At 49.4% G+C, this 72,089-nt stretch overlaps 2 non-coding genes across 2 annotated transcripts; one reads left to right on the top strand and one right to left on the bottom strand.

Annotated features, from left to right (window-relative positions):
* Nucleotides 1–60,290: 60,290 nt before the first annotated feature.
* trnam-cau (transfer RNA methionine (anticodon CAU)) lies at nucleotides 60,291–60,362 on the bottom strand. Its single transcript has one exon. It is a non-coding gene; the product is annotated as a tRNA-Met (tRNA).
* A 5,333-nt stretch (nucleotides 60,363–65,695) lies between these two features.
* Nucleotides 65,696–65,767, top strand: trnaw-cca (transfer RNA tryptophan (anticodon CCA)). Its single transcript has one exon. It is a non-coding gene; the product is annotated as a tRNA-Trp (tRNA).
* The last annotated feature ends 6,322 nt before the right edge of the window (nucleotides 65,768–72,089 follow it).

Here is a 72,089-nt window from a genome sequence, read left to right as displayed (position 1 = left end):
ATTAATCCGGGCGATGAATGGTGTGCCATCCTAACGGCAAACCCAAATCCGTCGCCCACCTAATAGACTGGACTTATGAGCCTGTTTGCACATTGGACTCACTGAATTGTTTTGCAATACTGTTAACGTGTTTCTTTCTTGTTGTTCCAGAAGTTCTGTTTCGATATTTGCTGATTGCACTTGTTTTGTTTGTGCTACAACCTCGTTGCTCTGTTGCACCTGACACCTTCCGATGTATATAGTTTAGCCTCATGTACATGTTGTAAATATTGCACACATATTCATATGCACTCAGTACACACCAATATTTATTACCATGTCGGCACATTTCCTTGTGAAAAGGCGGGATGTCATGATATCCACATTAACATATCATAACATATTCTCTGAAGGTAAATTTGCAGGTTGAGTTCGTAATTAAGAAAGCAAATGCAATGTTGTCATTTATCTCAAGAGGCTTGGAATATAAAAGCAGGGATGTACTTCTGAAGATTTATAAAGCACTAGTTATTCCCCATTTATTCTTCTGTGAGTAATTCTGGGCCCCACACCTCAGGAAGGACATTCTGGCAGCGGAGCGGGTCCAGTGGAGATTCACACGGTTGATCCCAGGAATGGGAGGCCTAACATACGATGAAAATCTGAGGATCCTGGGATTATTTTCATTGGAGTTTAGGAGGTTGAGGGGAGATCTAATAGAAACTTACAAGATAATGAATGGCTTAGATAGGGTGGACGTAGGGAAGTTGTTTCCATTAGCAGGGAAGACTAGGACCCGGGGGCACAGACTTAGAATAAAAGGGAGTCACTTTAGAACAGAGATGAGGAGAAATGTCTTCAGCCAGAGAGTGGTGGGTCTGTGGCATTCATTGCCACAGAGGGCGGTGAAGGCCGGGACGTTGAGTGTCTTTAAGACAGAAGTTGATAAATTCTTGATTTCTCGAGGAATTAAGGGCTATGGAGCGAGAGTGGGTAAATTGAGTTGAAATCAGACATGATTGAATGGTGGAGGACTCGATGGGCCGAATGGCCTTACTTCCACTCCTATGTCTTATGGTGTTATGGTGCAATCACACACACACACTGATGGACAGGTAGTTGGACTAATCAACACACACACAACATCGCAGCCAATCACCAGTGAGGGCACACGCACTATAAAACAGGGCACACCACAGTTCCCGCTCATTCTACCAGGAGATAGGTCAGAGCACAGAGCTGACAGCGAGCCACTCAGACATACACCATGTGCTGAGTGCCTCACTAAGATAGTGCTAGGGCTGGGTCCACAGGTTTGCTGTTGAAGTCCGAACCACAGCCAGAAGTTAATAGTTATTATTCTACAGAATAATAAAACAGACTTGTACCATCTACCCCCGTGTTGGTTCATTTCTGTATCGCAACACCCAACACGACAGTTTCTGGTTGGGAAACGTACGTACTGCTTTCTTTGGCACGCAGTCGTCCACACATTTGCTGATGAAGTCTGTGACAGTGGTGACATACTCATTTCAGTTAGTCGCTGAGTTCTTAAATATGGACCAGTCCACTGTCTCCAAGCAGTCACGTCAGAGCTCTTCTGCTTCCTCGGACCAGCACTGCACGACCTTCTTAGCTGGATTCTCCCACTTAAGTTTCTGCTTGTATGCCGGGAGAAGGAGCACCGTCCTATGGTCTGATTTTCCAAAGTGCGGCCACGGGATGGAACGGTAGGTGCCCTTGATTTTTGAGGAGCAGTGGTCAATCGTGTTGTCTCCCCTGGTGGGACAGGAGATGAGCTGGTGGAATTTTGGCAGTACACTCTTGAGGTTGGCCTTGTGGAAGTTTCCGGCCACGATGAATGTGCATTCAGTATGGACAGTGTTTGACTATTCACCACCCAAGCCCTCAAACAAAAGCTAAAAATCACAGCATTTTCACTTCACCCACATCAAGTTACCCAGAGACACAACAGACACGTTCCAGACAAGGATGGGATTTGAAGCCACGTGTACAGAGCACAATGGATTATTGTGCATCACCTTAATAACGTGGTACAGCTGCTTTACTTCAGGGCCCTTTAGTATCCCTCAATCAGACTTCTTTGAGTTTCTTTCGCACAGGTGCTGATTTACAGTGTACCGTCAAAGTGTAAATAAAAAATAAATCTCTGAGGAGAAAGGTTCAGTTATTAGAACTTGGGCTTCTGGCGCTAAGGTAGCGCGTCTGACTCCACATCAGAAGGTTGCGTCCAAATCACGTCAGGCTCCCGGAGATTTTCTGCAGCTGGTTCCAGGAATTTCTCTCTGTGTTGGAATGTTTTTGAAATGACTCCGTTCAAAAGCGCAATTCAAATAATCTTTTCCGGATATTTCTGATTTACCTGCTCAGTTTATATTTTTGCAAGGTTTAATATCGGATCAAATATCACGAGACTCAAACTCGTCCTGTTAATGCAGAATGACAGTGAGTTCAGTAAGAAATGTTTACAAACAACTGCAATTTATTTCTGCTCAATGTACACAGTTACAGTGATCTGTATTAAACGGCAGGAGCGGGAACCGCAGTCCGCAGTCTTCACCTTAACGGTGAGACTGAATTTCAGTTTGGGGGTTTCAGAGAGAGCGGATGTTATTGCGGAAACTGAAGTCACTTTTCCTGTGAATGGAGCCGGATAAAGAGCCCTGGCCGGCCTGAGAGTCCCCGAGCCTCCATGAATCTTCACAGCTCACAGAGTGAAGGGCTTTTCCACTTTGAAAATGACCATGTCCGGCAGCTGGAGCTTTCCCTTGTATTTTCTGGGATCTGGGAAACAGCGGATCACCAAACAATAGAAATGAAACACATAGAATCGCAGTGTTTATTCACAAGAGATAAACATCAGCTCACGTGTCATAACCAGTGGCCGCGTCGCCTAATGGATAAGGCGCCTGACGTCGGTGAATTTCAGTGATGATATTAGAAGATTGCAGGTTCGAGTCCTGCCGCGGTCGTTTTTTACAGAAATCCGGTGCAACTTGCTGACAGCCGAGTTTTCCCTCCTCAGCTCAAACTTCCACCTGTCCATCCAAACACTGTTGGGATTTTTTGGAATGTAATTTCTTGTAACTTTGTTCATTCAATTGTCTCTCATATTTTGTTTAGCCCCTCATGAATCCACAATATCTGTCTAATTTAGATAAAGTGTTGAATAAATTATTATGCATCAATCGGCTCAATACAATTCTGTGGAGGAAATTCGAATGTCCTCAGGAAGATGGATAGAGTCATAGATGTTTACAGCATGACAACAGGCCGTTCGGCCCAGCTTGATCATGCCGCCCAGTCTCTATCACTAAGCTAGTCCCACTTGCCCGTGTTTGGCCCTCTCTTATCCACCCTGCCCATGTAACTGTCCAACTGATTTTTTAAAGATTAAATTGTACACGCCCCTGCCTCTGGCAGCCCGTCCCAGATACTCACCACCCTCAGCGTGAAGAAATGTCCTGCCTGGTCTATTTAGTATCTCTCCCCTCTCACCTTATATAAATGCCCTCTAGTTCGAGACACATCTACCTTTGGGGAAATGTGTCGACTACCTACCTTATCTATGCTCCTCATTATTTTATAGATCGCTGTAAGATCACCCGTAAGCCTCTCAAGCTACAGGGGGAAAAGTCCCATCCTATCCAGCCTCTCCTTATAACGCAGACTATCAAGTCCTGGTAGCATCCTCGTAAATTGCTTCTGCACTCTTTCTAGCTTAACAATATCCTTCCTATAATAGGGTGACCATAACTGAACACAGCATACCGTGTGTGGTCTTACCAATGTCTTGTACAACTTCAACAAGACGTCTCAACTCCTGTATTCAATATTCTGACCAATAAAACCTAGCATTCTGAATGCCTTCTTCACCATTTTGTCCGACTACGACTCTATCTTCAAGGAGCTATGGACCTGTACACTCCTTGATCTTTTTGTTCTATAACTGTACCCAACTCCTTACTATTAATTGAGCGAGTCCAGCTCTGTTTGGATCAACCAAAATGTATCTCCCCACATTTATCCAAATTAAACACCATTTGCCATTCATAGGCCCACTGGCCCAAGATGTTAACAATGAGCTGAATCAACTGTTTTATGTCCAGAGGGATGAAAGATTATGTCACTGGATTGGGAATCCAGAGGCCTGAACTAAACTTTGGGACACGTATGAAATCCCACCATTCAAATTCACCGATTTAATCGATTTACAAGGGGATTAACAGGGTGGATGCTGAGAGGTTGTTTCTTCATGTGGGAGAGTCTCGGACCAAAGGGAATGATCTCAGAGTAAGGGGCCGCCCATTCAAACCAGGGATGATGAGTAATTTCTTCTCTCAGACTATAGTGTATCTGTGGAACCATTTTTGTAACCGAATAGGGCTGTCAGGCTGGGTCAGTTAATATGTTCAAGGCTGATACAGACAGATTTTTAATCAGTAAGGAAATCAAGGATTATGGGGATGATGTGGGAAAGTGGGTTTGAGGATTACATCAGATCAGTTAAAACCTATCTGAATGGTGGAGCAGACACGATTGGCCGAATGACCTACTTCTGCTCCCACGTCTTACAGTGCAATGAGATCATCTGACTAACTTGTTTTCACAGCTGGGCTGCCGGTTCCGGAAAGACAAAATCTGCCAGCAGTGCCCCAGATGAAGCTGGCGTCTGTTTTGGAGCTTCTGAAGCCGCAAGTTTTCATGGTGCCAAACTCCTGCCCAAAACTGGTGTCGTGATTTAAATCGATTATCAGACAGAGGATTAGGAATATCGGTATAGAGATTGGTGCAAGAAGATTCATTCCTCAGGCCTGTTGAACTCCGAATCTAACCTTCATCCTAGTTCCGCGTCGACGAGAATGGATTCAAACCCGCAGATGCAAAGCACAATGGATTAGCAGCGCATCACCTTCACCTCTCGGCCAACTCGCCATGTAACCTGACTTCACCAAAACACCTCATGGACTTTTAATATCCCCAATAACTAACGGAAGAAGGTTGTCTTTGTGCATTGGTCCAGATGTGCAGCCAGATGTGAAGTTTTGGAAATGTTGTTCCTGTCAGCAAATTACATTTCCATCATGTCAACTCAGGGATTGTTCTGATTGGACTGATGGGAAACACTTCAAAACCATGTCCAACATGTTTCTACACATTGTAAATAAAACACCGCGGAAAGACTGAAAGATACAAACAATTGATCGCATCATGATGGACATCACTCGGACGCCTCAAACATCCCGTCAATGTCGGAGTTCTGACGATTCTAATTTGTTATCCAGAGAAACCCTGCAGGACATTCGGCCTCTTGAGTCTGCACCGAACTTCGGAAAGCGCACTCGACCTGGACCCCCTCTTCCGCTTCTCCTCATAACCCCGCACTTGCTCATGACGAATCCACCCAACCTACACTGTGGGACGAAACAGGAACACACTGAAAAAACCCATGCAGACACGGGGATAAAGTGTAAACTCCACACAGATAGTCACGCAAGCTGGAATCCAACTATTATGAAATGCGAACTGACAGGATGAATTGCTCTAACTCCACATGAGTTGAGTGAGTTGGAAAATGAATGGCAGATGAATGTATAATATGTATAAATGTGAGGTTATACACTTTGGGAGCAAAACCAGGAAGGCAGATTGTCATCTGAATGTCCATTAATAGGAGAGGGGAATGTGGAACGAGATCTGGCGGACCTCGTACACCTGTTGCTGAGGGTGAGGTTGCAGGTGCAGCAGGCGGTAAAGGAGGTCAATAGTATGTTGGCCTTCATCGCGAGAGGATTTCAGTGCAGGAGCAGGAATATTCTTGGTGCAATTATCCAGGGCCCTGGTGAGGCCACGTCTGTAATATCGTGTGCACATTTGGTCTCCTTCTCTGAGAAAGGGTGTTCTTGCTGTAGAGGGAGCGCAGCGGAGGTACAGCAGACTGATTCCGGGGATTAAAGGTCTGACGTATGAGGAGAGACTGGGCGGTTGCGATTGTATTCGCTGGCGTTCAGAAGAATGAGGGGATTTCATAGAAAGCTGTCGAATTCCAAAAGGACTGGACAGAGTTGATGCAGGAAGAATGCTCCTGATGGCGGGATGTTCAGAACCAGGAATCACAGTCTGAGGATATGGGGTAGACCGTGTTGGACGGAGAAGAGTATAAATGTCTTTACGCAGAGTTTGGTCAGATTGGAATTTGCTCTCACAGCAATTTGCTGAGGCAAAACCACTATAATGTCAAGAAACAGTTTGATGAAGCACATGGGGAGAAGGCAATATACAATACGGGAGGGGAGGCGGGGAAGGAGGGATCAGCCAATTGGGTTGGATGATCAGCCATGATCACAATGAATGGCAGAGAAGGCACGAAGGGCCGAAGGGCCTCCTTCTGCTCCAATTGTCTATGTTTCTATGATTGGCGCAGAGCAACGTAAAGGCTGCTAGGCGGGAGGTGCCGCTGATCTTCACAGGAACAGACAGTGAGACGGAACATTGATCATAAACAGACAGTGAGAGAATACAACACAATAAACACAGGGAGCAACAATGGGAAATAACAAATCCATTCGATTGGAATGTTCAATACCGTTTGGAATTGACAAAACACCGCTTGAAAAGGGAATTAAATTGGAATTCCCAACATTTTAGCACCTCGGAGAGAAAGGAGAAACGGAGAGAACAATGTAGGAAGGAAGAAAAGAAAGGATGGAACTGCTCCCTTGTACTTGGGGAACTGCTGGTCCACAATTTGCAACATCTCACCGATTAAAAACAAAAGGACATAAAACTCTATCATTCGTGGATTCAATCAGATTCAGATTCATTTTGAACTCTAAAGGCTAAAGTATTTCTCACTCACTCAATATATTGACACATTTGAGAATAAATTGATCCCACAGGGTAATGTTGTGTTTCTGCTCTCTGGTTATTTGTTTTTCCTGTTACTCTTCCATTCGATGTAAATCAACAGGAAGAGGGAAAGGAGCGAGGGAGCGAATATTCTGTTTCCTTACATGATTCTCTTCTGATCGTCACTTTACAGAATATTATCAAGGTGTAAATGAGGAAATCTGTCAGCATTGAAATTTAATCTTCGACAGGAGGTCTTGTGGCGCCCGATAGCGCTTCTGAATGCCGATCCGAATGCTGCGTGTTAAATCACGTCAGGCTCACAGAGCTTTTCTGCTTGTTCCAGGATTTTATATCTGGACAAAGCCCATTGAGTGGGGAAGTTTTGAAAATCACACAAAGATAGGTATTGAAGTATGTTGTGAAGAGGACAGAAGCAGATTACAGACGGATACAGAGAGATTGAGTGAGTGACAGAAACCTGGCAGCTCCAAAGCAATGTTTAAAAAGCGCAGGGTTTCGCTTTGGCAGGTAGAGTAAAAATAAACAGAGCTTTACTTCGATGTCCAACGGCTGCAGAATTACGAGGGATCTCGGTTTGCTGATGCATGAATCACGAAAACTGAGTGAGTCAGTGCAACAAGTAATTAAGAAGGTGAGTAGAATTCTATCCTTATTACGAGAGGAGTTGAACATAAAAGTAAGGGAGTTATTCTTGAGTGACACAGTGAATTGGTGCAACCACATCACAGAATCAGAGAATGGTTACAGCGCAGAAAGAGGTCATTTGGATAATCGTGTTTGCACCGTCTCTCCAAACAAGCATTACGACTTCGTGCCATTCCCCGGCCCTGTCCCCGAACTTCTACAATTGTTTTCTATTCAAGTAATCACCTGATGCCCTCTTGAACGCTTCAGTTGAACCTGCCTGCACCACACTCCCAGTCAGTGCATTCCAGACCCGAAGCACGCGTTGTGCAAAAGTGCTTCTTTTTCAAACATCTGCTTCCTTTGCAAATCAACTGAAATCTGTGCCCTCACGTTTTTGCTCTTTTAACTCGGGGGAACTGTTTCTCTCTATTTACTCCGCCTCGTCCGCTCATGATTTTGAACATCTCCATCATATCTACCCTCAGCCTTATCCTGTCGAAGGAGAACATTCCCAACATCTCTAATCTATCCTTATAAATGGAACCAATCCTGTAAACCTCTTCTGCACGCTCCCCAAATCGTCCACAGCCGTCCTATATTGTGGCTCCCAGAGCTGTGCAAAATATTCCATATGGTGTCTAACTGGCGCCTTGTACAGATTCAGCATAACCTCCTTCCTCTTGTTCTCTTTTCCATTCGGAATAAACCCAGAATAAGATCTGCTTTATTGTCTGTTCTCTACACCTGTCCTGCTACCATCGATTATCTATCCACACATACACCCACTTCTCTCTGCTCCTTCATCCCATAAATATTTGAATGGCAGCACCGTAGCATAGTGGTTAGCACTATGGCTTCACAAAGCGCTGGGTCTCAGGTTCGGATCACGCTTGGATCAGTGTCTGTGTTCTCCCTGTGTCTGCGTGGATTTCCTCCGGGTCCTCCGGTTTCCTCCCACCCTCCAAAGGTGTGCAGGTTAGGTGGATTGGCCATGCTAAATTGCCCTTAGGTTAGATGGGGTTGCTGGGATACGGGGATAGGGTGGAGGTGTGGTTTTCAGTGGGGTGCTCTTTGAAGAGCCGGTGCAGATTCCATCGTCCGAATGGCCACCTTCTGCACAGTAAATTTTATGATTCTATATTCCCTACCAAAATGCATCATCTCACACGTCTCCAGATTGAAAATCTTCTTTTGTTTTTTCAAGTTCTATCTAGATTGTCCACGTCTCAGTTTACAAAATTTCCAAGTTTGTACCATCATCAAACTTTGAAACTGTTCCCTGTGCACCATTATCTAGCACATTGTTATATATCAGGGAAAGCAAATATGCCAGCAGGAACCCACGTGGAACACTACAAACCTTCTTCCAGTCCGAAAAGTTTCGATTGACCATTGTATTCAGTTTCTGATTATTCAACCATATTTATATCCATATTGTTACTGTCCCTTTTATTCCAGGAGCTGTAACATTTCGCTAATTCTGTGCAGTTTGGGTTTCCTTATTTGGGGAAAGATGTAAATACGCTGGAGACGGTTCAGAGGAGGTTTCCTCGATTGGTGCCAGGAATGAGCGGGGTTTCTATTGAGGAAAGGTTAGACAGACTGCACTTGTTTCCAGTGGAGATGTGAAGACTGACAGTTAATTTGATTGAAGTACATCAGATTTTGAATGGTCTTGACAAGGTGGACGTGGAAAGGATGTCACTGCTTGTGGGTGAGAGCAGAACTACGGGGCTGTTAAAAACAAGGATTTCGCCCTTTTCGGATGGAGATGTAGAAATTTCTCCCTCTCAGAGACTTTGGAGCTCTGCCTCAGAAGGCGACGGAAGCGGGACATTGATTATTTCTAAGGTGGAGATTGAAAGATTCTTGTTCAGCATATAAACCAATGGTTTATTGGGGTTACATACAAACATTGCATTCAGCCAACTACCTGGATGCACAAGCGTTCGTTTGTTTTACTTGATATTTGAGGATAAATTCAGAGTCCGACACCATGGTGAAACAGTCTTTAAATGTCGTGTTCGTGTCTTCACATGTTCAGCACTGATATATTCTCTGGAGCTCAAACCTGCTCCCGATTTCAGTCAATGACACCGTATCGATTGTCCTTATTAAAAAAATACAAGACTCGTCTGGGATTTGAACACGTGACCTCTCGCATTTTATCGCAAATGGAAGCTGTCTCAGAGATAATCATACCCCTAGACCAACGAGCTAACCGACGATCACGATTCACTCAAACCAGCTTCTCATTGCCTCCCGAAGCTTATTGTATCAGCTCAAAGCGCTTCTTGATTCCTGTTCAATTTGGTTTCGTTGTTAAAATAAAATCAAAAGAAACAATTTTTGTCTCTTGCTTTTCCTACTGGGATCATTGGGTAAATTGGGGTATTTTCATAGAATTTACAGTGCAGAAGGAGGCCATTCGGCCCATCGAGTCTGCACCGGCTCTTGGAAAGAGCACCCTACCCAAGGTCAACACCACCACCCTATCCCCATAACCCAGTAAACCCCACCCAACACTAAGGGCAATTTTGGACACTAAGGGCAATTTATCATGGCCAATCTACCTAACCCGCACATCTTTGGATTGTGGGAGGAAACCGGAGCATAGAATGTGATTCTTTCATGTCGCCCCTCACCCTTCTCTGTTCATGTTGGGTTTGTTGGCCTCCACTGCGAACAGAATAAAACAGGACCTGAGGAAGGAGCAGTGCTCCGAAAGCTAGTGTTTGAAACAAACCTGTTGGACTTTAACCTGGTGTTGTCAGACTTCATACTGAACAGAATAAAAGACATACGGGCCCAGTCGTTGCTCTTGCTGAGTATTTCGCAGGCCCAGGCCAGATGGTGGGGGGTGAATGTAATGCGACATGAATCCAAGGTCCCGGTTGAGGCCGTACTCATGTGTGCGGAACTTGGCTACATGTTTCTGTTCGGCGGCTCTGCGATGTCGCGTGTCCTGAAGGCCGCCTTGGAGAACGCTTACCCGGAGATCAGAGGCTGAATGTCCTTGACTGCTGAAGTGTTTTCCGATGTGTTCTCCGGTGTGACATGTGAATATTCGATTCATTCTTTATCTGCAGTCTCTGTTCCTGTGTGTGGCACAGGTCTCCCCAGGCCAACTAGCCAGCCGCTGATTTGATCTCAGTTAAAATAACTTTTAATTGCGTCCCAAAGCCCATCAGTTTCCCCACAATTATAAATCAGAAATGTGAATGAACAATGTGACATTTATCTCTCTGTTCTGGTGATGATCAGAAGCAGTGATGTCAGTTTTCACCACTCGCCAAGTCAGCCTGTGGATGCGTCTCGCCAATCACGTGGGTAATGTAATTCTGCCAGTCAGTGTGTTCAGTTGGCATTTTAGGAGAAATTCGAAGTCATCATGACTTCATCAGTGGCCTCATGGTTAAGGTGTGAGTGATAGAACGTTACAGCACAGAACAGGCCCTTTGGCCCACGATGATGTGCCGACCCTTTGTCCTAGATTAATCATAGAATTTACAGTGCAGAAGGAGGCCATTCGGCCAATCGATCTGCACCAGCCCCCGGAAAGAGCACCCCACCCTTGGACTGTGGGAGGAAAACGGAGCATCCGGAGGAAACCCATGCACACACGGGGACGATGTGCAGACTCCGCACAGACAGTGATCCAAGCCGGAATCGAACCTGGGACCCTGGAGCAGTGAAGCAATTGTGCTATCCACAATGCAACCGTGCTGCCCTTAAGAAGAAATTAATCTACACTATATCATTCTACCGTAATCCATGTACCTATCCAATAGCTGCTTGAAAGGCCCTAATGTTTCCAACTCAACTACTTCCACAGGCAGTGCATTCCATGACCCCACTACACTCTGGGTAAAGAACCTACCTCTGACATCACCCCTATATCTTCCACCATTCACCTTAAATTTATGTCCCCTTGTAATGGTTTGTTCCACCCAGGGGAAATGTCTCTGACTGTCTACTCTATCTATTCCCCTGATCATCTATCAAGTCGCCCCTCACCCTTCTCTGTTCTAATGAGAAAAGGTCGAGCACCCTCAATCTTTCCTCGTAAGACCTACTCTCCATTCCATGCAACATCCTGGCAAATCTCCTTTGCACCTTTTCCAAAGCTTCCACATCCTTCCTAAAATGAGGCAACCAGAACTGTACACAATACTCCAAATGTGGCCTTACCAGGGTTTTGTACAGTTGCATCATCACCTCACGGCTCTTAAATTCAATCCCTCTGCTAATGAATGCTAGCACACCATAGGCCTTCTTCACAGCTCTAACCACTTGAGTGGCAACTTTCAAAGATGTATGAACACAGACCCCAAGATCTCTCTGCTCCTCCACATTGCCAAGAACCCTACCGTTAACTCTGTATTCCGCATTCATATTTGTCCTTCCAAAATGGACAACCTCACACTTTTCAGGTTTAAACTCCATCTGCTACTTCTCAGCCCAGCTCTGCATCCTATTTATGTCTCTTTGCAGCCGACAACAGCCCTCCTCACTATCCACAACTCCACCAATCTTCGTATCGTCTGCAAATTTACTGACGCACCCTTTAACTCCCTCATCCAAGTTATTAATGAAAATCACAAACAGCAGAGGACCCAGAACTGATCCCTGCGGTACGCCACTGATAACTGGGATCCAGGCTGAATATTTGCCATCCACCACCACTCTCTGACTTCTATCGGTTAGCCAGTTCGTTATCCAACTGGCCAAATTTCCCAGTATCCCATGCCTCCTTACTTTCTGCATAAGCCTACCATGAGGAACCTTATCAAATGCCTGACTAAAATCCATGTACAGTACATCCACTGCTTTACCTTCATCCACATGCTTGGTCACCTCCTCAAAGAATTCATTAAGACTTGTAAGGCAACACCTACCCCTCACAAATCCGTGCTGACTAACCCTAATCAAGCAGTGCCTTTCCAGGTGTTCAGAAATCCTATCCCTGAGTACCCTTTCCATTACTTTGCCTACCACCGAAGTAAGACTAACTTGCCTGTAATTCCCATGGTTATCCCTATGCCCTTTTTTGAACACGGGTACGACATTCGCCACTCTCCAATCCCCTGGTACCACCCCTGTTGACAGTGAGGATGAAAAGATCATTGCCAACGGCTCTGCAATTTCATCTCATGCTTCGCAGAGAATCCTTGGATATATCCCGTCAGGCCCGGGGGACTTGTCTATCCTAAAGTTTTTCAAAATGACCAACACATGTCCCTTCCGAACAAGTATTTCCTCGAGCTTACCAGTCTGTTTCACACTGTCCTCTCCAACAATATGGCCCCTCTCATTTGTAAATACTGAAGAAAAGTACTCGTTCAAGACCTCTCTTGTCTCTTCAGACTCAATACACAATCTCACGCTACTGTCCTTGATCGGTCCTACTCTCACTCTAGTCTTTCTCATATGTCTCACATGTGTGCAAAGGACCTTGGGGTTTTCCTTGATCCTACCCGCCAAAGATTTTTCATGCCCTCTCTTAGCTCTCCTAATCCCTTTCTTCAGTTCCCTCCTGGCTATCTTGTATCCCTCCAGCGCCCTGTCTGAACCTTGTTTCCTCAGCCTTACATAAGTCTCCTTCTTCCTCTTAACAAGACATTCAACCTCTCTTGTCAGCCATAGTTCCCTCACTCGACCATCTCTTCCCTGCCTGACAGGGACATACATATCAAGGACACGTAGTACCTGTTCCTTGAACAAGTTCCACATTTCACTTGTGTCCTTCCCTGACAGCCAATGTTCCCAACTTATGCACTTCAATTCTTGTCTGATAACATCGTATTTACCCTTCCCCCAATTGTAAACCTTGCCCTATTGCACGCACCTATCCCTCTCCTTTACTAAAGTGAAAGTCACAGAATTGTGGTCACTATCTCCAAAATTCTCCCCCACTAACAAATCTATCACTTGCCCTGGTTCATTGCCAAGTCCCAAATCCAATATGGCCTCCCCTCTGGTCGGACAATCTGCATACTGTGTTAGAAAATCTTCCTGGACACACTGCACAAACACCACCCCATCCAAACTATTTGATCGAAAGAGTTTCCACTCAATGTTTGGGACGTTGAAGTCACCCATGTCTACTATCCTGTGACTTCTGCACCTTTCCAGAATCTGTTCCCTAATCTGTTCCTCCACATCTCTGCTACTATTGGGTGGCCTATAGAAAACTCCCAACAAGATGACTGCTCCTTTCCTACTTCTGACTACAACCGATACACCTCAGTAAGTAGATACTACTCGAACTTTCTTTCTGCATCTGTTATACTATCTCTAATTAAAAACGCCCCCCCCTTTTACCACCCTCCCTAATCTTATTGAAACATCTACAACCAGGGACCTCCAACAACCATTTCTGCCCTTCTTCTATCCAAGTTTCCGTGATGGCCACCACATCGTAGTCCCAAGCACCGACCCATGCCTTAAGTTCACCCACCTTATTCCTGATGCTTCTTGCGTTGGAGTATATACACCTCAACCCATCTCCGTGTCTGCAAGTACTCTCCTTTCTCAGTGTTCCCTTCCCCACTGCCTCACTGCACGCTTTGGAGTCCTGAATATCGGCTACTTTAGTTGCTGGACTACAAATCCGGTTCCCATTCCCCTGCCAAATTAGTTTAAACCCTCCCGAAGAGTACTAGAAAATCTCCCTCCCAGGATATGGGTGCCCCTCTGGTTCAAATGCAACCCATCCTGCTTGTACAGGTCCCACCAGAATGCACTCCAATTATCCAAATACCTGAAGCCCTCCCTCCTGCGCCATTCCTGCAGCCACGTGTTCAACTGCACTCTCTCTCTATTCCTAGCCTCGCTATCATGTGGCACCGGCAACAAACCAGAGATGACAACTCTGTCTGTCCTGGCTCTTAACTTCCAGCCTAACTCCCTAAACTCGTTTATTACCTCCACACCCCTTTTACGACCAATGTCGTTGGTACCAATGTGCACCACGACTTTTGGATGCTCACTCTCCCCCTTAAGGCTCCTGAAGACACGATCTGAGACAACCCTGTCCCAGGCACCCGGGAGGCAACATACCTTCCGGGAGTCTCGCTCGCGACCACAGAATCTCCTATCTATTCCCCTAACCATTGAATCTCCTATTACTATTGCTTTTCTATCCTCCCCCTTCCCTTCTGAGCCCCAGAGCCAGACTCAGTGCCAGAGACCTGGTCGCTAGAACCTTCCCCCGGTAGTTCATCCCCCCCCCAACAGCATCCAAAATGGTATACTTGTTTTGAAGGGGAACGGCCACGAGGGATCCCTGCACTGTCTGCCTGTTTGTTTTCTTTCCCCTGACTGTAACCCAGCTACTCTTGTCCTGTACCTTGGGTGTGGTTACCTCCCGTTAACTCTTCTCTATAACCCCTTCTGCCTCCCAGATGATCTGAAGTTTATCCAGCTCCAGCTCCAGTTCCCTAACACGGTCTCCGAGGAGCTGGAGTTGGGTGCACTTCCCGCAGGTATAGTCTTTGGGGACACCTGTGGTATCCCTCACTACCCACATCTTACAGGAGGAGCATGCAACTGGCCTAACCTCCAGCCCCTCTTACCTTACAGAATATAGCTGCCCTGTGGACGAACTGGACCTCGCCCTCCGACTCTGCTCCCAGTCAGCTGCACTCTCTGTAAACTCCTGGATCCCTTCTCGCTCTTTGCGGAAATGTAGGAAACGAAATGAAAGGAGCACCTTACTCCCTCCTCGCCTAACTCCCTCAGTCACCAAACTCTCACTATAGCACTCAAATGCATCAAATTCCGTACTCAGTGCAAACCATGATGTTTATCATGATGTGATCAAATGAGCCTCTGTTTCAGTCTTTCTGCGGGGAGTTTTCATGCTGAGGAGAAACATGTTGGACATGGTCTGGGAATGTTTCACTCCGGTCCATTCCCAACATTTTCTGCCCGGGTGGGATGGGCGTTTCCTTCCAAACGCTGCAGGACACTTTATTAATATTGGTTAATGATCATTTATTAAGTATTGTTTCATATGTTTCGTGTAGTTTATTTAGAAATATTAATTATCAGACGCGATCAATTTTTACTTTCATTCCCCAAACAGCTAAATTGGGTGAAAACCATGAATGAGAGGCAAAGGGAGCGCCGGTCATTTGTGTGGTCAGTGGTTTGTTTATGGAGCTGAGTAAATATTCCGGAGCAGAGCCGCTGCGAGCGGGGTTCTAACCTCCGCGGGTATACAATAATGTGGGTTTGCCGTTTCTGTCCACACATCTGGATAGGAATGGAGCTGCTGCTGCCCGGGGAGCTGGACAAGCAAGAGGCACAAATATTGACCAACTGCACCCGCTCCAAACAGATTCCCCAAATTACCGAACAAAACAAAAACAAGCGCATACTGATCTTGTAAGAAACTATGACACTGTCTCTGAAATCAATCAAACAACACCTCTTGAAGATTCGATTTGCTGTCACAATTCACTCTGAACTGCCTCAATATCAGCCGTAATTCCTTCCCAGCTCTCAGACAGGCGCTGACTGGTTAGAAGTTTGCATCACTTTTCAAGGTCCGGCTCAATAAAATCAATCACAGGCCCATGATCTGCTTTCCTCCTGTTCTCAGACACATCCACTTTCTACAAGGGCGCACTAACTGGTTTTCAGAGTAAGAGGAAGACTGCAGTCACCTCGTTCTCTCTCGATCCCTTTATCTCAGAGCCACCTCACAACCAGGAATGGAACTTCTCACAGAGCCAAGAATGGAATAGTTTGTCGATTCTTCCACTGATTCAGGCCCGTCCATCACCAGGACGTATTCGTCCAAAAGAGTTGGGATGAGATGGGGCTGAGTTTCACTGTGTATCCAATCAGTCCCCGGAGAAGCACAAAAACAAGGAGTGAGGAGAGAAAAAGAAACAAAGAAATATATAGAGAGACAAAGGAAAGAAAACAAGAAAAAACATTTCAAATATGTTCCATTTCTGCCTCGATCATGTTCCCCAGAAATACATTCAGCTGAATGAAACGAAACCACGTTTCCATTCGCTGCCATTCCTGCTTCTCCTTCCAAACGCTGCAGGAAACGTTATTATTTATTTATTGTTGCTTTGAGTGTGAGTTCCTTATTTATCTTTATATTGAAGAATGAAATGAAAATCGCTTATTGTCACAACTAGGCTTCAAATGAAGTTACCGTGAAAAGACCCTAGTCGCCACATTCCGGCGCCTGTTCGGGGAGGCTGGTACGGGAATTGAACCGTGCTGCTGGCCTGCTTGGTCTGCTTTCAATGCCAGCGATTTTGCCCTGTGCTAAACCAGCCCCGTTTAGTTTTTAAAAAGAACGTTTTTCGAAAAAACTGAATTCGATAAATTTTCACACCGTTAACAGACAACCAACCGAAATTCCGATTAATTGTCGAGCCGGCAGCTTCCCGGGGGAGTTAAACAAACATTTCGAATCACAGTCATTGCGAGCAGGATTCGAATCTGCGCGGGAAAACACTATTTCATTTGAAGTCCAACCACTCGCCCATCACAGCTGCGTCATTCAACATCAATTTGGTCGATAGAAAAATTCTAAAACCAGCCTGGAATCACTCCAGGAAGTTGTTGCATTCAAGCGACCAACGGGGCCCCGGGGTTTATGTGAGGAGGGATTGAATTTTCGTTGAAAATGACCATTCGATTTGTAGAGAATCGGAAATCTCAGCTCCCTAAACGCACAATTCCACTGAATAAATATTTTGTGTAACGACATCAGTTACATTGGAAATATATCAGAAATTCATGTTTCTTTTCAAATGCAGCAGCACTGCCCTTCCCAGTCTGGAAGAAAATTAAAATGATGAAATCTAGAAATTACAGAGGGAGACCTGTGCAGACCGAATGGTCACATGATGACCTGATGACGCAATTAAAATGATCACGTGTCTGGATTTCGGCAGTTCTCACCGGATCGCGGTCAGAGCACAAGCCAGGAGCAGCTGCTCAATTATTAAATCAGTTATTTTTTATTCCAACTCCTTGGTCGCCAGTCATTGAGAGAGAAGCATTTCTACATGGTGTCAGGAGTGGGCAGTATGGCAGAAGGACTCCACCGCATCAAACTCCTTGGATCATAGAATCGTAGAATCTCCAGCGCAGAAGGAGGCCATTCGACCCAACGAGTCAGCACTGACCCTCCGAAGGAGCACCGCAGCAACTCTCTTCAAGAAGAGGTTTAATAGATATTGCACCAGCAGCCCGGCTAGCTCAGTCGGTAGAGCATGGGACTCTTAATCCCAGGGTCGTGGGTTCGAGCGTATATGTTATTATCGGAAAATATTGATGCTGAATGAACTGTCTTCACAACAGGAACACAAGGTTATGTCGCTGGACTGGGAATCCAGGGGTCTGAACTAACCCTTGGTGACAAGATTTCATAAATCTGGAATTGAAATTTCGTCTCACGTTCTGCTTCAGACGGATCATATTTCCACAACAGGGATTGATTTGACTGAACCACAGTGAAGATCTGTCACCGGCAGACTCACGGTTCCACGACACAGAGAGAACAGTTGCATTTCAGAGAGCTCAGTTACACAGCAGGATATACATTTACAAACAGGGCCTTCTCCACCTCAGCACCTTTTCTGTGTCATTGTGTGTGTCCTGATAGTCTCTTCCTGCTTTTCTGTGTGTCTTTCTCTGTCTGTCACGGCCGTGCTGATGTTACGTATTAATCTCACTTTTCCCAAACAATAATTGTGATTGATAGATACCATGAAAAACACACTCTCACACATTCAGACACCAACAACTGAGCAAGAAGCAGTAAAATATGCCATATATCATAAATAGACAGTGAGGTAAAACACACACTCGCGTTTTCTCATGCACATGCTCACTCACAAATAACTTAGCAGTAAGCATTAAATATGCATTATATATCACAGGGAGTCTGAGGGTGAAACACACACTCTCACACCAATAACTGAGCATTAAGCAGTAAAATATGTCATGTATAGCACAGAGAAACAGTGAGGTTTATACACACACACACTTACTCACACTCTGTCTCTCATACACTCACACCATGCACTTTCTCCCACACGCTCACAAATCAATAACTGAGCAGTAATCAATAAAATATGAATTATATATCACAGAGAGACTGTGAGGTTAATACACACTCACTCACTCACACTCACACACACACTCTCCCTCTCTCACACACACACCAGTCACTGAGCAGTAATCAATCCAATATGCAATATATACCACAGAGATACAGTGAGGGTAAAAAATGACTCACTCTCTCACTGACACTCTCTCACTCAGACAGTCACACAGCAGTAACTGAGCAGTAAGCTGTAAAATATGTGTTATACATCATAGAGAGACAGGGAGGGTAAAACACACACTCACGCTGTCTCTCACACACTGTCTCACATTTTACTGCTGACTGAGCAGTAAGCAGTAAAAATATTTGTTATATATCAGAGAGAAAGTGAGGGTAAAACACACTCTCTCTCTCTCTGTCACACACACTCTCACTCTCTCTCATAGAAACCCTACAGTGCAGAAGATTTCATAGAATTTACAGTGCAGAAGGAGGCCATTCGGCCCATCGAGTCTGCACCGGCTCTTGGAAAGAGCACCTTACCCAAGGTCAACACCTCCACCCTATCCCCATAACCCAGTAACCCCACCCAACACTAAGGGCAATTTTGGACACTAATGGCAATTTATCATGGCCAATCCACCTAAACTGCACATCTTTGGACTGTGGGAGGAAACCGGAGCACCCGGAGGAAACCCACGCAGACACGGGGAGGATGTGCAGACTCCGCACAGACAGTGACCCAAGCTGGAATCGAACCTGGGACCCTGGAGCTGTGAAGCAATTGTGCTATCCACAATGCTACCGTGCTGCCCATAGAAGGGAGCCATTCAACCCATCGAGTCTGCATTGACCTTCTGAATGAGCATGCTAACCTAAGACCAATCTCCCCCCCCCCTCTCTCCTTGTAACCCTACCAAGGGACAGTTTAGCATATTGAATCCACCTAACCTGCACATCTTTGGACTGTGGGAGGAAACTGGAGCACCCGGAGGAAACCCAAACTCTGCAATACCCAAACAGGCACCTGAGGTCGGAATCAAATCCGGTCTCTGGCACTGTGAGGCAGCAGTGCTAACCATTGTGCCACCCTTCTGCCCATCAGCAGCACATCCACTTTTCACCCTGTTGCTCTCACACACATTCACCATCCCTCACACATACTCACAGACTCACCCTCTCACACACACTCTCTCACACCAGGAATTGAGCCATAAGCAGTAAAATATGTGTAATACATCACAGAGAGACAGTGAGGATAAAACTTACACTCAATCTCTCTCCCGCACACACTGATACTCACACACACCATTAACTGAGCAGTACGCTGTAAAATATGTGTCTATATCATAGAGAGACAGTGAGGATAAAAATCTCACCCACACTCCCTCCCTCTCACACACACACATCTCACTCATGCTCTCCCACACATACACACCATTAACTGAGCAGTAAGCTGTAAAATATTTGATATGTATCACAGAAAAACACACATTCACACACTGTCACACACACGCTCTCTCTCGCACACAGATGTCCCCTCTCTCATACACACACACACATACCAGTCAGTGAGCAGTAAGCAGTTAAATATGTCTAACACATTCACACAAGAATAAATGAGCAGTAAAATATGTTTTATATCACAGAAACACTGAGCACACAACTCACACTTTCACTCACAGACTCTCACTCACCAGTAACAGTGGTACAATAATCATTAAATATCAACTCTCTCTCCTCCCTCTCGCTCTCTCTCACACACACACATTCACTCTCACACACCAGTAACTGCAGTAAGCAGTAAAATATGTGATATATATCATGCATTAAGGTTAAAATGTGCACACACTCTCTCACATGCCGGTAACTGAACAGGAAGTATAAACACACACACACTCACTAGTATACTCACACACTCTCGCTCACACACCCACACACCAGTAACTGAACAGGAAGCAGTAAAATATTCATTATATATCGCAGAGACAGGAGGTTAATATGACTCCATCTTATAATAATCTTTATTGTCACAAGTAGGCTTCTGTTAACACTGCAATGAAGTTCCTGTGAAAATCCCCTAGTCGCCACATTCTGGCGCCTGTTTGGGTACATGGAGGGAGAATTCAGAATGTCCAAATTACCTAACAGCACGTCTTTTGGGACTATCTATCCATGAGTGTGTGTAGTGAACTCACTGTCTCTCTGTGATATATAATGAATATTCTTGTGCTTACTGCTCAGTTACTGGTGTGTGTGTGTGTGTGTGTGTGTGAGAGAGATAGTGAGTGTTGAGCGTGAGAGTGTGTCTTTACCCTCACTGTCTCTCTATGCTATATAACTCCTATTTCATTCTCTCTCACACATTCTCTCTCTCACACTCGTACACTATCTCATTCACACACTCACACCAGTAACTGAGCGGAAAAATATGCATTATATACCACAGAGAGGCAGTGAGGGTCTCCATTCACTGAGCAGTAAGCAGTTAAATATGCGTTTTCTATCGCAGAGGGACAGTGGGGGTAAAACACACACTCGCACACCAGTAACTGAGCAGTAAAATATGTGTTATGTATCACAGAGACAATGAAGGAAAAAGACACACTCACCTAGACTATTTCTCACACTCATACACTCCCCCACACACAGTGACACATTCTCTCACACACACTCACACTCTCATACTCTGATGATCACACACTCTCACAACAGTAACTGAGCAGTAAGCAGTAAAATATGCATCATATATCACAGAGAGAGTGAAGGAAGAACTCTCTCTCTCACACACTCACCACACACCCCAGGAACTGAACAGCAACAGCAAAATATCTGTTGTATATCAAAGAGAGACAATAAGGGTTGAATACACATAGACTCACTCGCTCATAAACCCACTCTCTCTCACGCATACCCACTCTCTCTCATGCACACCCACTCTCTCTCACGCACACCCACTTTCTCTCACGCACACCCACTTTCTCTCACGCACACCCACTTTCTCTCACGCACACCCACTTTCTCTCACGCACACCCACTTTCTCTCACGCACACCCACTCTCTCTCACGCACACCCACTCTCTCTCACATACACCCAATCTCTCCCGTACACCCACTCTCACACACACACCCACTCTCTCTCACGCACACCCACTCTTTCACGCGCACTCACTATCTCTCACGTGCGCCCTCTCTCTCTCATGCGCGCCCTCTCTATCTCACGCGCGCCCTCTCTCACGCGCGCCCTCTCTCTCTCACGCGCGCCCTCTCTCTCTCACGCGCGCCCTCTCTCTCTCACGCGCGTCCTCTCTATCTCAAGCGCGCCCTCTCTCTCTCACGCGCGCCCTCTCTCTCTCACGCGCGCCCTCTCTATCTCACGCGCGCCCTCTCTATCTCACGCGTGCCCTCTCTATCTCACGCGCGCCCTCTCTATCTCACGCGCGCCCTCTCTATCTCACGCGCGCCCTCTCTATCTCACGCGCGCCCTCTCTATCTCACGCGTGCCCTCTCTATCTCACGCGCGCCCTCTCTATCTCACGCGCGCCCTCTCTATCTCACGCGCGCCCTCTCTATCTCACGCGCGCCCTCTCTATCTCACGCGCGGCCTCTCTATCTCACGCGCGCCCTCTCTCTCTCACGCGCGCCCTCTCTCTCTCACGCGCGCCCTCTCTCTCTCACGCGTTCCCTCTCTCTCCCACGCGCGCCCACTCTCTCCCGCGCGCGCCCTCTCTATCTCACGCGCGCCCTCTCTATCTCACGCGGGCCCTCTCTATCTCACGCGCGCCCTCTCTATCTCACGCGCGCCCTCTCTATCTCACGCGCGCCCTCTCTATCTCACGCGCGCCCTCTCTATCTCACGCGCGGCCTCTCTATCTCACGCGCGCCCTCTCTTTCTCACGCGCGCCCTCTCTATCTCACGCGCGCCCTCTCTATCTCACGCGCGCCCTCTCTTTCTCACGCGCGCCCTCTCTATCTCACGCGCGCCCTCTCTATTTCACGCGCGCCCTCTCTTTCTCACGCGCGCCCTCTCTATCTCACGCGCGCCCTCTCTATCTCACGCGCGCCCTCTCTATCTCACGCGCGCCCTCTCTATCTCACGCGCGCCCTCTCTCTCTCACGCGCGCCCTCTCTCTCTCACGCGCGCCCTCTCTCTCTCACGCGCGCCCTCTCTCTCCCACGCGCGCCCACTCTCTCCCGCGCGCGCCCACTCTCTCCCACGCGCGCCCTCTCTCTCCCACGCGCGCCCTCTCTCTCCCACGCGCGCCCTCTCTCTCCCACGCGCGCCCTCTCTCTCCCACGCGCGCCCTCTCTCTCCCACGCGCGCCCTCTCTCTCCCACGCGCGCCCTCTCTCTCCCACGCGCGCCCACTCTCTCCCACGCGCGCCCACTCTCTCCCACGCGCGCCCTCTCTCTGCCGCGCGCGCCCTCTCTCTGCCGCGCGTGCCCACTCTCTCCCGCGCGCCCTCTCTATCTCACGCGCGCCCTCTCTATCTCACGCGCGCCCTCTCGATCTCACGCGCACCCTCTCTATCTCACGCGCGCCCTCTCTATCTCACGTGCGCCCTCTCTATCTCACGCGCGCCCTCTCTATCTCACGCGCACCCTCTCTATCTCACGCGCGCCCTCTCTATCTCACGCGCTCCCTCTCTATCTCACGCGCGCCCTCTCTATCTCACGCGCGCCCTCTCTATCTCACGCGCGCCCTCTCTATCTCACGCGCGCCCTCTCTATCTCACGCGCGCCCTCTCTATCTCACGCGCGCCCTCTCTATCTCACGCGCGCCCTCTCTATCTCACGCGCGCCCTCTCTATCTCACGCGCGCCCTCTCTATCTCACGCGCGCCCTCTCTATCTCACGCGCGCCCTCTCTATCTCACGCGCGCCCTCTCTATCTCACGCGCGCCCTCTCTATCTCACGCGCGCCCTCTCTATCTCACGCGCGCCCTCTCTATCTCACGCGCGCCCTCTCTATCTCACGCGCGCCCTCTCTATCTCACGCGCGCCCTCTCTATCTCACGCGCGCCCTCTCTATCTCACGTGCGCCCTCTCTATCTCACGCGCGCCCTCTCTATCTCACGCGCGCCCTCTCTATCTCACGCGCGCCCTCTCTATCTCACGCGCGCCCTCTCTATCTCACGCGCGCCCTCTCTATCTCACGCGCGCCCTCTCTATCTCACGCGCGCCCTCTCTATCTCACGCGCGCCCTCTCTATCTCACGCGCGCCCTCTCTATCTCACGCGCGCCCACTCAATCTCACGCGCGCCCTCTCTATCTCACGCGCGCCCTCTCTGTCTCACGCGCGCCCTCTCTCTCCCACGCGCGCCCTCTCTCTCCCACGCGCGCCCTCTCTCTCCCACGCGCGCCCACTCTCTCCCACGCGCGCCCTCTCTCTGCCGCGCGCGCCCTCTCCCTGCCGCGCGCGCCCACTCTCTCCCGCACGCGCCCACTCTCTCCCGCGCGCGCCCACTCTCTCCCGCGCGCGCCCACTCTCTCCCGCGCGCGCCCACTCTCTCCCGCGCGCGCCCACTCTCTCCCACGCGCGCCCACTCTCTCTCTCGCGCGCCCACTCTCTCTCACGCGCGCCCACTCTCTCTCGCGCGCGCCCACTCTCTCCCGCGCGCGCCCACTCTCTCCCGCGCGCGCCCACTCTCTCCCGCGCGCGCCCACTCTCTCCCGCGCGCGCCCACTCTCTCCCACGCGCGCCCACTCTCTCTCTCGCGCGCCCACTCTCTCTCACGCGCGCCCACTCTCTCTCTCGCGCGCCCACACTCTCCCACGCGCGCCCTCTCTCTCCCACGCGCGCCCACTCTCTCCCACGCGCGCCCACTCTCTCCCACGCGCGCCCACTCTCTCCCACGCGCGCCCACTCTCTCCCACGCGCGCCCACTCTGTCCCACGCGCGCCCACTCTCTCCCACGCGCGCCCACTCTCTCCCACGCGCGCCCACTCTCTCTCACGCGCGCCCACTCTCTCTCACGCGCGCCCACTCTCTCCCACGCGCGCCCACTCTCTCCCTCGCGCGCCCACTCTCTCCCGCGCGCGCCCACTCTCTCCCGCGCGCGCCCACTCTCTCCCGCGCGCGCCCACTCTCTCTCTCGCGCGCCCACTCTCTCTCACGCGCGCCCACTCTCTCTCTCGCGCGCCCACTCTCTCCCACGCGCGCCCTCTCTCTCCCACGCGCGCCCACGCGCGCCCACTCTCTCCCACGCGCGCCCACTCTCTCCCACGCGCGCCCACTCTCTCCCACGCGCGCCCACTCTCTCCCACGCGCGCCCACTCTCTCCCACGCGCGCCCACTCTCTCTCACGCGCGCCCACTCTCTCTCACGCGCGCCCACTCTCTCCCACGCGCGCCCACTCTCTCCCTCGCGCGCCCACTCTCTCCCGCGCGCGCCCACTCTCTCCCGCGCGCGCCCACTCTCTCCCGCGCGCGCCCACTCTCTCCCGCGCGCGCCCACTCTCTCCCGCGCGCGCCCTCTCTCTCCCACGCGCGCCCCCTCTCTCCCACGCGCGCCCCCTCTCTCCCACGCGCGCCCACTCTCTCCCACGCGCGCCCACTCTCTCCCACGCGCGCCCACTGTCTCCCACGCGCGCCCACTCTCTCCCACGCGCGCCCACTCTCTCCCACGCGCGCCCACTCTCTCCCACGCGCGCCCACTCTCTCCCACGCGCGCCCACTCTCTCTCACGCGCGCCCACTCTCTCTCACGCGCGCCCACTCTCTCCCACGCGCGCCCACTCTCTCCCACGCGCGCCCACTCTCTCCCGCGCGCGCCCACTCTCTCCCGCGCGCGCCCACTCTCTCCCGCGCGCGCCCACTCTCTCCCGCGCGCGCCCTCTCTCTCCCACGCGCGCCCACTCTCTCCCACGCGCGCCCACTCTCTCCCACGCGCGCCCTCTCTCTCCCACGCGCGCCCTCTCTCTCCCACGCGCGCCCTCTCTCTCCCACGCGCGCCCTCTCTCTCCCACGCGCGCCCTCTCTCTCCCACGCGCGCCCTCTCTCTCCCACGCGCGCCCTCTCTCTACCGCGCGCGCCCACTCTCTCCCGCGCGCGCCCGCTCTCTCCCACGCGCGCCCACTCTCTCCCACGCGCGCCCACTCTCTCCCACGCGCGCCCTCTCTCTCCCACGCGCGCCCTCTCTCTCCCACGCGCGCCCACTCTCTCCCACGCGCGCCCTCTCTCTGCCACGCGCGCCCTCTCTCTGCCACGCGCGCCCACTCTCTCCCACGCGCGCCCTCTCTCTCGCGCGCGCGCCCACTCTCTCTCGCGCGCGCCCACTCTCTCCCGCGCGCGCCCACTCTCTCTCGCGCGCGCCCACTCTCTCTCGCGCGCGCCCACTCTCTCCCGCGCGCGCCCACTCTCTCCCGCGCGCGCCCACTCTCTCCCGCGCGCGCCCACTCTCTCCCGCGCGCGCCCACTCTCTCCCACGCGCGCCCACTCTCTCCCGCGCGCGCCCACTCTCTCCCGCGCGCGCCCACTCTCTCCCGCGCGCGCCCACTCTCTCCCGCGCGCGCCCAGTCTCTCCCGCGCGCGCCCACTCTCTCTCTCGCGCGCCCACTCTCTCTCTCGCGCGCCCACTCTCTCTCACGCGCGCCCCCTCTCTCCCACGCGCGCCTACTCTCTCCCACGCGCGCCCACTCTCTCCCACGCGCGCCCCCTCTCTCCCACGCGCGCCCCCTCTCTCCCACGCGCGCCCACTCTCTCCCACGCGCGCCCACTCTCTCCCACGCGCGCCCACTCTCTCCCACGCGCGCCCACTCTCTCCCACGCACGCCCACTCTCTCCCACGCGCGCCCACTCTCTCCCACGCGCGCCCACTCTCTCCCACGCGCGCCCACTCTCTCTCACGCGCGCCCACTCTCTCTCGCGCGCGCTCACTCTCTCTCTCACGCACGCCCACTCTCTCTCTCACGCACGCCCACTCTCTCTCTCACGCACGCCCACTCTCTCTCTCACGCACGCCCACTCTCTCTCTCACGCACGCCCACTCTCTCTCTCACGCACGCCCACTCTCTCTCTCACGCACGCCCACTCTCTCTCTCACGCACGCCCACTCTCTCTCTCACGCACGCCCACTCTCTCTCTCACGCACGCCCACTCTCTCTCTCACGCACGCCCACTCTCTCTCTCACGCACGCCCACTCTCTCTCTCACGCACGCCCACTCTCTCTCTCACGCACGCCCACTCTCTCTCTCACGCACGCCCTCTCTCTCTCTCACGCACGCCCACTCTCTCTCTCACGCACGCCCACTCTCTCCCGCGCGCGCCCACTCTCTCCCGCGTGCGCCCACTCTCTCCCGCGCGCGCCCTCTCTCTCCCACGCGCGCCCACTCTCTCCCACGCGCGCCCACTCTCTCCCACGCGCGCCCGCTCTCTCCCACGCGCGCCCTCTCTCTCCCACGCGCGCCCTCTCTCTCCCACGCGCGCCCTCTCTCTCCCACGCGCGCCCTCTCTCTCCCACGCGCGCCCTCTCTCTCCCATGCGCGCCCTCTCTCTCCCGCGCGCGCCCACTCTCTCCCGCGCGCGCCCTCTCTCTCCCACGCGCGCCCACTCTCTCCCACGCGCGCCCACTCTCTCCCACGCGCGCCCACTCTCTCCCACGCGCGCCCTCTCTCTCCCACGCGCGCCCTCTCTCTCCCACGCGCGCCCTCTCTCTCCCACGCGCACCCTATCTCTCCCACGCGCGCCCTCTCTCTCCCACGCGCGCCCTCTCTCTCCCACGCGCGCCCTCTCTCTCCCACGCGCGCCCTCTCTCTCCCACGCGCGCCCACTCTCTCCCACGCGCGCCCTCTCTCTGCCACGCGCGCCCTCTCTCTGCCACGCGCGCCCGCTCTCTCCCACGCGCGCCCTCTCTCTCTCGCGCGCGCCCACTCTCTCTCGCGCGCGCCCACTCTCTCCCGCGCGCGCCCACTCTCTCTCGCGCGCGCCCACTCTCTCTCGCGCGCGCCCACTCTCTCCCGCGCGCGCCCACTCTCTCCCGCGCGCGCCCACTCTCTCCCGCGCGCGCCCACTCTCTCCCGCGCGCGCCCACTCTCTCCCGCGCGCGCCCACTCTCTCCCGCGCGCGCCCACTCTCTCCCGCGCGCGCCCACTCTGTCCCGCGCGCGCCCACTCTCTCCCGCGCGCGCCCACCCTCTCTCGCGCGCGCCCACTCTCTCTCGCGCGCGCCCACTCTCTCCCGCGCGCGCCCACTCTCTCCCGCGCGCGCCCACTCTCTCCCGCGCGCGCCCACTCTCTCCCGCGCGCGCCCACTCTCTCCCGCGCGCGCCCACTCTCTCCCGCGCGCGCCCACTCTCTCCCGCGCGCGCCCACTCTCTCCCGCGCGCGCCCACTCTCTCCCACGCGCGCCCACTCTCTCCCACGCGCGCCCACTCTCTCCCACGCGCGCCCTCTCTCTCCCACGCGCGCCCACTCTCTCCCACGCGCGCCCACTCTCTCCCACGCGCGCCCACTCTCTCCCACGCGCGCCCTCTCTCTCCCACGCGCGCCCTCTCTCTCCCACGCGCACCCTCTCTCTCCCACGCGCGCCCTCTCTCTCCCACGCGCGCCCTCTCTCTCCCACGCGCGCCCTCTCTCTCCCACGCGCGCCCACTCTCTCCCACGCGCGCCCTCTCTCTGCCACGCGCGCCCTCTCTCTGCCACGCGCGCCCGCTCTCTCCCGCGCGCGCCCTCTCTCTCTCGCGCGCGCCCACTCTCTCTCGCGCGCGCCCACTCTCTCCCGCGCGCGCCCACTCTCTCTCGCGCGCGCCCACTCTCTCTCGCGTGCGCCCACTCTCTCCCGCGCGCGCCCACTCTCTCTCGCGCGCGCCCACTCTCTCCCGCGCGCGCCCACTCTCTCCCGCGCGCGCCCACTCTCTCCCGCGCGCGCCCACTCTCTCCCGCGCGCGCCCACTCTCTCCCGCGCGCGCCCACTCTCTCCCGCGCGCGCCCACTCTCTCCCGCGCGCGCCCACTCTCTCCCGCGCGCGCCCAGTCTCTCCCGCGCGCGCCCACTCTCTCTCTCGCGCGCCCACTCTCTCTCTCGCGCGCCCACTCTCTCTCACGCGCGCCCCCTCTCTCCCACGCGCGCCCACTCTCTCCCACGCGCGCCCACTCTCTCCCACGCGCGCCCTCTCTCTCCCACGCGCGCCCCCTCTCTCCCACGCGCGCCCACTCTCTCCCACGCGCGCCCACTCTCTCCCACGCGCGCCCACTCTCTCCCACGCGCGCCCACTCTCTCCCACGCGCGCCCACTCTCTCCCACGCGCGCCCACTCTCTCCCGCGCGCGCCCACTCTCTCCCGCGCGCGCCCACTCTCTCCCGCGCGCGCCCACTCTCTCCCCGCGCGCGCCCACTCTCTCTCTCACGCACGCCCACTCTCTCTCTCACGCACGCCCACTCTCTCTCACGCACGCCCACTCTCTCTCTCACGCACGCCCACTCTCTCTCTCACGCACGCCCACTCTCTCTCTCACGCACGCCCACTCTCTCTCTCACGCACGCCCACTCTCTCTCTCACGCACGCCCACTCTCTCTCTCACGCACGCCCACTCTCTCTCTCACGCACGCCCACTCTCTCTCTCACGCACGCCCACTCTCTCTCTCACGCACGCCCACTCTCTCTCTCACGCACGCCCACTCTCTCTCTCATGCACGCCCACTCTCTCTCTCACGCACGCCCACTCTCTCTCTCACGCACGCCCACTCTCTCTCTCACGCACGCCCACTCTCTCTCTCACGCACGCCCACTCTCTCTCTCACGCACGCCCACTCTCTCTCTCACGCACGCCCACTCTCTCTCTCACGCACGCCCACTCTCTCTCTCACGCACGCCCACTCTCTCTCTCACGCACGCCCACTCTCTCTCTCACGCACGCCCACTCTCTCTCTCACGCACGCCCACTCTCTCTCTCACGCGCGCCCACTCTCTCCCTCACGCACGCCCACTCTCTCCCTCACGCACGCCCACTCTCTCTCACGCACGCCCACTCTCTCTCACGCACGCCCACTCTCTCTCACGCACGCCCACTCTCTCTCACGCATGCCCACTCTCTCTCACGCACGCCCACTCTCTCTCACGCACGCCCACTCTCTCTCACGCACGCCCACTCTCTCTCACGCACGCCCACTCTCTCTCACGCACGCCCACTCTCTCTCACGCACGCCCACTCTCTCTCACGCACGCCCACTCTCTCTCACGCACGCCCACTCTCTCTCACGTGCCCACTCTCTCTCACGCACGCCCACTCTCTCTCACGCACGCCCACTCTCTCTCACGCACGCCCACTCTCTCTCTCGCACGCCCACTCACTCTCTCGCACGCCCACTCTCTCTCTCGCACGCCCACTCTCTCTCTCGCATGCCCACTCTCTCTCTCGCACGCCCACTCTCTCGCACGCCCACTCTCTCGCACGCCCACTCTCTCGCACGCCCACTCTCTCGCACGCCCACTCTCTCGCACGCCCACTCTCTCTCTCGCACGCCCACTCTCTCTCTCGCACGCCCACTCTCTCTCTCGCACGCCCACTCTCTCTCTCGCACGCCCACTCTCTCTCTCGCACGCCCACTCTCTCTCTCGCACGCCCACTCTCTCTCACGCACGCCCACTCTCTCTCACGCACGCCCACTCTCTCTCACGCACGCCCACTCTCTCTCACGCACGCCCACTCTCTCTCACGCACGCCCACTCTCTCTCTCGCACGCCCACTCTCTCTCTCGCACGCCCACTCTCTCTCTCGCACGCCCACTCTCTCTCTCGCACGCCCACTCTCTCTCTCGCACGCCCACTCTCTCTCTCGCACGCCCACTCTCTCTCTCGCACGCCCACTCTCTCTCTCGCACGCCCACTCTCTCGCACGCCCACTCTCTCGCACGCCCACTCTCTCGCACGCCCACTCTCTCTCTCGCACGCCCACTCTCTCTCTCGCACGCCCACTCTCTCTCTCGCACGCCCACTCTCTCTCTCGCACACCCACTCTCTCTCTCGCACGCCCACTCTCTCTCTCGCACGCCCACTCTCTCTCTCGCACGCCCACTCTCTCTCTCGCACGCCCACTCTCTCTCTCGCACGCCCACTCTCTCTCTCGCACGCCCACTCTCTCTCTCGCACGCCCACTCTCTCACACGCACGCCCACTCTCTCACACGCACACACCACACCCACTCTCACTCATGCACACCCACTCTTGCACACCCACTCTCAAACATATCAGTAACTGAACAGCAGACACTAATATATGCATTATACATCACAGAGACAGTGAGGAGAAAACTGACATCCACACACACTTCTACTCACACTCTCTCTCTTTCTCACACACAGACACACACCAGGGACTGAACAGTAAGCTGTAAAATATGTGTTAGATATCACAGAGATCTCACACACTCTCTCACTCACACACACACACACTCATACACCATCAATTGAGCAGTAAGCAGTAAAATATATGTCATATATCATAGAGTGACAGTGAGGATAAAATACAGACACACTCATACACACACACACACACACACACACACACTCTCATACACACCCGTAAGCATTATATATCACGGAGAAACAATGAGGGCAAATCACACCTTCACACTCTCATACAAACACTCTCTCTCACACACACCAGTCACTGAGCAGTAAGCAGTTAAATATGCATTGTATGTCTCAGAGGGACAGTGAGGATAAAACACACTCTCGCCACTCTCACATACTCACACACTCCAGCAACTGAGCAGTGAGCAGCAAAATATGTTGTATATGATAGACAGACAGTGAGGATAAAACACACACTCGCACACTCTCCAACACCTGTTACTGAGCAGTAAAATGTGTTATATATCACAGAGATGATGTGGAGATGCCACCGTTGGACGAGGGTGAGCACAGTAAGAATTCTTACACCAGGTTAAAGTCCAAAAGGTTTGTTCCAATTACCCACCTGTTGAACTTTAACCTGGTGTTGCAAGACTTCTTACTGATGTCACAGAGGGACAGTGAGGGGACAAAACACGCTCACACACGCTCTCCCCATACACTCTCTCTCACACACACCGGTTTCTGAGCAGTAAGCAGTAAAATATGTTATAGAACAAAGAACAAATGAAATTACAGCACTGGAACAGGCCCTTCAGCCCTCCCAGCCTGCGCCGATCCAGATCCTTTATCTAAACCTGTCTTCTACTTCCCTCTGTTCCCCGACCGTTCATATATTTGTCTAGATGCATCTTAAATGATGCTATCGTGCCCGCCTCTACCACCTCTGCTGGCAAGGCGTTTCAGGCGCCCACCACCCTCGTGTAAAAAACTTTCCACGCACATCTCCCTTAAACCTTCCCCCTCTCACCTTGAAATCATGACCCCTTGTGATTGACACCCCCACTCTTGGAAAAAGCTTGTTGCTATCCACCCTGTATATACCTCTCATAATTTTGAAGACCTCAATCAGGTCCCCCCTCAACCTCCGCCTTTCCAACGAAAACAATCCTAATCTACTCAACCTTTCTTCATAGCTAGCACCCTCCATACCAGGCAACATCCTGGTGAACCTCCTCTGCACCCTCTCTAAAACATCCACATCCTTTTGGTAATGTGGCAACCAGAACTGCACGCAGTATTCCAAATGTAGCCTAAATGTTGTCCTATACAACTGTAACTTGACCTGCCGACTCTTGTACTCAATACCTCGTCCGATGAAGGCAAGCATGCTGTATGCCTTCTTGACCAGTATATCGACCTGTGTTGCCACCTTCAGGGTACAATGGACCTGAAATCTCAGATCTCTCTGTACATCGATTTTCCCCACGACTCTTCCATTTACCGTATAGTCCGCTCTTGAATTAGATCTTCCAAAATGCATCACCTCGCATTTGCCTGGATTGAACTCCACCTGCCATTTCTCTGCCCAACTCTCCAATCTATATATATTTGCCTGTATTCTCTGACAGTCCTCCTCGCTATCTGCAACTCCACCAATCTTAGTATCACCTGCAAGCGTGCAAATCAGACCACGTATACCTTCGTCCAGATCATTTATGTATATCACAAACAACAGTGGTCCGAGCACGGATCCCTGTGGAACACCACTAGTCACCTTTCTCCATTTTGAGACACGCCCTTCCATCACTACTTTATGTCTCCTGTTGCCCAGCCAGTTCTTTATCCAACTAGCTAGTACACCCTGAACCCCATACGATTTCACTTTTTCCATCAACCTGCCATGGGAAACTTTATCCAACGCTTTACTGAAGTCCATGTATATGACATCTACAGCCCTTCCCTCATCAATTAGCATTGTCACTTCCTCAAACAATTCTATGAGGTTTGTAAGACATGACGTTCCCTGCACAAAACCATGCTGCCTATCGCTGATAAATCTATTTTCTTCCAAATGTGAATGGGTCCTGTCCCTCAGTATCTTCTCCAACAGTTTGCCTACCACTGACGTCAAGCACACAGGTCTATAATTGCCTGTATTATCCCTGCTACCCTTCTTAAACAAAGGGACAACATTAGCAATTCTCCGGTCCGCCGCAACGTCACCCGTGCTCAAGGATGCTGCAAAGATATCTGTTAAGGCCCCAGCCATTTTGTCCCTCACTTCCCTCAGAAACCTGGGATAGAGGGGGATAAGGTGGAGAAGTAGGCTGCAAGTGTTGGGCACACTGGATAAGTGGGGCTTGTTCAAGGATCAGCTACTGCGTGTTCTTGATAAGTATGTACCGGTCAGACAGGGAGGAAGGCGTCGAGCGAGGGAACCGTGGTTTACCAGGGAAGTGGAATCTCTTGTTAAGAGGAAGAAGGAGGCCTATGTGAAGATGAAGTGTGAAGTTTCGGTTGGGGCGATGGATAGTTACAAGGTAGCGAGGAAGGATCTAAAGAGAGAGCTAAGACGAGCAAGGAGGGGACATGAGAAGTATTTGGCAGGAAGGATCAAGGAAAACCCAAAAGCTTTCTATAGGTATGTCAGGAATAAGCGAATGACTAGGGAAAGAGTAGGACCAGTCAAGGACAGGGATGGGAAATTGTGTGTGGAGTCTGAAGAGATAGGCGAGATACTAAATGAATATTTTTCGTCAGTATTCACTCAGGAAAAAGATAATGTTGTGGAGGAGAATGCTGAGTCCCAGGCTAATAGAATAGATGGCATTGAGGTACGTAGGGAAGAGGTGTTGGCAATTCTGGACAGGCTGAAAATAGATAAGTCCCCGGGACCTGATGGGATTTATCCTAGGATTCTATGGGAGGCCAGGGAAGAGATTGCTGGACCTTTGGCTTTGATTTTTATGTCATCATTGGCTACAGGAATAGTGCCAGAGGACTGGAGGACAGCAAATGTGGTCCCTTTGTTCAAAAAGGGGAGCAGAGACAACCCCGGCAACTATAGACCGGTGAGCCTCACGTCTGTAGTGGGTAAAGTCTTGGAGGGGATTATAAGGGACAAGATTTATAATCATCTAGATAGGAATGATATGATCAGGGATAGTCAGCATGGCTTTGTGAAGGGTAGGTCATGCCTCACAAACCTTATTGAGTTCTTTGAGAAGGTGACTGAACAGGTAGACGAGGGTAGAGCAGTTGATGTGGTGTATATGGATTTCAGCAAAGCGTTTGATAAGGTTCCCCACGGTAGGCTATTGCAAAAAATACGGAGGCTGGGGATTGAGGGTGATTTAGAGATGTGGATCAGAAATTGGCTAGCTGAAAGAAGACAGAGGGTGGTGGTTGATGGGAAATGTTCAGAATGGAGTACAGTCACAAGTGGCGTACCACAAGGATCTGTTCTGGGGCCGTTGCTGTTTGTCATTTTTATCAATGACCTAGAGGAAGGCACAGAAGGGTGGGTGAGTAAATTTGCAGATGATACTAAAGTCGGTGGTGCTGTCGATAGTGTGGAAGGATGTAGCAGGTTACAGAGGGATATAGATAAGCTGCAGAGCTGGGCTGAGAGGTGGCAAATGGAGTTTAATGTAGAGAAGTGTGAGGTGATTCACTTTGGAAGGAATAACAGGAATGCAGAATATTTGGCTAATGGTAAAGTTCTTGAAAGTGTGGCTGAGCAGAGGGATCTAGGTGTCCATGTACATAGATCCCTGAAAGTTGCCACCCAGGTTGATAGGGTTGTGAAGAAGGCCTATGGAGTGTTGGCCTTTATTGGTAGAGGGATTGAGTTCCGGAGTCGAGAGGTCATGTTGCAGCTGTACAGAACTCTGGTCCGGCCGCATTTGGAGTATTGCGTACAGTTCTGGTCACCGCATTATAGGAAGGACGTGGAGGCTTTGGAGCGGGTGCAGAGGAGATTTACCAGGATGTTGCCTGGTATGGAGGGAAAATCTTATGAGGAAAGGCTGACGGACTTGAGGTTGTTTTCGTTGGAGAGAAGAAGGCTAAGAGGAGACTTAATAGAGGCATACAAAATGATCAGGGGGTTGGATAGGGTGGACAGTGAGAGCCTTCTCCCGCGGATGGATATGGCTGGCACGAGGGGACATAACTTTAAACTGAGGGGTAATAGATATAGGACAGAGGTCAGAGGTAGGTTCTTTACGCAAAGAGTAGTGAGGCCGTGGAATGCCCTACCTGCTACAGTAGTGAACTCGCCAACATTGAGGGCATTTAAAAGTTTATTGGATAAACATATGGATGATAATGGCATAGTGTAGGTTAGATGGCTTTTGTTTCGGTGCAACATCGTGGGCCGAAGGGCCTGTACTGCGCTGTATTGTTCTATGTTCTATGTTCTATGTAGATCCCATTCGGACCTGGGGACTTGTCCACCTTAATGAAAATGAAATGAAATGAATGAATGAATGAATGAATGAATAAATGAATAAATGAAATGAAATGGGCTTATTGTCACAAGTAGGCTTCAATTAAGTTCCTGTGAAAAGCCCCTAGTCACCACATTCCGGCGCCTGTTCGGGGAGGCTGTTACGGGAATTGAACCGTGCTGCTGGCCTGCCTTGGTCTGCTTTCAAAGCCAGCGATTTAGCCCAGTGTGCTAAACAGCCCCTTTAATGCCTTTTAGAATACCCAAAACTTCCCCCTTCCTTATGCCGACTTGACCTAGAGTATTTAATCATCCATCCCTAGCCTCAACATCCATCATATCCCTCTCCTTGGTGAATACCGATGCAAAGTACTCATTAAGAAGCTCACCCATTTCCTCTGACTCCACGCATAAATCCCCTGTTTTGTCTTTGAGTGGGCCAATCCTTTCTCTAGTTACCCTCTTGCTCCTTATATATGAATAAAAGGCTTTGGGATTTTCCTTAACCCTGTTTGCCAAAGATATTTCATGACCCCTTTTAGCCCTCTTTGTTGCGCATTTGAGATTTGTCCCACTTTCCCGATATTCCTCCAAAGCTTCATCAGTTTTAAGTCACCTAGATCTTATGCATGCTTCCTTTTTCATCTTAGCTAGTCTCACAATTCCACCTGTCATCCATGGTTCCCTAATCTTGCCATATCTATCCCTCATTTTCACAGGGACATGTCTGTCCTGCACTCTAATCGACCTTTCCTTAAAAGACTCCCACATTTCAAATGTGGATTTACCCTTAAACAGCTGCTCCCAATCCACATTCCCTAGCTCCTGTCGAATTTTGTTAAACTTGGCCTTTCCCCAATTTAGTACTCTTCCTTTAGGACCACTTTCGTCTTTGTCCATGAGTATTCTAAAACTTACGGAATTGTGATCGGTATTCCCAAAGTAATCACCGACTGAAACTTCAACCACATGGCCGGGATCATTCTCCAATACCAGGCCCAGTATGGCCCCTTCCCGAGTTGGACTATTTACACACTGCTCTAAAAAAAACTCTCCTGGATGCTCCTTACAAATTCTGCTCCATCTACGCCTCCAACACTACATGAGTCCCATTCAATATTGGGGAAGCTAAAATCTCCCATCACAACCCCCTATTGCTCCTACATTTTTCTATAATTTGTCTACATATTTGTACCTCTACTTCACGCTCGCTTTTGGGAGGCCTGTAGTAAAGTCCCAACAATGTTACTGCACCCTTCCTATTTCTTAGCCCTACCCATATTGCCTCGGTGCTCGAATCCTCCATCGTGCCCTCCTTAATCACAGCTGTGATATCATCTCTGACCAGTAATGCAACTCCTCCACTCCTTTTCCCTCCCTCTCTATCCCTCCTGAAGCATCTATACCCTGGGATATTTAGTTGCCAGTCTTGCCCTTCCCTCAACCAAGTCTCAGTAATACCAATAACATCATATTCCCAGGTACTAACCAAGCCCTAAGTTCATCTGCCTTACCTGCTACACTTCTCGCATTGAAACATCTGTCCCTTTGCATTCATCATCTCTTCCCTGTCTACCCTTCCCCTTAGTCACATTGAGTTTATTATCTAGTACCTTACTGGCTTTAGTTGCTGCCTCTTTACGACCTCTAACTTCCTAATCTGGTTCCCATCCCCCTGCCACATTAGTTTAAAACCTCCACAACAGTGTTAGCAAAAGCGCACTCTAGGACATTGGTTCCAGTCCTGCCCAGGTGTCGACCATCCAATTTGTAATGGTCCCACTGCCCCATGAACCGGTTCCAATGTCCCAAAAATCTGAAACCCTCCCTCCTGCACCATCTCTCAAGCCACGTATTAACTCTGACTATTCTTGAATTTCTAATCCGACTGTCTCGTGGCACTGGTAGCAATCCTGAGATTACTACCTTTGAGGTCCTACTTTTTAACTTGTCTCCTAACTCCCTAAATTCTGATTGTAGGACCTCATCCCGTTTTTTACCTATATCTTTGGTGCCGATATGCACCACGACAACTGGCTGTTCACCCTCCCCCTTCAGTATTTCCTGCAGCCGATCTGAGATAACCCTGACCCGTGCACCCGGGAGGCAACATACCATTCGGGAGTCTCGTTTTCGACCACAGAAATGCCTGTCTATTCCCCTTACAATTGAATCCCCTATGACTATAGCCCTGCCAGTCTTTTTCCCGCCCTTCTGTTCAGCAGAGCCAGCCATGGTGCCATGAGCCTGGCTACTACTGCCTTCCCCTGGAGAGTCATCTCCCCTAACAGTATCCAAAACGGTATACCTGTTTTGGAGGGAGATGGCTGCAGGGGACACCAGCACTGCCTTCCTGCCCTTTCTCTGCCTTTTGGTCACCCATTCGCTGTCGCCCTTACCAATCCTAATCTGCGGTGTGACCAACTCACTGAACGTGCTATCCACGAACTCCTCAGCATCGCGGATGCTCCAAAGTGAGTCCATCCGCAGCTCCAGAGCCATCATGCGGTCTAACAGGAGCTGCAGCTGGACACACTTCCCGCACATGAAGGAGTCAGGAGCATCTGCCGCGACCCTGAACTCCCACGTAGAGCAAGAGGAGCATAACACGGGTCTGGGATCACCTGCCATTTTTACACCCCCAACAGTAAATTTGAAAAAAAAAATGTACACCCCTTCTCAGCAAGCACAGACTCAGCAACCACTGCGCCCCGCACGATAACACCTCAGGGAAAAGAAAAACTACTTGCCAGTCAAGCCAATCATTTACCTGCAGGCTGTGACGTCACGGTTCAACGTCTTTCTACTTCTACCTGCCCTCAAGTATCCCTCTTGATCTTTACTCGGCTGGGATCCTTACAGAGATTGTCTTTTTTTTTTTGGTTAGAGGAGGAGGTAGGGAGGGAAACACTGAAGAAGTGTTTCGGGTTTAACTGTCACTTGACAACAGCTCTTCCACAAACCACCTTTTGGATGCAGTGATCGCAATGTACAGGTGCAAATTGTCCCCACAACAGCCAGTCAGCAGCTCCGCTCTATTGGGCTGTGCTGGATGCTTGACTTGACTTGAATACCTAGGGTGTCTTGCTCAGGTACACTTTCTGGATGCAGTGACCGCAATGCGGTCTATATGATAGACAGACAGTGAGGATAAAACACAGTCACACACCTGTTACTGAGCAGTAAAATATGTTATATATCACAGAGACAATGAAGGTAAAACACACTCTCTCTCCCCACACACTCACACTCATGCAGATTATTTCTCACACTCGCACACTCCCTCACACAGACTGACACACTTTCTTGCATATGCTCACACTCACACTCTTTCATATTCACACACTTTCAGATACTCACACTCAATGTCACAACAGTAACTGACTAATAAGCAGTACAATGTGCATCATATATCATAGAGAACAAATGATGGTAAACCACACACTCACGCTCTCTTTCACACACACCAGTATCTGGGCAGGAACAGTAAAATATGTTAAATATATCAAAGAGAGATAACGAGGGTAAAATGCAAACATGCTCACAAACACACATGCTCACACACGCACTCTCTCATACACACGCACTCTCTCATACACACGCACTCTCTCATACACACGCACTCTCTCATACACACGCACTCTCTCATACACACGCACTCTCTCATACACACGCACTCTCTCATACACACGCAGTCTCTCATACACACGCAGTCTCTCATACACACGCACTCTCTCATACACACTCACTCTCTCATACACACGCACTCTCTCTCATACACACGCACTCACGTACACACGCTCTCGCACTCACTCTCACACAGGCACTCGCTCTCACACACGCACAGAGCGAGTCAGTGAGGGTAATACACACTTTCACACACAATAATGTGGGTAGATGCCAAGAGAGAAGACCAAACCAAGCTAGAGTCAGACAGACTGTCGACAGTTGTGGCAAGGACTAAACAACATAACGGGCTACAAAGCGAAGCCGAACAGTATCTCTGGCAGCAGCGCACCCCTCCCCGAGGAACTTAATGCATTCTATGCTCGGTTCGAGCAGGTAACCAACAATCCGCTGGCGAGTGCCCCAGCAGCCCATAATTCACCCATACCCACCATCACAGCTTCCGAAGTCAGATTGGCCTTCCTGAAAGTGAACCCTCGGAAGGTGACGGGCCCAGACGGGATCCCTGGTCGTGCACTCAGAGACTGCGCGGAGCAGCTGGCGGAGATATTCGCAGACATCTTTAACCTGTCCCTACTCCACTCCAAGGTCCCCATCTGCTTCAAGAAGACCACCATCATACCGATACCAAAGAAGAACCAGGCAACGTGCCTCAATGACTACTGACCAGTGGCCCTGACTTCAGTCGTAATGAAGTGCTTTGAGAGGTTGATCATGAAGCACATCACCTCCATACTCCCAGAACGCCTTGATCCACTGCAATTCGCATACTGCTGCAACCGGTCCACACCAGACACCATTTCCCTGGCCCTACACTCATCCCTAGAGCATCAATTTTTGACTACAGCTCCGCATTCAACACCATAATCCCAGCCAAGCTCATATCAAAGCTCCAAAACCTAGGACTTGGCTCCCCACTCTGCAACTGGATCTTCGATTTTCTGACCAACAGACCACAATCAGTAAGAATGAACAACAACACCTCCTCCACAATAGTCCTCAATACTGGCACCCCGCAAGGCTGCGCACTCAGCCCCCTACTCTACTCCCTGTACACACACGACTGCGTGGTAAAACTTGGTTCCAACTCCATCTACAAGTTTGCTGACGATACGACTATAGTGGGCCGGATCTCGAATAACGACGAGTCCAAATACAGGAGGGAGATAGAGAACATAGTGGAGTGGTGTAGCGACAACAATTTCTCCCTCAATGCCAGCAAAACTAAAGAGCTGGTAAATGACTTCAGGAAGCAAAGTACTGTACACACCCCTGTCAGCATCAACGGGGCCGAGGTGGAGATGGTTAGCAGTTTCAAATTCCTAGGGGTGCACATCTGCAGAAATCTGTCCTGGTCCACCCACGTCGATGCTACCACCAAGAAAGCACAACAGCCCCTATACTTCCTCCGGAAACTAAGGAAATTCGGCATGTCCACATTAACCCTTACCAACTTTTACAGATGCACCAATAAAAGCATCCTATCGGGCTGCATCACAGCCTGGTATGGCAACTGCTCGGCCCAGAACCGCAAGAAACTTCAGAGAGTAGTGAACACAGCCCAGTCCATCACACAAACCTGCCGCCCATCCATTGACTCCACCTACACCTCCCGTTGCCTGGGGAAAGCGGGCAGCATAATCAATAATCCCTCCCACCCGGCTTATTCACTCTTCCAACTTCTTCCATCGGGCAGGAGATACAGAAGTCTGAGAACACACACGAACAGACTCAAAAACAGCTTCTTCCCCGCTGTTATCAGACTCCGAAATGACCCTCTTATGGACTGACCTCATTAACACTACACCCTGTATGCTTCATCCGATGCCAGTGCTTATGTAGTTACATTGTATATGTTGTGTTGCCCTATTATGTCTTTTCTTTTATTCCCTTTTCTTTTCATGTACTTAATGATCTGTTGAGCTGCTCGCAGTGAAAGGTATTTTTCTGCGAGCAGCTCAACAGATCATTAAGTACATGAAAAGAAAAGGAAATAAAAGAAAATACATAATAGGGCAACACAAGGTACACAATGTAACTACATAGACACCGGCATCGGGTGAAGCATACAGGGTGTAGTGTTAATGAGGTCAGTCCATAAGAGGGTCGTTTAGGAGTCTGGTGACAGTGGGGAAGAAGCTGTTTTTGAGTCTGTTTGTGCGTGTTACCAGACTTTTGTGTCTCCTGCCCAATGGAAGAAGTTGGAAGAGTGAGTAAGCCGGGTGGGAGGGGTCTTTGATTGTGCTTGCCGCTTTCCCCAGGCAGGGGGAGGTGTAGATGGAGTCAATGGATGGGAGGCAGGTTCGTGTGATGGACTGGGCTGTGTTCACGACTCTCTGAAGTGTCTTGCGGGTTTGGGCCGAGCGGTTGCCATACCAGGCCGTGATGCAGCAGCTAGGATGCTTTCTATGGTGCATCTGTAAAAGTTGGTAAGAGTTAATGTGGACATGCCAAATTTCCTTAGTTTCCTGAGGAAGTAAAGGCCCTGTTGAGATTTCTTGGTGATAGCGTTGATGTGGGTGGACCAGGACAGATTTTTGGAGCGGTGTACTAGGAATTTGAAACTGCTAACCATATCCACCTCGGCCTCATAGAAACTGACAGGGGCGTGTACCATTCTTTGCCTTCTGAAGACAATGAAGGGCAGCACGGTAGCATGGTGGTTAGCACAATTGCTTCACAGCTCCAGGGTCCCAGTTTCGATTCCCGGCTTGGGTCACTGTCTGTGCGGAGTCTGCACGTTCTCCCCGTGTGTGCGTGGATTTCCTCCGGGTGCTCCGGTTTCCTCCCACAGTCCAAAGATGTGCAGGTTAGGTGGATTGGCCATAATAAATTGCCCTTAGTGTCCAAAATTGCCCTTAGTGTTGGGTGGGGTTACTGGGTTATGGGGATAGGGTGGAGGTGTGGGCTTGGGGAGGGTGCTCTTTCAAAGAGTGGGTGCAGTCTCGATGGGCCGAATGGCCTCTTTCTGCACTGTAAATTCTATGATTCTTTAGTTTTGCTGGCATTGAGGGCGAGGTTGTTGTTGCTGCACCACTCCACTAGATTCTCAATCTCCCTCCTGCATTCTGAGTCGTCGTTATTCGCGATCCGGCCCACTATGGTCGCATCGTCTGCAAACGTGTAGATGGAGTTGGAACCAAATTTTCCACTCAGTCGTGTGTGTACAGGGAGTATAGTAAGGGGCTAAGTAGGCAGCCTTGTGGGGCCCAAATATTAGAGCTAACATTAGAACAAATATGGAGGAAAATTTCAGAGAAGAGGAAAAGTAATAGGGTTGTGAGAGTGGGAACAGTGGGGGATCGCAACTTCCTCAATATGAACTGGGGTAGTCATAGTGCGAAAAGGTTAGAGGGAGCGGAATTCTTAAAATACATCCATGAGAACTTTTTAAGCCAGTACGTAGAGGGACAGACGAGAGGAGCGGTCTTGGACTTCACTTTCAGTAACGAAGATGGACAAGTGGTTGAAGTATCGTTGGGGGAGCATTTTGCAGACAGTGATCATAACTTCATTAGATTCAAGATAGTCATGGAAAAGGACAAGGATGGACCTGAGATCAAAGTTCACAACTGGAGGAAGGCTGATTTGAATCAGATCAGATCTGATTTGGCCAGAGTGGATCGGGAGCAGACACCTTTCAGTAAATCTGTGACAGAACAGTGGGACACATTCAACAAGGAAATAGGGAGAGTACACGGCCAACATGTTCCAATCAAGAAAAGGGTGGGACCAACAAATCTAGTCAACCATGTATATTGAGAGATATACAGCGTTGGATAAGTAGAAAAGGGGAGGCTTGTGGCAGATATTGAGGGCTCAAAACAGCAGAAGCGCGAGAGGTGTACAGAATGTGCAAGAGGGAACTTAAAACGAAAATGAGGAGAGCAAAAAGGAGACATGAAAGGATACTGGCAGGTAAAATAAAGTTGTTAAGTTGTTCTACAAGTACATTCAGGGAAAAATGATAACTTGGGGCAGAGTAAGGCCCATGACGCATCACAGTGGTGACTTGTGTGTGGAGCCGGGGGATGTAGGTGGGGTTCTCAATGGTACTTTGCGTCAGTGTTCACCCGTGAGAAGGACAGTGTGGGTATAGAAATCAGGGAGAAGGACTGTAATAAAACTAAAGAGATTCATATAGACAGAGAGGAGGTTCTGAGTGGGAGGCTTCAAAGTAGAGAAAGCTCCAGGGCCAGATGAAATGTATCCCAGGCTGATGAGTGAGGCAAACGAGGAAACAGCAGGGGCACTGGCAATAATTTTCAATTCCTCTCTGGCCACAGGAGAGGCCTTTCCTCTCTTCTTCAGAATGGTACTACATTGGCAGACTGGAGGATCGCCAATGTAGTACCATTATGAAGAACAGAGGAAAGGATTAACCAGGAAACTACAGGCCGTCAGTCTAACCCGAGTGGTGGGGAAACTATTGGAAGCAAATCTGAGACACAGAATTAATCTGCATTTGTAGAGGCAGATATCAAAAGGTCAGCGTGGTTTGGTTAAGGGGAGGACATGTCTGACGAAATGGATTGAATGTTTCAAAGAGGTGAACAGGTGTGTAGATGAGTGAAATGCATTTGACGTAATCTACTTGGACTTCAGCAAGGCTTTTCATCAGGTCCCACATGGGTGACTGATGTGAAGACACATGCCCAAGGGACTGAAGGAAATTTGGCAAATTGGATCCAAAATTGCTGAGTGGCAGGAAGCAGAGGCTGTTGGTGGAGGAGTGTTTTTCTAACAATAATAATTGCTTATTGTCACAAGTAGGCTTCAATGAAGTTACTGTGAAAAGCACCAAGTCGCCACATTCCGGCACCAGTTCGGGGAGGCAGGTACGGGAATTGAAACTTCGCGGCTGGCATTGTTCGGCATTACATGCCAGCTGCTTAGTCCACTGTGCTAAACCAGTCCAGAGTCTCTGATTGGAAGATTATGTCCAGTGGTTTCCCACAGGGATCAGTGTTGAGGCCCTTGCTGTTTGTGGTTGATACAAATGCTTTAGATATGAATATAGGAGGGTTGATCAGTAAGTTTGCTGCAAATATGAAATTTGGTGGGGTGGTAAATATTGAGGAGGATAGCCTCCGAATACAGGAGGACACAGATGGACTGATCAGTGGCAAACGGAATTCAATCTGGAAGAGATGCAGTTGGGCAGGACAAACAAGACAAGAGAATACATGATAAATGGCAGGACGCTGGGAGGAACGAAGGACCGGAGGGATCTTGGTGTGCATGTACACCAGTACCTTAAGGTAGCAGAGCAGCTGGATACAATGGTTAAGGAAGCCTATGGCAGTGTGGATCAAACTTTTTAACCGGGGTCCCATTTTTACCAACCGGCCATCCTTCGGGACCCTCGCTGGGCGGCCTTTGTGACCATCGCCGGCTGATCTTCGCGACCCACCATTTTCACTTGACTTTAATGTGACAGGTGGGCCTGCTTGGTCCCCACGATCTCACTTGCTTTGTTATTCAATGTCACATTTCTGATAATGACTCCAGCTGATGATTGAAGATCTCACTGCATCCATTGAAGAAATATTACAGAGGTTTGTCCTCCAACTCGCCATACTTAGACTTCAAATGTCTTTGACAATTTAAGGTTTTAAACATTCATTTGCCAGTAATTCCCGACATGTAACACCCATGAAATTTGACTCCTGATTGCAGTGGCACAATTTATAAACCCACCCCTCAAATACTCATCATTGTGCTGCTTTGTTCCTGTTTTCAGCTTCTTCATGGGTTGTTCACCAGAGGCCCTGGAGTTCACTCCAGCACTGCTGGCAGCTGCAAAATGGAGGAATCTCACTCGCGTCCAGAACACGTGCTGTCAGTGTATGGGGCGTGTGATCTGCAGTCTGCCAGCGCTTCCGGTGGGAGGACTCAAGAATTTGCTGAAAATAACTGGCCTGGGACTGTGCACTGACATCAGGAGGAGCCTGTCCATCTTGCGCGCTAGATGATAAGGCAGGAACGCGCGGGATGGCCGTTAATCTCAAACAGCCATCACGGCCGGCACTTTTAAAAGCTGGTCGTGACCATTGGCCATTCCCCCGCAATCTGGATTACCGCCAACATCCTGGAACCTTCCTGAGATCCACCCACAGGTCACAACCCTGAGCTTGAAAATGCCAGGCCTATGGTACCACAGTCTATATTAGCCGAGGCATAGAGTTTAAGAACACGCAGGTTCTGTTGGAACTGTAAAACGTTGGTGAGGCTTCAGCTAGAGTAATACAATCACACTCACACTGTATCAGAGAGTGAGTAAATCCCACACTCACACACTGTATCAGAGAGTGAGTAAATCCCACACTCACAATGTATCAGAGAGTGAGTAAATCCCACACTCACACACTGTATCAGAGTGAGTAAATCCCACACTCTCACACTGTATCAGAGTGAGTAAATCCCACACTCACACACTGTATCAGAGAGTGAGTAAATCCCCCACACACACACTGTATTAGAGAGTGAGTAAATCCCACACTCACACACTGTATCAGAGAGTGAGTAAATCCCATACTCACACACTGTATCAGAGAGTGAGTAAATCCCACACTACACACTGTATCACAGAGTGAGTAAATCCCACACTCTCACACTGTATTAGAGAGTGAGTAAATCCCACACTCACACACTGTATCAGAGAGTGAGTAAATCCCACACTCTCACACTGTATCAGAGAGTGAGTAAATCCCACACTACACACTGTATCACAGAGTGAGTAAATCCCACACTCTCACACTGTATTAGAGAGTGAGTAAATCCCACACTCACACACTGTATCAGAGAGTGAGTAAATCCCACACTCACATCCTGTGTCAGAGAGTGTGTAAATTCCCCACACACACACTGTATCAGAGAGTGAGTAAATCCCACACTCACACACAGTATCAGAGAGGGAGTAAATCCCACACTCACATACTGTAACAGAAAGTGAGTAAATCCCACACACACCATCAGAGAGTGAGGAAATCCCACACTCACACACTGTATCAAAGAGTGAGTAAATCCCACTCACACACTGTATCAGAGAGTGAGTAAATCCCACACTCACACACTGTATCAGAGAGTGAGTAAATCCCACACTCACACACTGTATCAGAGAGTGAGTAAACCCCACACTCACACACTGTATCAGAGAGTGAGTAAATCCCACACACACACTATCAGAGTGAGTAAATCCCACACTCACACACTGTATCAGAGAGTGAGTAAATCCCACACTCTCACACTTTTTTAGAGAGTGAGTAAATCCCACACTCACACTGTGTCAGAGTGTGATAAATCCCACACTCTCACACTGTATCAGAGAGTGAGTAAATCCCACACTCACACACTGTATCAGAGAGTGAGTAAATCCCACACTCACACTGTATCAGAGAGTGAGTAATTCCCCCAGACACACACTGTATCAGAGAGTGAGTCAATCCCACTCACACTGACTGTATCAGAGAGTGAGTAAATCCCACACTCTCACACTGTATCAGAGAGTGAGTAAATCCCACACTCACACTGTCAGAGAGTGAGTAAATCCCCCCCACACACACACTGTATCAGCGAGTGAGTAAATACCACACTCACACACTGTATCAGAGAGTGAGTAAATCCCACACACACGCACAGTATCAGAGAGTGAGTAAACCCCACACTCACACTGTATCAGAGAGTGAGTAAATCCCACACTCTCACACTGTATCAGAGAGTGAGTAAATCCCACACTCACACACTGTATCAGAGAGTGAGTAAATTCCACACAGACACTGTATCAGAGAGTGAGGAAATCCCCCACTCACACACTGTATCAGAGAGTGAGGAAATCCCCCTCTCACACACTGTATCGGAGAGTGAGTAAATCCAACACTCACACACTGTATTAGAGAGAGAGTAAATCCGACACACACACACTGTATCAGAGAGTGATTAAATCCCACACTCACACAGGGTATCAGAGAGTGAGTAAATCCCACACTCACACACTGTATCTGAGAGTGAGTAAATCCCACACTCACACACTGTATCAGAGAGTGAGTAAATCTCACACTCACACACTATCAGAGAGTGAGTAAATCCCACACTCACACACTGTATCAGAGAGTGAGTAAATCCCACACTCACACACTGTATCAGAGTGAGTAAATCCCACACTCGCACACAGTATCAGAAAGTGCGTACATCCCACACTCTCACACTGTATCAGAGAGTGAGTAAATCCCACACTCTCACACTGTGTCAGAGAGTGAGTAAATCCCACACTCACACACACTGTATCACAGAGTGAGTAAATCCCACACACACAGACTGTATCAGAGAGTGCGTAAATCCCACTCTCATACAGTAACAGAGACTGAGTAAATCCCACACTCACACACAGTATCAGAGAGTGAGTAAATCCCCCACTCACACACTGTATCAGAGAGTGAATAAATCCCACACACACACAGTATCAGAGAGTGAGTGAATCCCACACTCACACTGTATCAGAGAGTGAATAAATCCCACACTCTCACAATGTATCAGAGAGTGAATCAATCCCACACTCACACACTGTATCAGAGATTGAGTAAATCTCACACACACACTGTATCAGAGAGTGAGTAAATCTCACACTCACACACTGTATCAGAGAGTGAGTAAATCCCACACTCACACACTGTGTCAGAGAGTGAGTAAAACTCTTTTTTTTTTTTTCAGAAAAATATACTTTATTCATAAAAATTTATCATAAGCATTACAGAAACATTTCAAATTGTCTTGACTGTACATTTCCGGCAGGGTTACATGTTGCCTTGACTTTCATTCAATTTTGATATTGTCATACACATATCACTCTTTACATTACAATTCCTTCTTAAATATTTACAGTGCCATGTTTGTTTTTGTACATTGGAGTGTTGGTTGCCCAGACCGAGGGGCTTTACACTGTTACCCGCCCCTCGGTGTACATTTGCTGGAAAGACTTTACACAGCAGTCTTTCCCCATTGCGCCTTGGCGGCAGCTGCCCCAAGCTTGAGTGCATCCCTCAGCACGTAGTCCTGGACCTTGGAATGTGCCAGTCTGCTACACTCGGTCGAGAACAATTCTTTGCACTGGAAGATCAGCAAGTTTCGGGCAGACCAAAGAGCGTCTTTTACCGAGTTGATGACCTTCCAGCAGCAGTTGATATTTGTCTCGGTGTGTGTCCCTGGAAACAGTCCGTAGAGCACAGAGTCCTTTGTCACAGATCTGTTTGGGATAAACCTTGACAAATACCACTGCATCTCTCTCCAGACCTTCTTTGCAAAGGCACATTCCACAAGGAGGTGTGTGACCGTCTCATTTCCCCCACAGCCACTCCGAGGGCAGCGTGCATTGGCGCAGAGCCTTCGGGTGTACATGAAGAATCTGACGGGGAGGGCCCTTCTCACCACCAGCCAAGCTAGGTCTTGGTGCTTGTTTGAAAGTTCTGGTGATGAGGCGTTCTGCCAGATGACTCTGGCAGTCTGCTCAGGGAACCATCCAACGTCCTCCACGGTCTCCTTTTCTCTGAGGGCCTCGAGGACATTCCGTGCTGACCACTGCTTCATTGCCTTGTGGTCAAAGGTGTTTTTCTTCAAAAACTTTTCCACGAAGGACAGGTGGTATGGCACGGTCCAACTACTTGGAACGTTCCGCGGCAATGAGGCCAGGCCCATCCTTCGTAACACCGGGGACAGGTAGAACCTCAGTATGTAGTGACACTTGGTGTTTGCATACTGGGGGTCCACGCACAGCTTGATGCAGCTGGACACAAAGGTGGCCAACAGGATGAGGGAGGCGTTGGGTACGTTCCGCCCTCCCTTCTCCAGAGGTTTGTACATGGTGTCCCTTCGGACACGGTCCATCTTGGATTGCCAGATAAATTTGAAGATGGCCCGGGTGACTGCTGTGGCGTAGGGTCAGGTTATGGGCCAGACCTGCGCCACGTACAGTAGCACCAAGAGTACCTCACACCTGATGACCAGGGGTTTGCCCGCAATGGAGAGGGAGCGTTGCTCCCACCAGCCCAGTTTCTGTCTTACCTTTCCTATGCACTCCTCCCAGTTTTTGGTGCACGCCCCAGCAGCTCCGAACCATATCCCCAGCACCTTGAGGTAATCTGACCTGACAGTGAAGGGGACAAAGGACCGATCGGCCCAGTTCCCAAAGAACATGGCCTCGCTCTTGCCACGGTTTACCTTGGCTCCCGAGGCCAGTTCAAACTGGTCGCAGGTGGTCAAGAGCCTGCGTACAGACGCGGGATCCGAGCAGAAGACGGCAACGTCGTCCATGTACAGGGAGGCCTTGACTTGCATGCCTCCACTGCCTGGGATCGTCACTCCTCTTATTCCCGGATCCCTCCTGATGGACTCGGCAAAAGGTTCTATGCAGCACACAAAAAGGGCAGAGGAGAGAGGGCAGCCCTGCCTGACTCCAGATTTGATCTGGAACTTTTCTGATTCCCACCCATTGATTGAGACTGCGCTATAGATGTTTGTGTAGAGCAGTTTGATCCAATTGCGAATTCTCTCCCCAAACCCCATTTTGGAGAGCACATCCATCATGTAGGTGTGCGATATTCTGTCAAAAGCCTTCTCCTGGTCAAGGCTGATGAGGCAAGTGTCCACCCCCCTGTCCTGCACGTAGGCGATCGTATCCCTGAGTAGCGCGAGGCTATTAGAGATCTTCCTGCCGGGTACAGCACAGGTCTGGTCAGGGTGGATCACCGACTCCAGAGCAGACCTGACCCGATTGGCGATGACCTTGGCTAGAATTTTGTAGTCCACATTCAACAATGAAATGGGTCGCCTAATTCGAATTTCTTCCCTTTCCCCCTTCTGCTTGTAGATGAGGGTGATGATGCCTTTCCTCATGGACTCTGACATGCTGCCTTCCAGAAGCATACTCTCGTACACTTCCAGCAGGTCTGGGCCCATCCAGTCCCACAGAGCCGAATACAACTCAACCGGTAAGCCGTCGCTTCCGGGAGTTTTACTCGTCTCGAAGGACTTGACGGCCTTTGTCAGCTCGTCCAGAGTTAGTGGTTTGTCCAGGTTTTCCAGCTCGCTGTCGCCTATGACCTCCGTGATAGTCGACAGGAAGGTCTTGGAAACAGTGCTATCTGTTGGCTTCAGGTCATACAGTCCGGCATAAAAGGATTGGCTGATCCTCAGGATGTCAGACTGTGATGACTTTTCAGAGCCATCTTCTTCCTTCAGGCTGCTGATCACAGAGGTCTCTCTGTGCACCTTTTGGAAGAAGAAGCGTGAGCACTTTTCGTCCTGCTCCACGGAGCGGACTCTGGAACGGAAGATAACCGTGGAGGCCTCCGAGGTGTAGAGCGAGGCTTGCTGGCTCTTCACCTCTTGGAGATCCTCCTTGACATCCACCCCCATCGACTGCAGCTGGAGCAAATTTTGCATGCTTTTCTGGAGCCTGGACATGACCCCTCGTCTCTCTCTCACCTTTTGAACGCCCTTGAGGATGAAAAACCTCTTGATGTTCCCCTTGATTGCTTCCCACCAGAGATGTGGGGCCTCAAAGAGGGGTTTCACGGTTCTCCAACCTTTGTAATCCCTGCTGAGTTCCTCGATGTTCTCAGGGGTCAGCAGTTTTACATTTAGCTTCCATGTCCCCCTGCCTACCCCCTGGTTTTCCTGCAGGTGGCAGTCGGCCAGTAGGAGGCAGTGGTCAGAGAAGAACACCGGCGTTACGTCAGTGGACCTGACCGTGAAAGCTCGGGACACAAAAAAGAAGTCTATCCTGGAGCGGACGGACCCGTCTGGCCGTGACCATGTGTATCTACGCTGCGCACCGTCTGCAGGGTTGCTGCAGACGTCGAGCAGCTTGGCGTCTTTTACCGTTTCCATCAGGAGTCTGCACGTAGCGTCTAGTTTGCTGTCGGCTTTGCTGGATCGTCCAGCCGCATCGATGATGCAGTTGAAGTCACCACCCAGGATGACTGGCTTGGAGGTGGCCAACAGCAGTGGGAGTTGCTGAAGGACTGCCAGCCGCTCACTTTTTACAGCCGGGGCGTACACATTAATAAGTCTGAGAGGGGTGTTTTTGTATTTCACGTCTGCTACGAGGAGGCGCCCGCCCACCACCTCCTTAACGTCGGAGATGGTGAAGTTGCCTCCCCGCAGCAGAATATCCAGGCCGGAGGAGCGGCAGTCGTTTCCTCCTGACCAGATGGATGGCCCGTGGGACCACCAGCTCGACCAGCGCCTGTAGTTGCTGAGGTGCGGAATTCCGCACTCTTGCAGGAACAGTAGGTGAGCTTTTACATTTGCCAAATAGTTGAGCGTGGCTACACACCGCGAAGTATCTTTAATGCTTCGCACATTTATGGATGCAATTTTTAAACCCATTATAAAAAGGTAGATTTACCAGTCTCAAGAGTCCAGAGTCTATACAGTTGGCTGTTCCAGAGAGTGAGTAAAACTCATACTCACACTCACATATTACAAGACACTCACAGTTCCTGAATGTATCCCACAGTCCCGCACATTCCCTCTGTGGTGAAGAGTCCCTCTCACCGGCAGACTAGTGACTTTTCCCGGTGGATCTTTACACACTGACAAACTGGGACTGGTGACATTCTTTCTGAAATGTAGTTCATTTTTGTATAAGATGGTTTCTGATTGGTGGAAAATCCTAATTTTGACTGGTCTGCTTTTATATTTAATCAAATAAACAGAACATAACTGGCTGTCCTCATGTTCACAATGTCCAATCACAATCATTCCTTTCCCCATTCCTCATTAGCATAGATGTGAGGCTCTGTCTATTTAATCAGCGCTCGGAAGGGGTTTGCTTTATTTCTGGGTGATATTGACGATGGCTGACGAGAAGAAACCAACATCGAAACCAGCTTCCAAGAAGGGAGCCAAGAAAGTCATTAAGAATCCGGCAGTAAAGGGCGGCAAGAAGCGGCGAAGGTCGAGGAAGGAGAGTTACTCCATCTACATCTACAAAGTGATGAAGCAGGTTCACCCCGACACCGGCATCTCCTCCACGGCCATGAGCATCATGAACTCGTTCGTCAACGATATTTTCGAGCGCATCGCGGGTGAGGCTTCCCGCCTGGCCCATTACAACAAGCGCAGCACCATCAGCTCCCGGGAGATCCAGACCGCCGTGCGCCTGCTGCTGCCCGGGGAACTGGCCAAGCACGCCGTGTCGGAAGGGACAAAGGCGGTGACCAAGTACACCAGCTCCAAGTAAAACTGTTCTCAAACTCATCAAACCCAACGGCTCTTTTAAGAGCCACCCACAATCTCTGTGAAAAAGCTGCACCATCTTTTCCCGCATTGAATTGATGAGAAATCTCTTTGTGGAGGAGAGAGATTTGTCCCGTTCCAGAATGTTGTGAATGTGGCTTCATACCCGCCCGTCACAGACACTTTCACACAGAAGAGAATCAAACTGAATTGAGAGCGGATTTTAAACGCAGTCTGGCATTTGTGACGGACAATGAGGAGAAGCACAATTTCAGGAGGGAATTATTTAAATTTAATGATAACTATATTCAGAGTTTAACAACTGGTGAGTTAAATTCATAAGGAAATTATTATTTTTTCTCTCGGGTGATGTGTTTCCCGCTCCCGGGACACAGTAAAGGCGGGAATGAAGAGGTTATTTTCGCGCTGAACTGTTTATTCCGCAGTTTTCCCAGGAGACGGAATCAGCGAGATTTGAGCACACACAGGACCGGAGTCCATTGCAGCGCTTTAAGATCTGCCTCTCCCCGGCCCTCCCTATTCTCCGGACACAAAGCTGCCTGTTCCACCGGCTGGATAGAGTCGGGGATTCTCTCCACACTTCCCAGTGTAACATTCTCGGCCGCTTTCAGGAGAGAGGCTCAGAAATCAGCCCTTTCCCTCTGTCCCTGTGAAGCCTGTGTGAAGGAGTTGGTTGGTAATCTCGATGTTTCTGCTTTTGCAGTGAGCTGAGATTTGCTCCGTTTTAAATTGCTGAACGGGGTCTTATTACTGCCGGTTACTGATGAGATTGACAAGTTCAATCTGTTCCTAAAATAACGCCAGGATTCTGGGAGGGAAAAATCAAGAAACAGATAACAAAGTGTGAGATTCAAATAGTTTCCTGAACATTGAGCCGTTCCGTTATTTGGGATTTTCCTGCACTGAAATTGGCGGGTGTTTCGAATTTGAAAATGTCAGCCAATCAAAACCTGCACATTCTTCTCCCTGGCCTGTGATTGGTTAATGGTTGACTGTCCTTTAGTTTTTAAATATCATTTGTTTCCACAGACAAATACCAGAATATTCTGAAGATGAATAAATGTGATGTTTCCTCCACACAAGTTACAGGGAAGAGTGTCGCCAGCTCCTTCCCACACACAATCCGTACATTGTCACTGACAGAGCAAAGAGACACAGACAGGTCATCAGTTCCACAGTCTCAGGCAGCGGAAACTGTTCCAGAGACACATTTTCAACCCATCAATCAAACAGCAGGAGAGACAGACGCTGTGTCCATGTCACCCTAACTCAGTACCACTGACAGGAGGCCCCATAAATCCCAGTGCAAATTCTCACCCATTCTCATCATCACTGTATCAGTTCCACAATGGAGCAGCTTAGTGAAATAATCAATATCAGAGAAAACTGACACATGGATTCCGGTTTAGAATTACACAATTAACCGTAATAATGTACTCTGAGATTCGAGTTAAATACCAGTTACATCACTCACATCAGGGGTGGCTGTACTAATCCTCAGAGTGCGTCCTCACAAATACATTAGCTGCAAACACAAATATCAGATGCATTCTCAGATTGAGATATGCTGAAAGCGACAAAGATACAAACTCTGATTCTTGTTTAAAACTCACCTAGTTTATGAAAATAAAAGATACAATATAATTTCGCTGACTATGAACTGAGATGTAATTTGCAAACTATTGGAAAATTCTCACTGAATCTGTCCCTGAAGGAAGATACTGTATCAATTCCAGACTGTGGTCCATTTTACATTCATGTCAAAATTCTGACTCAGAATCAGACTGAGTGGCACAGATCAAATCAATGTGTACAACCTGAGTTAAACTTCCAGAGCAATCCAGTATCAGGTTGAAGGTTACATTATCTTTCACAATTGTGTTCTGATATTAAATGCTGGTCCAAAACTCTCACATTGTTTGCTTCAAACCTCCCACAGCAATGGTTTCTTTCTGTGCTTGAAATTTACGTGGAATGAATGCAAACTTATAAACTGTCCCAGAGGTTGAAATGTCACATCCTGAACCGCATCCTCCCACTGAGTCACAGAGCCTGACAGGTACAGGATAATCCCCAAACACATATTCAGACTAAGATCCATCATCACACTGAGTCCTGCAGTGTGGCAGATGCAGGATATTTCACAGACACATGTTCAGAGTACGATCTGAACACATGCACAGGTCAAGGAAACACAGCCTGAGTGAGTGAGACACAGACAGAGTGAGAATTTGGTAATTTGGTGCAGTGAGGTAACCAGGAAAGGTAAGTGGTTAATCTAATTTTGCTGTTTTTCAGTTAAAAGTGCAGTGTAGATTAGTGTCTGATTGGCTGAAGCTGCCCCCACCCTAATTGTTGAGAGGCAGTTATCTGGCAGTCACCTGAGGCCTGTTGAGGGGCACAAAGGTACACATTGTATTCTTCTCTTTGAAGTTTTAGTGTGAGTCATCCTAAAGTCTGTATAAAAGACAGACAGAAAGTGAACTTAGTAAGCATTGCGCAGGTCAAGGAGACACAGCCTGAGTGAGTGAGACACAGACAGAGTGAGAATTTGGTGCAGTGAGGTAATTCGGTGAAGAGTGGGAGAAGGTGCGTTTTCCCGACTGTTTTGTTCTCTCTCTTTCTTCGGGCCTAATTTCGGGAGCCGTTCGGAGGAGGAGGAGCAGTCTCTGTGAGGATAAAAACCTAACGGTAACTTCGTTTTCCAGTTTTTTCCCCCCAAAAGTGACGGCAGAGGGAAGCTGTGAGCTGATTGGTTGATAGCAAATCTGCCCCAAATAAAAAAAAAAAAACACAGCTAAACTCATAAACTTAAATTAAACTAATTAATTAATTAGTGATGGCTGGTCAGGTGATGTGCTTGAGCTGCTTGATGTGGGAGCTGGCAGATCCCATTGCGAGCTGCAGCGATCACATCTGCTGTAAGTGTTGTCTGCTCGAAGAGCTCTGGCTCAGAGTTGATGACCCGGAGTCTGAGTTTCAAACACTGAAGCACATCCGGGAGGGGGAGACTTACCTGGACACTGTGTTTCAGGAGGCAGTCACACCTGTCAGAGTAAGTAGTTTAAATCCTGCCCGTGGCCAGGGACAGCAGGGTGTGACTGCAGGTCAGGCAGTTAAAGGGAACCAGCAGTCAGGAACTCAGGAGCCTCATCCCTTGACCCTGTCCAACAGGTATGAGGCACTTGCTCCCTGTGTGGATGGCGAACAGGGCTGCAGGAAGGATGACTCAGCTGACCAAGGCACCATGGTTCAGCAGGCCATTCAAGGGGAGGGAGTAAATAGGCAAGTTGTAGTTGTAGGGGATTCTATTATCAGGGGGATAGATAGTATCCTTTGTGAGCAGGATAAAGAGTCCCGCATGGTATGTTGCCTGCCCGGTGCTCGGGTGCGGGACATCTCTGACCGGCTTGAAAGGATACTGGAGAGGGAGGGGGAGGATCCAGTTGTTGTGGTCCATGTCGGTACCAACAACATAGGCAAGTCTAGGAAAGAGGACCTGTTTAGAGATTATAAAGAGCTAGGATTCAAATTAAAAAACTGGTCCTCAAGGGTCATAATCTCCGGATTACTGCCTGAGCCACATGCAAATTGGCAAAGGGAGGCAAGAATAAGGGAAGTTAACACGTGGCTGAAAGAGTGGTGTGGGAAAGAGGGGTTCCTTTTCATGGGACACTGGCATAGTTTTGGGACAGGGGGGACCTATACCGTTGGGATGGTCTCCACCTGAACCGAGCTGGGACCAGTGTTCTGGCGAAAAGAGTAAATAGGGTAGTCAATCGGACTTTAAACTAGAGATTGGGGGTGGAAGGGAAAGTCAGGGAACCAAGAGGTGAAGTAATCAGTGGGAAGCGTAGCTGCTTAGGAATACAAAAAAGCACGAAAAGACAAAACTCAGGAGAGGTTACGATAGTCCCCATCCCACAAAATATGACACAGTGTATGGAAAGGCTCAGTAAACCAAGGTCCACCACACTATGAAAACAAAAAGGGACGGTCAATAGAGAATTAAAGGTGCTATATTTAAATGCGCGCAGTGTACAGAACAAGGTAGATGAGCTTGTGGCCCAGATTGTGACTGGCAGGTATGATGTGGTAGGCATCACAGAGACGTGGTTGCAGGGGGTTCAGGACTGGCATTTAAACATCCAGGGATTCACAACCTATGGAAAAGACAGAGAAGTGGGCAGAGGGGGTGGGGTTGCCTTGTTAATTAGGAATGAAATTAAATCAATAGCACTCAACGACATAGGGTCAGATGATGTGGCGTCTGGGTGGGTAGAGTTGAGGAACCACAATGGCAAAAAAAACAAAATGGGAGTTATGTACAGGCCTCCTAACAGTGGTCAGGACCGGGGGCACAAAATGCACCACGAAATAGAAAGGGCATGTCAGAAAGGCAAGGTCACAGTGATCATGGGGGACTTCAATATGCAGGTGGACTGGGTAAATAATGCTGTCAGTGGACCCAAGGAAAGGGAATTCATTGAATGTTTACAGGAGGGCTTTTTGGAACAACTTGTGATGGAGCCCACGAGGGAACAGGCCATTCTGGACTTAGTGTTATGTAATGAGTCAGACTTGATTAAAGATCTTAAAGTAAGGGAACACGTAGGAGGCAGTGATCATAATATGGTAGAATTCAATCTTCAATTTGAAAGAAAGAAGGTAGAATCAGATGTAAAGGTATTACAGTTAAATAAAGGTAACTACAGGGGCATGAGGGAGGAACTGACGAAAATCGACTGGGAGCAGAGCCGAGTGGGAAAGACAGTAGAACAGCAATGGCAGGAGTTTCTGGGAGTAATTGAGGACACAGTACAGAGGTTCATCCCAAAGAAAAGAAAGGTTATCAGAGGGGGGATTAGGCAGCCATGGCTGACAAAGGAAGTTAGGGAATGCATCAAAGCGAAAGAGAAAGCCTATAATGTGGAAAGAGTAGTGGGAAGTCAGAAGATTGGGAAGGCTACAAAAACAAACAGAGGATAACAAAGAGAGAAATAAGGAAAGAGAGGATCAATTATGAAGGCAGGCTAGCCAGTAACATTAGGAATGATAGCAAAGGTTTCTTTAAATACATTAAAAACAAACGGGAGGCAAAAGTAGACATTCGGCCGCTCCAAAATGACGCTGGTAATCTAGTGATGGGAGACAAGGAAATAGGTGAGAAACTAAATAAGTACTTTGCATCAGTCTCCACAGTAGAATAAATGAGTAATATCCCAACAATTCCGGAGAGTCAGGGGGCAGAGTTGAATATGGTAGCCATCACAAAGGAGAACGTGCGAGAGAAACTAAGAGGTCTAAAAATTGATAAATCTCCGGGCCCAGATGGGCTACATCCTAGAGTTCTAAAGGAGATAGCTGAAGAAATAGTGGAGGCGTTAGTTATGATCTTTCAAAAGTCACTGGAGTCTCGGAAATTCCCAGAGGATTGGAAAATCGCTGTTGTAACACCCCTGTTCAAGAAGGGAACAAGGAAAAAGATGGAAACTTATAGGCCAATTAGCCTAACCTCGGTTGTTGGCAAGATTCTAGAATCCATTGTTAAGGATAAGATTTCTAAATTCTTGGAAGTGCAGGGTCGGATTAGGAAAAGTCAGCATGGATTTAGTAAGGGGATGTCGTGCCTGACAAACCTGTTAGAGTTCTTTAAAGAGATAACAAATAGGTTAGACCAAGGAGAGCCAATGGATGTTATCTATCTTGACTTCCAAAAGGCCTTTGAGAAGGTGCCTCACGGGAGACTGCTGAGTAAAATAAGGGCCCATGGTATTCGAGGCAAGGTACTAACATGGATTGACGATTGGCTGTCAGGCAGAAGGCAGAGAGTTGGGATAAAAGGTTCTTTTTCAGAATGGCAACCGGTGACGAGTGGTGTTCCGCAGGGTTCAGTGTTGGGGCCGCAGCTGTTCTCTTTATATATTAACGATCTAGAAGACGGGACTGAGGGCATTCTGGCTAAGTTTGCCGATGATACAAAGATAGGTGGAGGGGCAGGTAGTATGGAGGAGGTGGGGAGGCTGCAGAACGATTTAGACAGTTTAGTAGAGTGGTCCAAGAAATGGCTGATGAAATTCAACGTGGGCAAGTGCGAGGTCTTGCACTTTGGAAAAAGGAATAGAGGCATGGACTATTTTCTAAACGGTGACAAAATTCATAAATGTCTGAGGATCCTGGGATTATATTCATTGGAGTTTAGGAGGTTGAGGGGAGATCTAATAGAAACTTACAAGATAATGAATGGCTTAGATCGGTTGGACGTAGGGAAGTTGTTTCCATTAGCAGGGGAGACTAGGACCCGGGGGCACAGCCTTAGAATAAAAGGGAGTCACTTTGGAACAGAGCTGAGGAGAAATTTCTTCAGCCAGAGAGTGGTGGGTCTGTGGAATTCATTGCCACAGAGGGCGGTGGAGGTCGGGACGTTGAGTGTTTTTAAGACAGAAGTTGATAAAGTCTTGATTTCTCGAGGAATTCAGGGCTATAGAGAGAGAGCTGGTAAATGGAGTTGAAATCAGACATGATTGAATGGTGGAGTGGACTCGATGGGCCGAATGGCCTTACTTCCGCTCCTATGTCTTATGGTCTTATGATCCATCCTCACACTGAGTCCTGGAGCATGACAGATTCAGGATTACTCTCAAACGGTTGTTCAGAGTAAGATGCTGAAAGACACTGTGCTCACTCATAAATAGCAATCACAAGAAGCAATCAGACTCAACAATTGTACCTCTGAGAGATTTAGAAATGGTTAAAAGACTCTCAGAGAGGAAACAATAATGACATACAATTGGAAGACTGCGCGCGCACACACAAGCATACACATGCACAGGTATACACACACAGCTATACACACGTACACACACAGTGTACAGGCCCACACATATTATACACACAGTTGCACACACACGGATACACAAACATACACACAGGTATAATATACACATGTACACACACAGTATACAGAGTCACACACATTATACACACACAGTTGTACACACCCGCACATACATGTATACACACACAGGCACATAAACATTCACACATATTCTCAGACACACACACATATATAGAAACACGCATGTGCTCACAGACACAGATATACACAGAGACAGATACATTACATCAGAGAAATAATTAATCCAGCTGCAGTGAAGTAACAGAGATATAGTTCTAATACAGGATGGTGAGTGGCTGGAGGAGAGCCTCCAGGTCGCGGTGTCGGCCGCCCTTGTCCCTCTCTAGATGGTGGTGGATGTGGGTTTGGAAGGTGTTGCCAAAGGAGCCTTGGTGACTTCCTGCAGTGAATCCTGTAGCTGGTATACACGCTGCCACTCTGCATCAGTGGTGGAGCGAGTGAGTGTTTATGGATGGGGTGCCGATCAAGCAGGATGCTTTGTCCTAGATGGTGTCAAACCTATTCAGTGTTGTTGAAATTGGAACTATTAAAGGAAATGGAAATTATTCCAATACATTCCTGATTTATGCTGTGTCGACAGGGTTTGGGGAGTCAGGGAGTGAGTGCCTCGCCACAGGAGTCCGAGTCTTTGGCCTGCCTTCTAGCCACAGTGTTTATATGACCAGTTCAGTTTCTGCCCAATGGCAATCAGTCAGATGTTGGCAGTGGGGTTTCAGTGATGGGAATTCCGGTGAATGTCAAGGGGCGATGGTTAGATTCTCACTTATTAGAGATGGTCTTTGCCTGGAACTTTTCAGCCCAAGCCTGGATATTGTCCAGGTTGCTGCATTTGGACATGGACTGTTTCATTAACAGAGGAGTTGTGAATGGTGCTGAACATTCTGCAATCATGGAAAGCCTGTGTGTGTTTGCAGCATTTACAGCGTGTGTCCCTGTGGGAGTAAATGCCATTTCAGACATTGGTTGCACAAATTAAATGTTTGATGGAACCCCCTTCCAGCCGAGTAAAAAAACCAGTTTCCTGGAAAGAAATGTCAGATATACTTGTGGTGAGAAGCTAAATGTTTCTTTTTACTGTAACGGAAAGTATTAAAAAAAACTAGCAGAGAATGGTTTCGATCCATCGACCTCTGGGTTATGGGCCCAGCACGCTTCCGCTGCGCCACTCTGCTCCATGTTTGTTATTGCGTTGAAGCGACACAATTCCTTACCTCCGCAATGTTGTTCATCAGGACCACGTGTGCTCGACAGCGCACCCTGGCGGCACAATTCCACTGTGCAACTCACCAACAATGCAACACACACACACACACACACACAGCAGCTGGACACTGTCACCTCACACAAGATAACACACATCGACTGACTGGTCATATATAGAAAGTGTTCCCATTAAGTTCCAGTGTTCTCTGTCTTCAGGTGATGCCCCGGAGGACTGGAGAAGAGCCAATGTTGTTCCTTTGTTTAAGAAGGGGAGCAAGGATAATGCAGGGACCTACAGGCCGGTGAGCCTTACGTCAATGTTAGGGAAATTACTGGAGAGAGTTCTTCGAGACAGGATCTACTCCCATTTGGAAACAAATGGACGTATTAGAGAGAGGCAGCACGGTTTTGTGAAGGGGAGGTCATGTCGCACTAACTTGATAGAGTTTTTGGAAGAGGTCACAAAGGTGATTGATGCAGCGAGGGCAGTGGATGTTGTCTATATGGACTTCAGTAAAGCATTTGACAAGGTCCCTCATGGCAGACTGGTACAAAAGGTGAAGTCACAGGGGATCAGGGGTGAGCTAGCAAGATGGATACCGACTTGGCTAGGTCATAGAAGGCAGAGAGTAGCAATGGAAGGGTGCGTTTCTGACTGGAGGGCTATGTCTGGTGGTGTCCCGCAGGGATCAGTGCTGGGATCTTTGCTGTTCATAGTATATATAAATGATTTGGAGAAAAATGTAACGGGTCTGATTCGTAATTTTGCAGACGAAAAAAGGTTGGTGGAATTGCGGATAGCGATGAGGACTGTCAGAGGATACAGCAGGATTTAGACTGTTTGGAGACTTGGGTGGAGAGATGGCAGATGGAGTTTAATCGGGACAAATGTGAGGTAATGCATTTTAGAAGATCTAATGCAGGTAGGGAATAGACAGTGAATGGTAGAACCCTCAAGTGTATTGACAGTCAGAGAGATCGAGGTGTACAGGTCCACAGGTCACTGAAAGGGGCAACACAGGTGGAGAAGGTAGTCAAGAAGGCATATGGCATGCTTGCCTTCATTGGCCCGGGCACTGAGTATAAGAATTGGCAAGTCATGTTGCAGCTGTGTAGGACCTTAGTTAGGCCACACATGGAGTATAGTGTTCAATTCTGGTCGCCACACTACCAGAAGGATGTGGAGGCTTTAGAGAGGGTGCAGAAGAAATTTGCCAGGATGTTGCCTGGTATGGAGGGCATTAGCTATGAGGAGCAGTTCAATAAATTTGGTTTGTTCTCACTGGAACGACGGAGGTTGAGGGGAGACCTGAAAGAGGCCTACAAAATTATGAGGGGCATAGACAGAGTGGATAGTCAGAGGCTTTTTCCCAGGGTAGAGGGGTCAATTACTGGGGGACATAGGTTTAAGGTGTGAGGGGCAAGGTTTACAGGAGATGTACGAGGCAAGTATTTTACACAGAGGGTAGTGGGTGCCTGGAACTCGCTGCCAGATGAGGTGGTGGAAGCAGGGACGATAGTGACATTTAAGGGCATCTTGACAAATACATGAATAGGATGGGAATATAGGGATACGGACCCAGGAAGACGAGAAGATTTTAGCTCAGATGGACAGCATGGTCGGCACAGGCTTGGAGGGCCGAAGGGCCTGTTCCTCTGCTGTACTTTTCTTTGTCTTTGTTCTTTGTTGTAAAATCTCCTCTCTTTCCTCTTGTGTAACTGTATTATCTGCATCTTCACTCTGTTATTGAAAGGTCTTCCCTGATGTTAATTAAACTGCTTTCCGATATTTAAGTATATTCTCTCCCGCTGAACTGTGATTTCTCCTGTGGAACCGAGATCTCTACTGTGTAACTGCTCTCTGCTGTGGAATATGATCTCTGCTGTAGACTGTGCCTCTGCTGGGAAACGGCGACCTCTCCTGTGGAAATGTGCTCTCTGCTGTGTTACTGTGCTCTCTGCTGTGGGACTGTGTTCTCTGCTGTGTTACTGTGTTCTCTGCTGTGAAACTGTGCTCTCTACTGTGGGACTGTGTTCTCTGCCGTGGACTGTGCGCTCTGCTGAGAAACTGCGATCTCTCCAGTGGAAATGTACTCTCTGCTGTGAAACTGCTCTCTGCTGAGGAAACGTGGACCAGATGTGATGCAGCTGAGGATGCTGAGTGATGTAACGTGGACATGGTGAAGTTACTGGCCAGAAATTTCCGAATTCTATTTTTGTTTTTAATGGACAGCTACAATCCACGTGTTTATTCCAGGACACAACAATGAATAAAAATGAATCAGTGCTGAGCAGATTCTAACATCCCACACCTCCAGTTTGTTCTTATTGAGAACCCCGTCCTCGATGGAAGCTTTTGCTCTCCGGATCAGACCACCACCTCCTGGGAATACAGCAGCGATACCTCCAAGATCTGATCTGTAACAGAATCGCAGAACAATAGTGTCCCCTTTTGACTGAGGGGAACAGGTGCTCCCTATCCGCCCTGTCTATACCTATCATAATCTTGTACACCTCGATGAGATCACCCCTCAGTCATCTCTGTTCCCGCGAGAGAGAGAAAACAAGCCGATCCAACCTCTCTTCATATCCTAAATGTTGCATCCCAAGCAGCATCCTGCTGAATCACCTCTGCACCCCATCCAGTGCAGTCACATATTTGCTAGAATGTGGTGACCAGAATTGCACACGATACTCCAGCTGTGGCCTCACCAACATTCTATACAACTCCACCATGACCTCTCTGCTTTTGTAATCCATGCCCCGATTGATAAAGACACGTATCTCATATGTCTTTTCCACCACCCTATTAACCTACCCTTCTGCCTTCAGAGATCTATGGACAAACACTCCAAGGTCCCTTTGTTCCTCAGGACTTCCCCGTGTCAGGCCATTCACATTAATCCAATAATAATAATATTATATTCTTTATTGTTACAAATAGGCTTATATTAACACTGCAATGAAGTTACTGCGAAAATCCCTACCAAATGGATCACATCTAATATTGCAGCGTTAAATTCCATCAGCCACTTTTCTGCCCATTTGACCATCCCGTCTGTATCTTCCTGTAACTCAAGACACTCAACCGCACTGTGAGCTTGAAACTCAGTGAAAGGATTTCACCCTCCTTTCGGAATCTGATCACCACCTCAATCCCAACATTCAGCTTGGGTGGGCAGACAAGACAACGTCCTTCACGCAGCTCCCCAGCACAGACTGGATAATATCCCAAACTCGTATCCTGCTATTGTCACATTGCTCCACCACCTTGTTCTCTTCACAAAACGCCAGGAATCTGAGACCAATTCTTCAGACCTTTGATTCTCTCTTCAAACAACATCTTGTCCCTGATTAAGTCCATCCTGGGAAGAGGGGCTCGGTATTCTGAGTTTCTCTGCAGACATCCTGTTGATGGACCAAAAGAGGCCTCGCGCCTGAAAGAAAGCCTCTCTCACAGCCCTGTGAGCATGTCTCCATTAGACGGTGCAGTCAACACCTGCAGAGTAGATAACAATGGAGAGAAGTGTGAGCAATTTCAGCGTCACAATTCTCTGGACATAGAATTCAAAATATAATATTACTGAAAATACTGAACTGATCTTCTGGGAGCAGGACTCAAGTCAAAGGGGAACATCCAGTGGATTTTTAGTGGAAAGATTTAACAACTGGATGATGGCAGCTGAAATCAGTCCTTGCGTTACAATCTCTGTAGATATTCTACTGAATTGAAACCTGCAAAAGGCATATTTTCCGACTAGAAATCCAACTCATTTCCCCCTGTTGTGGAGGAAGTTCTCAATCGCACAGGTGGTCAAACGGAATAAGGCTGGGCTGAGATTTGAGTCCAGATTTTTCTTCAGTGAACAGACACTTTACCGGACGAAGCTACAGAGTCTGAGGATGTTCAGCTAATCAGAAGGGAATGCTGGAAATACGGTACGGATCTGTAGTATCTGTGAAAAGTGAAATAGTTAACATTTCACAACCTGACCTTTCGTTGGAACGATCTGTTTCTCTCTCCACAGATGCTGCCGGATCAACTGAATATTTCCAGCATTTTCTGTCTTTGTTTCAGATTTGCAGCATCCGCAGTATTTTGCTTTTGGGTCAAAGGACAATGAGTTGCCTTTCCTGCTCTGGGGGTTATTGCAGGTCTCTCTGGCTGTGATTGTCGCTGATTCGGCCAAACATTTACAATCTATCATTAATTGACCGCGAGAATGGGCGGTGAGGGGATTCTGGAACCGCTGCAAGTCCATATGGTGTATGTACACACACAGTGCTGTTAGGGAGGGGTTCCAGGTTTGGATGGTGCCTCGCGGAGGAAAAGTCAATTTCAGGAGTGGGATTCGAGCCCTGACCTCCAGAGGAGACTGCGACCTGCGCTCGGCCATCCTGACGTATTCGAAAGGTTAGGTGCGTTTGGGCCGAAATCTGGTGCTCTTTCCGAGGGTCGGTGCCGACTCGATGGGCCGAATGGCCTCCTTCCGCACTGGAGGCATTATATGATTACTGAAATAGGGTGAAAATGGCAGCATCCAGGACACAAGGACAAGTTAAGGTCTCAGGCCAGAGTAAGTGTCCTATGTAATGACACATAGAATGTACATTTATTGTGGACTGGTGCCATCTCCTGGCTGAACGGGAGCCGTGCGACACGGACACTTTCATTCAGGAGCATTTTAAATTTGAGTGAAACAACTTACGCAAAGTAAGTATTTGTTACGAAACAGTAAATCAAACTGATCTAAAGAACCAAAAGGACACGTCTCCAATCAGTGAGCGATGGTGGTATAGTGATGAGCATAGCTGCCTTCCTAGCAGTTAACCCGGGTTTGATTCCCGGCCATCGCAATAATAAATTGGGAATTTTTGCACCTCTTTGTGAGTTTCAAACTGAGGAAGAGAAAGTTTCTCAGTCAGAATTTAGTGGCAAGTCCAGCGAGGAGTGAAATAAGTAACTTTCTCATCATTTTTAATGTGGTTTCAATATGGACAGTGTTCGACTATTCACTGTCCAAGCCCTCCGACAAGAGCTAAAAATCACACCAATTTCACTTCAGCCTCATGAAGGGGACCAAACAGAGACACAACAGACACGTGACAGACGAGGATGGGATTTGAAGCCACGTGTACAGAGCACAATGGATTATTGTGCATCACCTTAACCACGTGATACAGCTGCTTTATTTTCAGGGCCCTTTTGTATCCCTCAATATAACTTCTTTGGGTTTCTTTCGCACGGTTGGGTGTAAATAAAACATAAATCTATGAGGAGAGACGCTCAATTCTTGGGCTTGGGCTTGTGGCGCAACGGTAGCGCGTCTGACTCCAGATCAGAAGGTTGCGTGTTCAAATCACGTCAGGCTCAGGAAGTTTTTCTGCCACTGGTTCCAGGAATTTCTCTCTGTGGGAATGTTCCCGAAATGACTCCGTTCAAACCACAATTTGTCCGAATGTTTCAGATTTACCCGCTCAGTTTATATTTTTGAGCAGTTTCATCAAACATTCGGATAGCTCAGTCGGTAGAGCAATGGAAGTCTACCTCCCAGGGTCGAGGGTTCGAGCCGCACGTTGGCCGCTTCCATATTATTATCTGAGAATATTGAACCAACTGTGCGACCGTGCTGCCCAAACAGTTGGTTCAATCTCACTGCTCGTGGGTGACTAGAACTACTGGGCAGTTAAAAACAAGGATGTCGCTCTTTTTCGGACGGAGATGAGGAGATTTCTCCCTCTCAGAGAGTTATGCGACTTTGGAACTCTGCCTCAGAAGGCCGCGGAAGCGGGACATTGATTATTTTTAAGGCGGAGATGGGGAAATTCTTGTTCAGCAAATAAATCAAAGGTTTATCGAGGTTGCATACAACCATTGCATTCAGCCAGTTACCTGGGTGCACAAGCGTGCGGTTTTTTATTTGATATATCAGTTCCACACCATGGTGAAACGGTCTTAAAATGTCGTTTTCATTTCTTCACGTGTTCTCCACTGATATATTCGCTGCAATAACTTCTCTGGGCACAAAGCACGGTAGCACAAGTGGCTAGCACTGTGGCTTCACAGCGCCAGGCTCCCAGGTTCGATTCACTGTCTGTGCGGAGTCTGCACGTTCTGCCCGTGCCTGCGTGGGTTTCCTCCGGGTGCTCCGGATTCCTCCCACAGTGCAAAGACGTGCATTAGGTGGATTGGATAAATTGCCCTTAGTGCCCATACGGGACCAGTCTTTATAAATAGAAGCGTCATCCCGGCCCTGGGTCACTGCCCGTCTGGAGTTTGCTCATTCTTCCCATGTCTGCGTGGGATTCACCCCCACAACCCAAAGATGTGCAAGGTATGTGGGTTGGCCACGCTAAATTGGCCCTTAATTGGGAAAAAAAAATTGGGTACTCTAAATTTATACAGAAATAAATAAATAAATAGAAACGCCGAGCACAAAGGCAAGGCCGCTATGGAGATTCTTCATAAAATCCTGCAACAGAAATAGACAATGTTGGATAACTCGGCTGGTCTGGCAGCATCTGTGGAGAGAGAAACAGAGTTACAGTTTCCAGTCCAGTCTGACCCTGCTTCCTATTCTCTGTTTCCCGCTGCCAGGTCTGCTGAGATTTTCCAGCTCTGGGCAACTGACATGGACACGGTGGGCGGAATGGCCGCACCCTGTGCTGGAACCATTCTATGATTCTATAATTCTCAGCTGTCCTCGTAATTGAAACCTTCTATGTCTGTATCATTCTGGTGAAGCTCCATTGCCGCCGCTACATTAAAGTTCTGAATACATTTTTGGACTCCCCTCATTCCCTCCTCCAGCAGATTTTGCCGGGTAAATATCCTGATTCCGTAAACTCCTCATTCTCTCGAACAATGAAATGTCGCTTGGCTTTGACACTACCCAATAGACAGAGTGGTTCCGACCTCACTACCCGATCAATGCATCTCAATCGGAACAAGACTGAATTTTCAATTCTCGCGCTTCCAACACAACTCGATGCAATCCGGCCTCACAACTTGGACTGGATTGTCACATCAGTGATTGCAGATACATTTGGAAAAATGAGTCCCACTGGGAGAAAGCAGGATGGAAAATCGACAATGATGGGTTTGGAACCCACGCACGGAGAGCCCAATAGATTAGCAATCCGTCCCCTTAACCACTCGGCCACCTCACCCCGCAAGCGCGTTGGTCAAATCAAAGGTTTATCAGGTACAAACAACCATTGTATTCAGCCAGCTGCCTGGATGCTGTTTTTGCTTGAGGATAAATTCAGAATCCCACACCATGATCAAACGACCTTTAAATACCCTGTCCGATTTTTCACGTGTTCTGCACTGACATATTCGCTGCAATAACTTTCCGGGAGCTCAAACCTCCTCCCGATTTCAGTCAGTGACACCATCCGGGCTCGTCCGCATTTTTGAACCCGGGACCTCTGGCATTTTATCGCAGCTGAGAATCAATGTCAATGTCAGGAGTGGGATTGAAGCCTCGTCTCCAGAGGATACTGACACCTGATGTATCCAAACGGTTCTAGGGGATTGGGCCGTGTTGGGGTGCTCTTTCCGAGGGTCGGTGCAGACTGGATGGGCCGAATGGTCTCCTGCTGCACTGGAGGGATTCTATGATTACTTAACCAGGGTGCAAACGGCAGCATCAGGCCACAAGGACAAGGTGAGGTATCAGGCCAGAGCAAGAGTCCTATGTAATGACACACAGAACATCAGAAATAAATACATTTATTGTGGACTGGTGCCATCTCCTGGCTGAACGGGAGCAGTGCGACACGGACACGTTCATTCAGGAACATTTTTAAATTGGAGTGAAATAACATGAACATAGTAAGACGCTGTCTACGAAACAAAGCAAAGCATCAAAAGGACTCAACGTTCGGCAGTAAGTGATGGAGGAATACTGGTGAGCATCGCTGCCTTCCAAGCAGTTGATCCAGGGTCGATTCCCGACCATCGCAATAATAATTTGATCGGAGGCGTTTGCGTGATTTCGTGTGTTTCGAGCTGAGGAAGAGAGCTGGAGAAAGTGAGGTGGCTGGAGGCAGGAATCTCCGCTTGTTCGAAATTGTCTGGTTGGATTGTTCGCATCCGTCCGAGTGGCGAAACTGTGATCTCGGTTTCTGTAGTGGTTTATTATTGGATATTGTTATATATAGAATTTACAGTGCAGCAGGAGGCCATTCGGCCCATCGGGTCTGCACCGGCTCTTGGAAAGAACACCCTACCCAAGCCCACATCACCCTATCCCCATAACCCAATAACCCCACTCAACCAATACTAAAGGCAATTTAGCATGGCCAATCCACCTAACCTGCACATCTTTGGACTGTGGGAGGAAACCGGATCACCCAGAGGAAACCCACTCACACACGGGGAGAATGTACAGACTCCGCACAGACAGTGACCCAGCCGGGAATCGAACCTGGGACCCTGGAACTGTGAAGCTGATGAATGTGATATAAAATAGTTAGTTTAAGTATATTAGTTACAGTAATGTAGATGTAGGCCAGTCTAATTCTAGTGAGTTCACAGACAAAGGATTTTAGAAAGCATGGCACGAAAGGGGGGAGGTGTGTCTGGTGGAGGAGGGGAAAAGGATGCTGGGGATCAAGAGGACCAGGGTTAAGGAATGAGAAGTGAGCCAATTAGGATGTATGGCCAGGTCAGGAGGGGTCTAGCATGGCCTATGGGAATCTGTATGTGAAACTTGATGTCATTTGAATGTATTTGTAGAGATTCATTTGTCTCCAATAGCACTCAATTCGGAAGACCCAGGAGGCAGCTTGTGTTCTGGGTTTGTGTGATGCGATTCAGACTTGCAAGTTGGTTAAAAATAAATAATACTATGCCTACAAATGCATCTCGAGTTTTATTGAGTCGAGACTGACGTGTATAGAATTCAATGTTTTGTCAAAGCAATTCCACTATGCTGCCGTGCTGCCCTTACCTTGTCCTTATTACCCCTCTGTGGGGTATTCCTGGACGTTATTGTATACACTTTTCCCCTTCGCTCTGTTAAAGGAATTGGAAACATTGAAAAACTCCTGGTTCTATCTTTATCAAATGATATGACTGTGTTAATAAAACATAACCCATTTCTGTCAGTGGAGATGTGATATTGGCACCAATAAAACTCACACACCACAGCAGATGCTGTCTGTTTCCCTCAGAGAAAGTCAATTGAAGAGCTTCCCGATTTCGTTACTTTGAGCTTCACAGTGATGTGAAATGACAAATGTCCGGATCACACTGGAAGCAACACTTTGATACTAATTTACTGAAAAGAAAAGGCGGATGCACGGTGATAGCGACATGTTTACTTTTGGTGTGAGTGAGAATATAAATAGCAGAGGTTGGTTTATGGGTTATGGGCCCAGCACGCTTCCGCTGCGCCACTCCGCTCCTTAGGTCCGCCGTGTTCGCAATTACTGCTCTGAGGCAGCCAGATAACTATTTTTTTTAAAACGAGAACCCAAGTGTTGTGAAGCTCACTTTGGCTGGACAATAACCCGGAACTTCAGCACGGCTGTAACAGACAGAGGAAGACACACAGAAAAGCAGGAAGAGACTATCAGGACACACACACACAATGACACACAGAAGAGGTGCAGTGCAAACTAGCAAGATACTGAGATGGACAAACTGGTTATTTAGGAAAACGGGGTTTTCTGTTGCACAAAGATAGGCAATTAAATGTATTTCTGCTGTGTAACTGTGCTTTCTGCTGTGTAACTGTGCTCTCTGCTGTTCAATTGAGCTCTCTGCTGTGTAACTGTGCTCTCTGCTGTGTAACTGTGCTCTCTGCTGTGTAACTGAGCTCTCTGCTGTGTAACTGAGCTCTCTGTTGTGTATCTGTGCTTTCTGCTGTGTAACAGTGCTTTCTGCTGTGTAACTGTGCTCTCTGCTGTGTAACTGAGCTCTCTGCTGTGTAACTGAGCTCTCTGTTGTGTATCTGTGCTTTCTGCTGTGTAACTGTGCTCTCTGCTGTGTAACTGTGCTCTCTGCTGTGTAACTGTGCTCTCTGCTGTGTAACTGTGCTCTCTGCTGTGTAACGGAGCTCTCTGCTGTGTAACCGTGCTCGCTGCTGTGTAACTGAGCTCCCTGCTGTGTAACTGTGCTCTCTGCTGTGTAACTGAGCTCTCTGCTGTGTAACTGAGCTCTCTGTTGTGTATCTGTGCTTTCTGCTGTGTAACTGTGCTCTCTGCTGTGTAACTGTGCTCTCTGCTGTGTAACTGTGCTCTCTGCTGTGTAACGGAGCTCTCTGCTGTGTAACCGTGCTCGCTGCTGTGTAACTGAGCTCCCTGCTGTGTAACCGTGCTCGCTGCTGTGTAACTGAGCTCTCTGCTGTGTAACTGAGCTCTCTGTTGTGTATCTGTGCTTTCTGCTGTGTAACTGTGCTCTCTGCTGTGTAACTGTGCTCTCTGCTGTGTAACTTAGCTTTCTGGGGTGTAACTGAGCTTTCTGCTGCGTAACTGTGCTCTCTGCTGTGTAACCGTGCTCGCTGCTGTGTAACTGTGCTCTCTGCTGTGTAACGGAGCTCTCTGCTGTGTAACCGTGCTCGCTGCTGTGTAACTGAGCTCCCTGCTGTGTAACCGTGCTCGCTGCTGTGTAACTGAGCTTTCTGCTGTGTAACTGTGCTTTCTGCTGTGTAACTGAGCTCTCTGCTGTGTAACTGAGCTCTCTGCTGTGTAACTGAGCTTTCTGCTGTGTAACAGTGCTTTCTGCTGTGTAACTGAGCTCTCTGCTGTGTAACTGTGCTCTCTGCTGTGTAACTGAGCTTTCCGCTGTGTAACTGAGCTCTCTGCTGTGTAACTGAGCTCTCTGCTGTGTAACTGTGCTCTCTGCTGTGTAACAGTGCTTTCTGCTGTGTAACTGAGCTCTCTGCTGTGTAACTAAGCTCTCTGCTGTGTAACTGAGCTCTCTGCTGTGTAACTGTGCTCTCTGCTGTGTAACTGTGCACTCTGCTGTGTAACTGAGCTTTCTGCTGTGTAACAGTGCGTTCTGCTGTGTAACTGTGCTCTCTGCTGTGTAACTGTGCTCTCTGCTGTGTAACTGTGCTCTCTGCTGTGTAACTGAGCTCTCTGCTGTGTAACTGTACTCTCTGCTGTGTAACTGTGCTCTCTGCTGTGTAATTGTGCTCTCTGCTGTGTAACTGTGCTTTCTGTTGCGTAACTGTGCTCTCTGCTGTGTATCTGTGCTCTCTGCTGTATAATTGTGCACTCTGCTGTGCAACTGAGTTCTCTGCTGAGTAACTGCGCTCTCTGCTGTACAATTGTGCTCTCTGCTGTGTAACTGTTCTCTCTGTCCTGGAACCGTGACTGTGCCGGTGACAGATCTTCACCGTGGTTGGGTCAAATCATTCCCTGTTGTGTAAATGTGTTCCCAGTTGTGGAAATATGATCCGTCTGAATCAGAACCTTTCTCCGCCATTACTGAGAAATTTCAATTCCAGATTCATCAAATCTTGTCATGAAAGATTAGTTCAGGCCTGTGGATTCCCCGTCCCGGGACAGAACCTTGTATTCCTGTTATCAAAACAGTTCGGTCAGCTCAAAATTCTCAGATGGAAGCGCCCAATATGGGGCTTGAACCCAATATGAAACAATATAGGGCTTGAATCCACGACCGTGGGATTAAATGTCCTATGCTCTACCGACTGAGCTAGCCGGGCTGCTGTCAGAAATAT

This window comes from Scyliorhinus torazame, chromosome 24 (genome assembly GCF_047496885.1).
Source record: "Scyliorhinus torazame isolate Kashiwa2021f chromosome 24, sScyTor2.1, whole genome shotgun sequence".
Lineage (NCBI taxonomy): Eukaryota > Metazoa > Chordata > Chondrichthyes > Carcharhiniformes > Scyliorhinidae > Scyliorhinus > Scyliorhinus torazame.
This window is presented reverse-complemented; position numbering and strand designations above follow the sequence as displayed.